A 72,089-nucleotide genomic window follows, 5' to 3' on the forward strand; every position below is an offset into this window, starting at 1 on the left:
AGAGAAGTTTACGTAAATAGTTTTGAACTGTCAAAATGAGATAAATTTTGTTTTTGTCGTCATGGACTAAGTATGCGTCACCTTTTTATTTTATTGAGACAGGGTATGCCAGAATGTAATGCTGGATGTAAGTGGCTCTGAACTTTAGTGTACAGGCACTGAGTGTTCTTTGTGTTCAAATGAAAGTGTCCTTTCAGACACCCGGGATGGAGGCAGCAGCCCTGGCATGCAGCTGGAGCTGATCTTTGGTAGCCAAGCTGAAACAGCGTTGGATCAAGGCATCCCTGCCTCCCTGGATGTTACCAAGGCCTGCTTCAATGCCCTCAGCGTTCTCCTCACCATGCTCCTCTTCTGACTCACCCTGTGCAGCTGTGTTACCATCCTCTTCCACCAATGAGTCCCCCCTTTCCAGTGCCGGATTGTGGAGGGTGCAGCATGCAACCATGATCAGTGACACCCACTCTGGGGGTATTGTAGGGCTCACCCTGAATGGTCCAGGCATCGGATGTGCATCTTGAGAAGACCTATGGCCTTTTCTATCACCACCCTTGTGGAGGCATGACTCATATTGTAACGCTTCTCTGCCGCTGTTCATGGGTGGAGGAGAGTCGTCATTAGTCACCTTTTCAATGGATAACCCTTGTCACCCAACAGCCATCCATCCAGTCAGGCTGGAGCACTGTTGAGCCTCGGCATCTGGGCGTGCCTCAGGATGTATGCATCATGGGAGCAGCCAGGATACCTTGCACAGACTTGCAGAATCTGCATCCTGTAGTCATACTGTACCTGGACGTTCATGGAGTGGAATCCCTTCCTGTTGATGAAGGCACCCAGCTGACCTGCTGGCACCTTGATGGCCACATGTGTGCAGTCGATTGCACCCTGGACACGGGGAACTCAGCAATCGCTGCAAAACCTCTGGCTCGCTCAGCCTAGCTGGTCTCATCCATACGGTAAAGAATAAAGGTCAGTACCCACCTGAACAGAGCTTCTGTCACCAGCTTGACACAACTGTGGACAGCTGATTGAGAGATTCTACACAGATCCCCCACTAAGCCCTGGAAAGAGCCGGAGGCATAGAAGTTGAGGACCACTGTGACCTTCGGAAGCACTGCCATGGGATGTCCGCCCACACAGTCGGAGTTGATCTCGGGGCCAACCATCTGACAAATGGAGGTCACTGTTTCCCTTGAGAGGCGGAGCCTCCTTTGGCATTGCAGCTCGGACATGTTGAGGTAGCTGCATCGCTGCCTGTAAACCCTGGCAGCAGGATAGTGACTCCTTCTATGGCCCCTTCTGCCTTGGGTTTCCTGCTGGGCCTGCACCCCTTGTGCCTGCGCCTCTCCTCCCACAGGTCACTCCCCTGGAAGCTGCATAGGGACATCTGGCTTCCTCTTCCTTCTGCCCCTCGCTTCCTCCTCCTCAGAGGAAGTGCCTCCATTTGAGACCACAATCCCCATTCCCAGGGTGACGGAAAGCTGTCTGATACCTGAAAGGGTCCACATGGTCTGAATCCTCTGGGGTCCTTGAAGGCACCAAGGAGACCTGAAATAAGACTGGAAATGTTAAGAATGAAGCCCCGCACGGAGATGAAGCTGCCACGTACCAATAAGTCACCAGCAACTAACTATGTACCAAACTCCTCACACTGGTAATACTGCTCACCATTTTATCCCGCCTATGAATGAGGTTATTGAAAATGTCGGCTGCCCTTTATGCCCATGCGACAAGCGCGAAATTGCACGGGCAACGAAAAATCGCCATCAATTAGACTGTTAATGGCCTTAAGTGGCCTCTTAATTATTGGTGGGTGTGGCTCCGGCACCTGCGCACGCCCACCAACTGAAATATCACTCAAGTGCGTGATGACGTCGAGAAGCTCACCAGATGTCATCATGCGCTATTTTACGCCCGATTGGGTCAGGTGCATGCCCGCCCTCGGGATGTAAAATTCTGCCCCATGTGTACCTGTACACAAACACTACTTTGTATCTGCAGATAAGGAAGGGAGAAAATTGGCTGGAAATTGGTAGTTTTGACATCAGTTTCCTTTTTACATGGATTTACACCTGTTATTATCTGTTTATTTTAAATACAATAATGACTCCATTAAATTAACAGAGTTTGGAAGTTAGCACAGCTATCTTAATCAGCTCATTAAAAAGAACAGAAGTAATTTGCCTTAGCATGTCCATTATGTCCCTTTGGTAAGGTGTGGAAAGATATATGCAAAAGATGCCTGTCTTTTTAAATCATGCACCTGCGGTCCCGATTTCATTAGGTTCCACTGGTGGTCCAGAGCATTGCTGGGAGCAGGCTTAGAACATGAAACTAAATATTAAATAGCCAGTTGATACTTCAGTAGGAGGAAAGGTTATTTGTCTCCAGCAAGGAGGGAAAAGAGGTGTTCAAATTAAACTGATGCAGTGAGAGACCGCATTAAAGTGGTGGGGGAGTGCAGTAAAGTGGGGGTGGCTGTGTCCAAGCCCAAGCAGAAATTCATAGTGGGTCACAATTTGCAGAGTAAAAAATGCAGGGGAGGTAGGAAGGAGTGTCTTAAAGGTCAATATCTCTCTTTAATTTAGTTCACAAGTTTTTTTTTGCTTATTCTATTGTTCTAGCTGCATTTGATCAATATATTCAATTTGTTGCTGTTTATGTCTGTTTTTTTCAGTGCAAGACTTATTTCCAACTCTATTTATTTGGCTGCTATTTTGTTTGCAGAAATTAAAAATGTTCCAATGGCCTCCTCGATTGGAACAACTGGGAAGGACAAGAAAAGCAAGTGCTACTAGGAACATGGGTTTCGTAACCATCTCCATCTCAGTTACTGGTCTAGAAAATTCTTCCTGAGTGTGCCAGAGGAGATCTATATTTGTTACCTCTGTTTTACCAAGCAGGCATTTATATAACTACTGCATCTCCTGCAGCTAGACTGCAGACAACAAGGATGGTTCTACGAGGGTCACTACACTGCTGAACACGCACAACTGGATCTTTCCAAGGCACCACGAAACACATGCTAAATCAGTCAGATCAGACAAAGATGAATCACCAAGGGCTGAAGCCCCTGTTTGCGAGGGATAACATGTTCATCACACTTCCTTTGGAAAAAAGTTATCAGATTGATAGAGTATTTTGCTGATGTCAATGTTCCCAGGAGTATAGAGCTTGACAGATGACACTGAGGTACTTGCAAACCATCGAGCCTGGCTCAAACTTCTTGACAGGCTAGATACACTCCTGTTCTCTGGGGCGAATGCCCTGAAGTGTCACGGAAGACAACTCTGCTGACACTCACCTCATGTAGCAGAACATTTGACATGTCAACTCTCAAACAGAGGCACTCGGCCACTTGTCCACAAACTCTGTTTTATATTTTCAGATTAGGATTTCTGTCTATTTTTGTCTAGCATTTCTCTTCCCCTTTCAGGTTGCTTTAGCAAATGCTAACAATTATTGAATGTTCAGATCCCTGTTTAAAAAGGGGGGAGGGATAAACCCGGCAATTAGAGGCCTATCAACTGAACTTCAGTGCCGTGGTAACTTTGAGAGACAATAATCAGGGACAAAATTTGTTGTTATTTGGAAAATTATGGGCTAATAAATGAAAGTCAGCATGGGTTGTTAAAGGCAAATTACGCTTGACGAATTTGATTGGGCTCTTTGATGAAGAACATTGAAGAGGGTAATGTGGTTGATGCGTACATGAGTTTCAAAAAGCATTTTGACCAAAGGGGCAGACACATGGTTCAAAATTTTGCCCTTGTCGGGTGGGCTTGATGGGGGCAGACAGGGGTGTTCAGGAAACCAACCGCCGCCCGCGATTAAGGCCATAAGGCGATTTCATTCTGGCGGGCCAATTAAGGTCTGCCCAGCGTGAAATGCGAGCAGAAGGATTACTGCTGCCTATGCGGCCGATGGGGGGGTGGGGTGTTGGGGGGAAAGTGTGAGTGGGGTGAGCGTAAACTTTGTGCATGCGCACGAGTACGTGCATGTCATGAAGCTATATAATATTTTAGGAAATATTTTTCTTTTAAAATAGAGGTTTTGTCTGCGGGTATGTCTTAATTGGATTAAAGTCAGCTAGTCTGGGTGCTTTGATATGTATTAGTTTGAGGTGCAAACAGAGAGGTAAAGTGTATTTTACAGCCTTCCGGACTGAATATTGAGTTCAACAATTTTAGATCATGAACTCTCTCCTCCATCCCCACCCCCTTTCCGTTTTTTCCCCCTCCTTTTTGTTTTGTCCAATAATTTATATAGATTTTTCTTTTCCCACCTATTTCCATTATTTTTAAATGTATTTCCATCCATTGTTCTATCTCTACCTTTTAGATTCCTTCATCCCACCCCCACTAGGGCTATCTGTACCGTGTTTGTCCAGCTTTCTACCCTTAATTAGCACATTCCTTTAGATAATATCACCACCTTCAACACCTCTTTGTCCTTTTGTCTGTGACATCTTTTGGTTATCTCCACCTATCATTGGCCTTTTACCTAGCTCTTCTTGTCCCAACACCCCCCCCCACCCCCTTAAACCAGCTTATATTTCACCCCTTTCCTATTTTTACTTAGTTCTGTTGAAGGGTCATGAGGACTCGAAACGTCAACTGTGCTCTTCTCCACCGATGCTGCCAGACCTGCTGAGTTTTTCCAGGTATTTTTGTTTTTTGTTTTTGTTTTAGAGTGTATTTGCAATTTTTGAATAGAGCATTCAAGAAGTGGGGTGAAAACTTGACGCCTTTCTAACAGATACCCAGCAATATGTTTATATTGCTAATAAAATTGGTACAATGAATGGGATTTCATTGTTAAAAGGTAAAGTTCAAAGAGATAATGAGAATTTGAATTCAATTAGTGGTGGTAGGTATAACTTCAGTAGTTTTCGGGCTTGCAGAGCAGAAGCAATGTAAGATCAAAAGGCAGCTGCAAGCCTCCAACTGGCTCCACAGTGAAAAGAATCTCATTTTGAATTCGTAAGGTGAAAATGCTTTGCCTGGTGTTTGGTTATGGTCACTGTTGCCTTAGTGGAGATTAGTTTGGGAAATTGTTAAAAATTATGATAGCAGTAATTTGTAGCCATTGGAATATTTATTTTTAACCTGTGTAAATTAATAAAATGTTTCAATTAGTTTAATATAAAACCTCAAGAACTGGTGGTCTGATTCCTGAATTTAGAGCCGCATCTCAAACATAACACTTAATATTATAGGTTATGACAGCTGTTTAAAGTTTCCCTCTGAGATTTTTAAATAACTCCGCTTTACCAACTGCATTGCTCATAACAGTGCTTGATAATCTCCCTGAGGCATAGAGCTACCTAAGGGGGATGAAGAGTTTAAAAAAAAGTAATAATGTCACAAGAGCAGGGCCATGTTATTAATTAAATTTTAAATTTTAAATTTCATTTTTATTTGCTTTAGGAAACCTCATCCCACCCATGGATGAGGTTTCCTGCCAACATAAGGTTGGATGGTCAGCGAAAAATTTTGTTCAATTATCTTTTTAATAGCCTTAACAGGCCTTTTAATTGTTGGTGGGTGTGTTGCTGACTCCAATGTGCACCCGCTGACTGAAATATCACACATCTGCATATTGACGTCAGAACGCTCACCCATTTTACGCTCGAAGAGCTAAAAATTTTGCCAATGATGGATGAAATGTATCATAGAGAAGCGTGAAGTGATACATTTTAATAGGAAGAATGAGGAGAGCCAATGTGCACTAAATGTTGCAATATTAAAGGGACAGCAGGAACAGAGAGACTAGGGTGTATGTGTATGAGTCTTTGAAGGTTGAGAAGTTGAGAAGGCTATTAAAAAAGCAGAAGGTATCCTTGGCTTTATTAATAGATGCTTAAGAGTATAAAAACAAGGAAGCTATGCTAAACCTTTACAAAGCATTGGTTAGGCCTCAACTTTAGTATTGCGTTTAACTTTGGGCACCATACGTTCAGAAAGATGCCATCCCCTTAGAGAGAGTTCAAAAGTGATTTAGTAGAGTGGTACTAGGTATGAGGGACTTCAGTTATACGGAGAGATAAAGAAGCTGGGCTTGTTCTTAGAACAGAGAATGTGAAGGAGATTTGATTGATGTGTTCACTCATGAATGGTTTTGATAGAGTAAATAAGGAGTTTCCTGTGACAGAATGACTGATAACCAGAGGATTTAAAGTGATTGTCAAACGAACTGAAGATGATATAAGAATAATTTTTTTTTACATGGTGAATTTTTGTGACCTGGAATGCACTGCCAGAAAGGATGTTAGAAGCAGATCCAGTTGCAACTTTCAAAAGAGAACTGGATAAATATTTGAAGACAAATCATTTACAAAGCTATGGGGAAAGAGCAAGGGGACAGAATAAATTGTATTGCTCTACCAAAGAGCCAGCACAGGCCCAATAGGCCCAATTACTTCCTATACTTTAAGATCCTATGGTGCAATTTTACAGTCCCCAGCAAGTGGGTTTGAAGGTAAGGGGGCTCATAAAATGCAATGCGTGGCCTGCCCACCGCTTACCCACCCACCCCTGATCTGTCTGATGGAGGCATTAGGCAGCCCGTCCACCCTTGGGCCTACTGAGACCCTTAAGTGACCTATTAATGATCAGTTAAGTGTCTCATCTTACCCCTGCTGCTATTTCACCCATTATAGGGGGAGGCACACTCCAAGCGGGTAGCACGGCTTCTTTTACTTGGCGAGCTGGGATTTGGCAAGGTTGGGGGGACCGCCTTTGGGGGTCCCTGTGGCCACCAGAGGCATCCCCTTCTCAAAGTCATATCGCCCCTTCAGCCCTTCTTCCTTGGCCTCTCAAACCCCACTCCCTCCATCACCCCCACTGGCTCCTGCCAGCCAATCTTCGCTGATACCCCAAACTTACCTTCAGTTCAGCTGGATTGGCTGGCAGCTTTCTAAGGCAGGACTTCCTCCCCAGATGGGGGCAGAAGTCTCACCCTGAGCCAATTAATGCCTTACTGAACATTATTTGGCTGCAGGGCAGCTGGTATCTCCCCACCGACTCTTTAGGTGGTGGAGCGGGAACTCTTGCTCTCCAAAAGGCCCTGTGATTCTATTCATTTGGAAGTTTTATACAGACTGAATCAATTAGCTGAATTTTACGCCAGGGTTGGGAATCTGATGTTGGGACTATTCCTGGGTTCTGATATCATTTGTGTTAACAGTGTGCCCCCCAGCGCGATTTTACAAGAGGCGGCCAATTAACAGGCCACCTCTGCATTTGCTGGGGATTTAGGGACAGCGCATGGCCACCAGAGTGGAAGGGCTAAACAGAGTGGGTGAAGCAAATGGCGCCTGGCAATCCCACTGAAAATAGTGTGTGCAGGTCAGGTATACGGAGGAGGAAAGGGCAGCGCAAAATGAAGGATCAATACTCTTGTAGGGTGTTGAATACTGTTCGTAGGTCTTAATTCAGTCTTTGTAGTCTTAAGTAGATTAATTATATGTATTTGTTCACTACAAGAACTATGTACATTTATACAAAAAAGGGATTAAGCTAGGAGCTGTCTTGATATTCACTTGTGCACACGGCTCATTTCCAACACTAGACTGACCGGAGGTGCACGGACCTTGCATTTGCAAGGCTGAGAGCTACATGGATAGCATGTGCAGAGGTGGTTACACCACAGGCTAGGAGCATGGAGGCAGAAAGGGAATGGGTGATTGCCAGGCAGTCCTGGAGAACCAACTAGGTAGTGCAGGAATCCCCCGAGGTCCCACTAATCGGTTTTCTGTTCTGAATGTTGGTGAGGATGTTGGTTCCTTGGAGGAGTACAGGCAGAACCAAGATCATGGCACTATGGGTGGCTCAGCTGTATAGGAGGGGAGGAAGAAGAGAGAAAGAGCAGTGGTGATCAGGAATTCGTTAGTTAGAGGAACAGGCAGGCATTTCTGTGCCCATTGACATGACTCTAGGATGGTATGTTGCCTCCTTGGTGTCAGGGTCAAGGATGTCACGGAGCAGCTGCAGGTCATTCTTCTGGGGGATGGTGAACAGCCAGAAGTCGTGGTCCACATTGGTACCAATGACTTAGGTAGGAAGGGGGATGAGATCCTGAAAGCAGATTTCAGGGAACTAGGAAGGAGATTGAAAAGCAGGACCTCTAAAGCAGTAATCTCAGGATTACTTCCAGTACTACGTGCTAGTGAGTATAAGAGTAGGAGAATTTAGCAATTGAACATGTGGCTGGAGAACTGGTTTAGGAGGGAGGGCATCAGATTTCTGAGGCATTGGAACCAGTCCTGGAGCAGATGGGACCTGTACAAGATGGACAAGCTGCACCTTAGCGGCACCAGAGCTAACATCCTCGCAGGAAGATTCGCTAGTGCAGGTTGGGAGGGTTTAAACTAGATTGGCAGGGGTATAGGAACCTGAGGGGGAGCTCAGATTCGAGGGAAGCAAAACTGGTAAAAGTAAGTAGAAAAATAGAAAGCAAAAGTAGAATACAGACAAAGCATAGGCAAGTATCAAATAGGATCAGAATAGAAAATAAAGTTAAAAGCAGATTGAAAGGTATTCTATCTGAATGCACATAGCATTTGTAAAAATGTTGATAATTTGAATGCACAAACTGAGGTAAATGGGTATGATGTAATTGCCATTGCAGAGATGTGGCTACAGGGTGACCAAGGTTGAGAACTAAATATCCAAGATATTCGTTGACGTTTCGAGTCCTCATGACCCTTCAACAGAACTGATTGAATGTTAGAAGAGGGATGAAATATAACCAGCTTATATTTCACATCTCTTCTAACATTCAATCAGTTCTGTTGAAGGGTCATGAGGACTCAAAACGTCAACTCTTTTCTTCTCCGCCGATGCTGCCAGACCTGCTGAGTTTTTCCAGGTAATTCGATTTTTGTTTTGGATTTCCAGCATCCGCAGTTTTTTGTTTTTATCCAAGATGTTCGTCATTTAGGAGGGATCGGCGAAGAAAAAGGAAGTTGGGGTAGCACTCTTAATAAGGGATGAGATCAGTACATTGGTAAGAGTGGATCTTAGATTGAAGGATCAAGGTGTAGAATCAGTTTGGGTGGATCTAAAAAACAGCAAGGGGCAGAAAACATTGGTGGGAGTTGGTAGGCCACCAAACTGTAGTGATGATGTTGGGCATGGTATAAATCAGGAAATTAGAGATGCATGTAAAATGGGTAATACAGTAATAATGGGCAACTACAAATTACACATAGACTGCGTTAACCAAATCAGCACTAATGCTCTGGAGGAAGAATTCCTGGAGTGTGTATGAGATGGGTTAAGGTGCCAACCAGGGATAAGGCTATTTTGGGTTTAGTGTTCTGTAATGAGAAAGGGCTAATTAATAACCTTGCTGTAAAGGAGCCTTTGGGAAATAGTAACGATGGGGCAGGATTTTTCAGTCAGCGTTTGGGGGTGGGCCTGACAAGCTGACATATATAATGATGTGTGATGACGTTGGGCGTGCGTCCTGACATCATCGTGCTGTCTCGCGATGTTTCGTTCAGCGGGCGCATGCAGGAGTCAGCTGCGTACTCGCCGATATGTAAACAGCCTAATAAGGCCATCAAGGAACGAATTAATGTAATTGTGAACGCTGCCCATTCAGTTGGCAGGCAGGTGAGAAGGCCAAGCAGCCTTTACGTTTTTTAGGAAACCGTAATTGGCCCACCCACGTAAAATGGCAGCGTGGAGCCGATCATGGGCGGCGATCAGCTCTGCGACCACCCCCACCCATTCCCGCCGAGCCTGCCCACAGCCTGAAAAATTCAAGTCCATAATATGATAGAATTTTGCCTTAAGTTTGAATGTAATATAGTTCATTCTGAAACCAAGGTCTTAAAAATCTGGAGAAAGGAAATTATGAAGGTGCAAAGGGCAAGTTGGCTATGGGGGATTGGGAAAATACACAAAAATATTTGACAATAGACAGGCAATGAGTAGTATTTGAAGAAATACTGCACAGTCTACAACAGATATACATCCCTCTAAGGCACGAACACCCAAAGGGAAAGGTAAATCAACTGTGGTTAATGAAAGAAGTTAAAGATTGCATTACATTAAAGGAAATGGCTTATAAGGATGCAAAAAAAGCGGTAAGTCTAAGGATTGGGAGCAATTTAGAATCCAGCAAAGGAGGGCCAAGAAACTGATTAAGAAAGGGAAAATAGAATATGAATGCAAACTAGCAAGGAACATAAAGACGGACTAAAAGCTTCTTTAGGCAGGTTAAAAGGAAAAGATTAGCTAGGACAAAAGTGGGCCCATTACAGGTGGGCACAGGAGAATTTATAATGAAGAACAGGGAAATGGTGGAGAAATTAAACAGTTACTTTGCATCTGTCTTCATGGAGGAAGATACAGAAAATCTCCCAGAAATGCTAAGCAACCAAGGGACTTGTGAAGCTGAGGAATTAAAAGTATTAGTAAAGAGACACGGCAGGATTTTTCAGTTGGCGTGCAGGGGCGGGCCTGACACACCGCGCTTAAAATGACACGCATCCCGACGTCATTGCGCTGTCCTGTGATATTTCATTCAGCCGGTGTGTGCCAGAGTTGGCTGCGCGCCCGCTGATATGTAACCGGCCTATTAAGGCCATTAAGAAAGTAATTGATCTAATTGTTAATGCTGCCCTTCTGACCTTAAGGTTGGCGGGCAGGTGAAAAGGCCAAGCAGCCTTCGTGGTTTTTAGGAAACCTCATCCACGAGTAGGGTGAGGTTTTCTAAAGCTTTTATTAAATAAATAAACATTTTTACCCAAGTATAAAAACATGGCCCATCTCATGTGACACAGTCACATGAAGGGACATGTTTAAATAGATTTTTAAACCATTTATTTCATTATTTCAACACTGATTCAATCTCCCTGAGGCAGATCCATGCCTCAGGGAGATTGAAGCTCTCTTCCACGCGCAGGCACGAAAGAGCGCTGGCCTCGGCTTTCCCTCCTCCCACTGCCCGCACTTGTAACGCTGAGCGCTAAGGCTCACGTATTACACTGTGTGGGCCTTAATTGGCCCACCCACATAAAATGGAGTTGTGGAGCTGATCGGAGACGGCAATTGACTCTGCGAGCACCTCCGCTCTCTCCCACCGAGCCTACCCACTGCCTGAAAAATTCAGGCTATAGTACTTGAAAGGTTAACTGGATTTAAGGTTGATAAATCCCTTGGGCGAGATGAGCTTTATCTCTAAGTGTTGAAGGAGGTGGCTAAAGAGGTAATGGATGCATTTTTGGTTATCTTTTAAAATTCTTTAGATTCTGGAAAGATACCTACAGGCTGGAAAGTAGAAAATGTAATTGCACTATTTAAGAAGGGAGGATGAGAGAGAAGGGAAAACTTCAGACCTGTTAGTTTGACATCAGTAGTAAGGAAAATGATAGAATCTATTATTAAGGATGTAATAACTTGACATTTAGAAAGGAATGGTACCGCTGGATAGAGTTAACATGGATTTATGAAAGGGACATTATGTTTGACAAACATGGAGATTTTTGAGGATGTTACTTGTAGCACAGATAAAGGAGAGCCTGTGGATGTCGTGTACTTGAATTTTCAGAAAATTTTTGATAATGACCCACGCAGAAGGTTAGTAAATAAAATTGGAATGCATGGGATTGGGGGAAACATACTAGTACAGATTGAGAATTGGTTATCAGACAGAAAGCAAAGAGTAGGAATAAACGGATCATTCTCAGGCTGTTACTAGTGGAGTACCGCAAGAATCCGTAATAGTTCCACAGCTCTTCACAATCTATACAAATGATTGAGATGTGGAAACCAATTTTAATATTTCCTAATTTGCTGATGACACCAAACGGGATGGGAATATAAATTGTGAGGAGGATGCAAGGAGGCTTCAAGAGGACTTGGAAGGCTAAGTGAATGGGCTAGAACATGGCAAATGGAATATAATGTGAATAAGTGTGAAGTTATTCACTTTGGTAGAAAAAACAAGAAAGCAGAGTATTTCTTAAATGGTGAGAGGTTGGGAAGTGTTGATGCCCAAAGGGACCTGGATGTCCTGGTTCATGAGTCACTAAAGGCTAGCATGCAGGTGCAACAAGCAATTAGGAAGGCAAATGGTATGTTGGCCTTCATTGCGAGGGGATTTGAGTACAGGAGTAGGGACGTCTTGCTGCAGTTGTATAGAGCCTTAGTGAGACCTCACATAGAGTATTGTGCACAATTTTGGTCCCCTTATCTAAGGAAGGACATAAATGCCATTGGAGGAGTGCAATGGAGAGGCACCAAATTAATCCCTGGGATGGCGGAATTGTCTTATGAGGAGAGATTGAGGAGACTGGGTCTGTATTCCCTACAGTTTCAAAGAATCAGTGTTGATCCCAATGAAACTTACAGGGCGTGACAGGATGGATGTAGATAAGATGTTTTCCCTGGTTGGTGAGGCTCAAACCAGGGGACATAATATCAGGATAAAGAGTAGGACATTTAAGACTGAAATGAGGAGGAATTTCTTCTCTCAGAGGGCGGTGAATCTTTGGAATTCCCTGTCTCAGAGGGCTGTGGAAGCTCAATTATTGAGTATGTTCAAGGCAAAAATCAATAGATTTCTGGAGACCTAATGACATCAAGGGATGTTGAGATAGTGCGGGAAAGTGGCATTGAGGTAGATGATCAGCCATGATCAAATTGAATGATGGAACAGGCTCGACGGGACGAATGGTCTACTCCTGCTCCTATGTTCCTACATCACTGTGTGAGCGGTACTGTCCTCAGTCCCACATTAACCCTATATGTGCCAGAACCTTATACTACAAATACCAAAGCTAGAGCTGGCAGCCACAACCTGACGCCCAGCACAGACTGCTTGATCCATCTGCAAGGAAATTGTTTCCAAATGCAAACATCTCTTAGTGGATGTCCTGCAAAGGACAACGTCTCTGCAGCATGTGCCTGCCATGTCGCTCCATCCTCCTGAGAGAAGATGAGCTGCAGACACATCGGGTGCCTGTGTGACAACTGGAAAAAAGCAACAAAGTTCCAAAGTAGGAGATAATTAAACTGCCTCATTTAGTTACCTGCCTCTGCGGGGCAAGTAAACTTTGCTGATGGGAGAGTGTCTCCGGGAAAAGCTATTAGCTAGATTTTGCATCACTGGGCTGTGAGCGTGTGGTAATTATTCATATGACCTTACAAAGTCCCTTGAGTATATGTTGATTACGCTGGTCCAGGCAGACATGCAATCACAACGAAGATTTTGCTGGAATTTCTTTCATCATAATCAGCCTAATCACTTCTCTTTTCTTCTGATAGTTTCATTATCATTCTTCCTGTTCCAACTAATATATCATCTATGACTGTAACACCAAGTCAAACACTTTACCTCAGCAATGAAGGTTAAGCATATATAATATTCAGGCAACCTATATCTAATCGCCAACTGGACTTATGTCTACAAAGAAACTATTTCATGTAAGGAAATTCCTTACATTCCCTCTGTCTCTCCACCTCCTTACCCTTCTTTTGCACCATTCTTAAAATTGACTTCAAGCTTTATTTCATCCCTCTTACTGCCCCCTTCAATGGCTCAGTGTCTGTTTCTTTCCATCTGTTTCTTTGAATTACCATAGGTTATTTTTCAATCTGAGGGCCATTACATAAATGCAAGTATTGTGAGTATACCTATTGTAATTGTTATCCCCCAGTTAATATTGTTATATTATTATTTTGCTTATCAGGGCTAAGAAATACAAGGATGTATCTACATGGGGGCACCTGAGGACCATCACTCCCAAGGGCAGGCAACATCTTCCCAGGAGGCTCCAGGAAGTGGTTATAATATAAGTGAACAGAAGCAAGTACTTCAGATTCCTGGTCCCTGCAATAGCTCAATTCCATTTACATGTAGCAGATGTGGAAGGAAATGTTAGCTATGAACGAGGTGGGACCAAGGGAGGGAAATGGAGATTGGGCAGTGTGGTGGCAGTAGGTCTCACCATCTAAATTTTCCCCAAATTTCCTTTCCTCTAATCTAAATTAAAGTTAGCAACACCCGTGCCCCACCCTGGAACGAAATTCCCACCTTTGCAAGCACTTGCTCCCGAGGTGAGTGTGCCAAGCCAGGAAATCTTCCAACTCCTACTACCTGCCTCTATGTTGAAAATCTAGCTCACTGTCTCCAGTTCTCCAGCTAAACAAGTTCACCTGCCATTTTATAGCTCTCACCCTTTTAACTCTGACCTTATTAAATAAGCACAGGTTACTTTTTGAACTGCAATTACCTTAGACCTAGTTACTGGTTTCTCAACCCAGTGTTTCCATTTATCCACATTTAAAAATTCAACTTCTAAACTAAAAATTATTTTCTAAAACATATGAATTATATTTGCAACAACTACAATTCACTATGGAGTGTGGCAATGGTAGGAATATCAGCAGTGTTGGCTGTCTTGTCAGAGGTTCTAAAGTAAGTTGGTGATTATCCCATGAGTACATAGCATTGTAGTAACCTGAGATGTATTATACCTTTAAGACATTATTGTAATGTAAGGCCACATGATTTTATTGTCCAATAGCAGAGTAGCACTGGCTCCCTCTATGCGGGAGAGTCACTGATGAGTAAAGACAGAGTTTTTATGGTGTGAACACACAAGTATAGCTGTAGAGTTAGTTTGTAATAAACAGCATGTGTTTATTCTAACAACGATCTCCGGGTGTCCTCTGTCTCTGTACCAACTCGGTCACTCTGAACAAAGCGTGTAACCCGGATCCTTTAGCCCCAACAAACCAAGGGCACTGGATCCAACAAACTGGTGACGAGAGTAAAAGGATGAAAAATCATGGAAAAGGAAAAAGGTAAAAAGTGGGAGAGGAAAAATGAAGGAAACCCAGAAGAACTGAAATCAGGCCATACCTTGCATGATAGTTGTAAGTTAAAGAAAATTTCCTTCTGAGCATCAAATTAATTCCGTAAGAGATGCTACAATTTGGAAGATCTAACCTCGGACGACAGGTCTTACTATGCTGAACGCTTTGCGTTCTTCTTCCAGGTGAATGACATTGCAGGGGAGGAGAAGAGGAACGTGATCCTTCTGTTCACGTGTGTGAGTAAGACATATGGATTAATTTGAAATCTGTTGGTGCCCAGTGCCCCAGACTTTGATGATTTAGTGAACCTCATAGGAAATCATTATCAGCCCAAGCCATCAGTGACTATACAAAGATTTAAATTCAACTCAAACAATCAGAGCTGTGGGGGAGATAGTTGCTTCTTATGTAGCAACTCTGAAGCAATTAACTGAGTATTGCGAGTTCGGTACTTCAATCAATGCTATGTTTAGAGGTCGGTTGATGTGCGGTATAAATGAAAAAGCAACCCAGAAGAGATTGCTGGCTGAAGCAAACCTCAATTTTCTGAAGGGGTTGGAAATCGCTTTTGCAGTGGAAGGTGCAGTACAAGACTCAGAAGCCATTCGGGGAGCGCAAAATGGCGCTGTCCTCCATGTTGGCTGGGGAGCTTCAACCAAAAAGACTGTAAAACTTTGTTCCAAAGCGGGAAGCAGCCACTGCTAGCGGACATATTAAGAAGAAGATCTCAGTAGCAAAAGCTTGGCATCATACTAACAGAGATGGAAACAGGCAGCCCTGTAATGAAACACAATTTAAAAAGATTGAATTTTTCTTCTGCCATGGATATAGATACCGCAAGAGAAATTGTAATGATAGAACCAGGCACACTGTCAGACAAAGGCAAAAGCCCAATGAGATAAACGTGTTGAAAAGCCTGAAGTAATAGATTCTGATATCTATTTACGTTATAGTTTAAAGGTAGGAAGAACGGAGCCAATCTATGTAATCATGAGAGTGAATGAGAAGCCTATCAGATGGGAGGTGGATATAGGTGCAGCTACTACGATGATCGGAGAGCACAGTTTTCAACACTTGAATCATGGAGAACATAAGCTGAATTTAGAAGAAACTATTGAAAAATTAAAAACATACACAGGAGAAAGTATACAAGTCAAGGCCGTATATAAAGTCTCGGTACACTAGTGAGATTACCCTTGATTGCCTACTCTCCTCGGACAAAACTGGCTGAAAGAAATTAAATTGGAATGGAATGAAATCTTCCAACTAAGAACTAATGGACTTTCACAATTACTACAGAAATATGCTTCAGTTTTCAAGGAAGAACTTGGAAAAATTGAAGGGCTACAAGCAAAAATTCATGTAGATCCTGAGGCAACGCCAAGATTTATGAAGGCAAGACCTGTACCTTATGCAATGTGGGATAATGGCGAATTGGACAGATTAGAAAAACTGGGAGTGATACAAGCAGTACAATTTTCAGAGTGAGCAGTTCCAATTGTGCCTGTTCTCAAACCTGACCAACATATTAGAATATGTGGGGACTATAAATTAACAGTCAATCAAGTTGCAAAATTGGATAGACACCCCATACCTTAAATTGAAGATTTATATAGTAAGTTGGCAAGTGGAAAGGTCTATGTGAAGTTAGATTTGAGTCATGCCTACCAGCAATTGGAATTAGAGAAGGCATCCCGAAAGTTCATCACCATAAATACATATAAGGGATTGTACCAATACACCCGTTTACCATTTGGTGTCTTTCTGCTTGCACCATATTCCAAAGAACCATGGAAAGTTTGTTACAGGGATTGCCCCATGTTGTAGTTTACCTTGATAATGTTCTCGTGACTGGACTCACAGAAAAAGAACATTTGAACCTGGAGGAAGTTCTGAAATGTTTTTTGTCGGTTGGACTGATGGCCACCTTTGTGTGCGGCTGCATCAAGCTGTGCGTAGACCCTTGGTACGCAAACACCAAGTCACTACGTGCTGAGTTCTACCTGTCCCTGGTGTTGCTAGGGATGGGTCTGGCCACGCTGCCGCGGAACGCTCCAAGTAGTTGGACCACCTGTACCTGTCCCTCATGGAAAAATTTATGCAGAGAAACACTTTTGACTACAAGTCCATCAGGCAGTGGTCAGCACATAATGTCTTAGCGGCCCTGCGGGATGGTTCCCAGAGCAGACTGTCAAAGTCATTTGGCAGAATGCCTCATCGTCAGAACTTTCCAACAAGCACAAAGACATAGCTTGGCTGGTGGTGAGAAAGGCCCTCCCCATCAGATCCTTCCAACATGCCAGGAGTACCACCCCCTCTGCTCGTTGCCCTCGAGGTGGCTGTGGTAGGGACGAGACCGTTGTTCACCTCCTTGTGGATTGTGCCTTTGCAAAGAAGGTCTGGAGAGAGATGCAGTGGTTTCTGTCGAGGTTCATCCCGAGCAGTTCTGTTACACAGGACTCTGTGCTCTACGGGCTGTTCCCAGGGACACACACCAAGACAAACATCAATTGCAGCGGGAGGATCATCAACTTGGTGAAAGAAGCTCTTTGGTCTGCCCGAAACTTGTTGGTCTTCCAGTGCAAAGAGTTGTCCCCGACCGAGTGTTGCAGACTGTCACATTCCAAAGTCCAGGATTATGTGCTGAGGGACGCACTAAAGCTTGGGGCAGCTGCCACAAAGGCGCAATGGGGAAAGGTCGCTGTCTAAGACCTTTCTGCCACAGTGCACTGAGGGGCTGGGAGCTGTTGAGAGCCCCTCGGGCTGCACAGATCAAAATGAATGTCTGCAGTGAATACTAATTGTATTATAATTGCACTGAAGCATCTCAAGAGTGCAACATGATGTATGTTGATAACTCCAATACCATTGTCTGATTGTCTGCATTGACCATATTGAAATGATTGTAATATTCATTGATTGTATTGATGCACCTTGTGATCCATGTGTAAAAGTTGAATCTGATTGTACTTTTGTGATTGTGATTTTGAAATGTTTTGGAATGTTTTTCCAGATATTTTATGAATAACGTATATTTTTCAAAAAAAAGGAAATAGGCTAGCTTTTTCAAATTTAGTATGTTTAGGGAACACCTGAAGAGAAACATGAAGCAAAGCTTCACTGCTTTCCTTGTGCATTAGGTCTGCTTTCAGTGGCCATGGCAATACAATGTCTAGCAGCAGGAACACAGTTGTGATGTGACAATAAAAAAAGGAAAGACTGACATTTATTTAGCACCTTTTATGACCACAAGACATCCTAAAGCACTTTACAATTAAGAAAGTACTTTTGGAAATGTAGTCACTGTTGTAATGTAGGAAATCTGTGCACAAGTTTCCGCAAACAGCAAGTTGATAATGACCAGATAATTGGTTTTCGTGATGTTGATTAAGGGATAAAATATTTGCGAGGTCACTGGGGTTAACTCCCTTGGCTTTCTTTGAAATAGTGTCATGGGATTGTTTATGTCCACCTGAGAGGACAGACAGGGACTCAGTTTAAAATCTTCAAAAGACAGCATCTCCAACAATGGAGATGGAGTGTCAGTTTTGAGTTTTCCTGCTCAAGTCATGGAGCGGGACCTGGACCCATAACCTTCTGACTCAGGCAAGAGTACTACCAGATGAACCATAGTTGACACAGTGACACTGGCAAGACATTTTTTAAGGACAACATAACTTAAGGCTTCCATCAGTCCCCTCCAATAGGTTTACATGGCCAGAAAACATGGAGGGCAAGGCCCAAGCATTTATAAACTCAACAATCATGATGCATGAGCTATCTCAGCTTCAAATTTGTTCTAATACACACAAAGCAGCCAGCCACCTCACACACTCCTGCCACTCAGAGGGCACCTAGATTGTGCAAAACTAGATTTAATAGCACACATATACTACGGTGTCATCAAAGGGAAGTATTGGAAGCAAACACAAGGTATTCATGCCTGTGAAATAGTTTGCGATTAAGATGCAGGGCAGGAGTTTTGGTTTTGGGTTGGGACCCTGACATTGGGGTCAAATGGAGGCCACAACCCTGCTGTGTGGCAAACAGCCATCCAGCAGTGCTTTTCCACAAATTGGGCCAATTGGCCAGAGAGTGGGCTTGCCATCCAATTAAGAATGGCTGGCGGGTTCTCAAGGCTGGAGGGCGAATAGGAAGCCCTCCAGCACAGAAGAAGCTGCAGCTTGCAGTTTAGGTAGAAGGGAAAGGGGGCACCTTCGTTTTCGGACACCCTCTCTCCAACTTGTTAAATGTTTAAATTTTAAAAATCTTCAGGAGCTGGGACACCTTTGTGGGAGGGGGTACCTTGGTTTGGGAGACCTGGAGGAGGCTAATTTTTGTGCCCATTTGCCTCCACACTTGCCCCCATCTGAGCCTAAACATCCTGCCTGTAGTTGGACTGAAGCTGTGTGCAGAGGGCATTCTTGTAATGGTCTCCAAATTGATTAGCAATGGTAGGGATGTGATATTCATGAATTTCTTGGCAGAATTAAAGCACTGTAAGTGTAGGTACTTTTGTGGAAAGTGTAGGGAAGATAGAGAGAGTATTGTTAATACAGTGGGCATGTTATAATGTTCAGTTAAGTTCTACTGTATGAAACCTTGCTGAATAGTTCACACAATTGACTCTGTCCTGTAGTCTCTTTCTGCCTCATGTGGTTTAATGCTGTGATGACTATGAATACATAATCGTCTGTTGGGGCTTTAAACTAACAGAGGTTGGGGGAAGATTTTGGTGAGGAAGATTTAGAAATCCAAAGAGAAAAGCCAAGGCAATGGAACAGTGTGGGCAATGTGACTAAAGACATGCAGAGTGGGACAGGAAGGGCCTGAGAGTTTAACATTAACTGTGCATCAACGAATAAGGTCAATTCAGCGCATAGTAGTAAAAAAAATGAAATTATCTGAATTGATGAAGCATGAATCATCTATAAGATAGATGAACTAATGGCACAAATAGAGGTAAATTGTTTATATTTAATTGTGCGATGGACTAAGACCTCACATTACATTTTTCATATTTATATAATACAAATACTCATTGTTATTTCTAAATTTTAGAACTGGACCTTGGCTGAACAATATCTTTAAAATGGCTGAATCTATGTCAGTATGTTACCCAAGAACAAAAGAAGCCACTTTGCAGTTTCAGGAAAACTCAGACCCCGTTATCTCTGAGAAGCCACTAATGATCACTCGAGGACTGCACAGCTCAACTTTAAAGAGAGCTATACAAAGATCATTTGCATTTGATAACACAGGCTTGCTAATAGGAGACAGAGGGTCTGCTAAGAAAAAAGGCCCCACAATCATTTCTTTCAACTCATAATGGCTGGAATGTTTAGCAAACTTTGAAACCCAGCTGAATTCCAGTCGGTGGATACACACCCTTTGTTGGAGAACTGGTGGAGAGGTGCGGGTCAAAAGACCTAGGCCTCTGGCTTGTGGAGCAAGTAATATTTCCTTGCTGAAATGCATAGCTTAGTCTGCTCTTTAACATCTGACTAGCAGCCACATAGAAAGGAGCTCTGCCCTGGTTGAACACTAGGCACCATCTACACTGCTTCTGTTGGAAGTTCTGTACCATTGCCTACAAGACTGGTTAATCTTTTGTGAAATCAACACTACCGGGAAAGTGAAATAATACATCGACTTTCAGCCCACCAACCTCCATGAAGAAACACCTCTTGGACTTTGATTTTGGAATCTGGAACTCACGTGAACATGAACCAATATTTATTTTCTCTGTGGTCTCTGCAGTGTAAAAGCTTCTTTTCTCAATTCCTCTCTTTACTATCTGTGTGTGGAGGTGACGTTGAAAACCCGCTTTTCATGTTTTGAATGTGTGCAATAAACTAACCCTTTTGAGTTCATCCTATGTTGAGTTTGCTATGGGTTATTAATGGAAAATTGGATCACACAAAACCGAGGAGTCAGGAAATGTGCCACCGCTTATAAAAAAGGAAATAGATCAAAAACACTTTTCTGTTCATAGACGGGTGGTGAGAGGAGAAATTAGTATTGTTTAAATTAATCAGCCCCCCACACTCCTGTCCATAACATTTGCCATCACAGAGACATGGGGCAGAATTTTCTGCCTGTCGGGTGGGAGGGCCCAACCCAATCTCTGGCGGATGGGGAGCCAATCCCCGCTGGAGAAGCGGGCCCCGCCGCCAATTTATGTGGGCGGGCCAATTAAGGCCCGCCCAGCGTGATGTCCGACAGGAAGCGCTATGCGCTCCGTGTGTGGGCGGGGGAGATCCCCCAAAAGCACGAGTGCGCTCTTTTGCACATGCACACGAAAGAGCACACATCTCCCTGAGGCTAAGTGCTGCCTCAGGGAGATCGCTTCCACGTTGAAAAATATTAACAATAGAAAAAAAATTCCCTAACATGTCCTCCTCATTGACAATGTCACATGAGATGGGACATGTTCATAATTTACATAATAACTTTATTAAAATTTTTGAAACCCTGCATGAAACCTTATCTCGCCGTTGGATGAGATTTCATGTTTTATCTATTTGCTGCTGGGGCTCCTGGTCTGCCCGCCAACCTTAAGGTTGGACGGGCTGGTCCTTTAATTGTTTAAATGACCCTGTCAATGGCCTCAATTGGCCATTGACAGGTTGGCGGGCCCGCAGCTGATTTTGCTTTGGGACCGCCTTCCTGAAAATTGAAATGGGGCGGGATGACATTGGGGGTTCTGCCCGACTTCATCCTAAGTCATTTTACATGTCGGTGAGTGGGCTCTGCCCCCTGCTCACTGACGGCAAAATCCTGCCCATGGTTGCAAGGTGTTCAAAGTTGGGAAATAAATATTCCAGGGTACACAATATTTCAGAAAGATGGTCAAAATGACAAAGAGGAGTGGTGGCACTGATTGTAACTTAAGAGCATTAGTGAGAAAGGATCTGACCCAAAAGTTCATGAAGTAGAATCAGTATGTGGGAAAATGGAGTTGAAGTCCAAAATCAGCCATGATCATATTGAATGGCGGAGCAGGCTTAATGGACCGCACGTAGGGTCTATTGTTGCTCATATTTCTTGTATTCTTACGTTTTTGTGTCATGGTAACTTTGAACCACAGGGCAGACTTGCAAATTTATTGTTCAATAAGAAAAGTCTCCTTACTGCTTTCAACTTCAAACTAGTTTTAGGGAAAATTGATTGATGTCGTGGTTTGGTATGTTTTGCTCTCCCATGGTTCAGATAACGGGACCAATAATCTCCCTTCCCTGAATTAATTAAACACAATGGACAGTAGTTTCCAGCTACAGAAAGGTGCTTGCAAAAGATGAGGCTAGCATTGGTTCACTAGAGTTACCTGCCTTGTGTGTGCTTTCTTCATACTTCATCCACTTAAATGGTGACATTCACCCAAGAGAACAATTATAAATGTATTCCTTCCAAATATATTGGGCAGGATTGTCCCAGATTTGCACTAAGTGCGGTAGTGGGCGCGTAAATGATGAATTACCTGATGGCTGCAATGGCGGGTTTTCCTGCCATATCATCCCAAACCTGCGTTGTTATTTATGCATTCCTGGGAAACACCCCATTTCCATGGCAGGCAGGCTCCGATTCACCTGTCAAGCCATCACCTTGCCGCTTCATCACGCCAGCCATCACATTTAAAGTACAGCCGCCCTCAGTGCTTCCAGCCCAGGACATAGAAAACAGGAGCATGAGTAGGCCATTCGGCCCTTCGAGCCTGCTCTGCCATTCATCATGATCCATCTCAATAGCCTGCTCCCACTTTCTCCCCATATCCTTTGATCCCTTTCGCCCCAAGAGCTACATCTAACTCCTCCTTGAAAACATATAATATTTTGGCCTCAACAACTTTCTGTTGTAACGAATTCCACAGGCTCACCACTCTTTGGGTGAAGAAATTTCTCCTCATCTCAGTCCTAAATGGTCTACCCCATATTCTCAGACTGTGACCCCTGGTTCTGGACTCTCCCACCATCAGGAACATCCTTCCTGCATCTACCCTGTTCTAGTCCTGTTAGAATTTTATAGGTTCCTATGTGAACCCACCCCCATTCTTCTGAACTCCAGCAAATATAATCCTAACCGATTCAATCTCTCCTCATATTTCAGTCCCGCCATCCCAAGAATCGTCTGGTAAACCTTCGCTGCACTCCCTCTATAGCAAGAACATCCTTCCTCAGATAGGGAGACCAAAACTGCACACAATATTCCAGGTGCGGTCTCATCAAGGCCCTGCATAATTGCAGCAAGACATCCCTGCTCCTGTACTCGAATCCTCTCACTATGAAGGCCAACATACCATTTGCCTTCTTTACCGCCTGCTGCACCTGCATGCTTACCTTCAGCAATTGGTGTATGAGGACACCCAGGTCTCGCTGCACATTCTCCTCTCTTAATTTATAGTTATTCAGATAATAATCTGCCTTCCTGTTTTTGCTACCAAAGTGGATAATCTCACATTTATTCACATTATACCGCATCTGCCATGCATTTGCCCACTCACTCAGCTTGTCCAAATCACACTGAAGCACCTCTGCATCCTCCTCACAGCCCACCCTCCCACCCAGCTTTGTCATCTGCAAATTTGGAGATATTACATTTAGTTCCTTCATCTAAATCTTTAATATATATTGTGAATAGCTGAGGTCCCAGCACCGATCCCTGCGATACCGCTAGTTACTGCCTGCCATTTGGAAAAAGACCCGTTTATTCCGACACTTTGTTTCCTGTCTGCCAACCAGTTTTCTAACCATCTCAATACACTACCCCCAATCCCATGCACTTTAATTTTACACGCTAATCTCTTATGTGGGACTTTGTCGAAAGCCTTCTAAAAATCCACTATCGGCGGGCTGAGCAGACGATCATGTTATCATGAAAACGATTGAGCCATATTGTCCACTCACACTACCGAACATGCCCGACGCTGGCCGGCACAGAAAATCCCGGCCATTGTTTCTGAAAATAATATTTTGAATTGTATGATAATAAAGTGAAATATTAGTGATTACGGGTTTGTCTCTGGTGTTGATAATGGTCAGAGCAATTGAAGTTTGATGCCTTACCCTTATCAAAAACATGACAGATCCTAAGGCGGCATAGGCTAATTCTAGGAGCTAAAATAATTAATCTAATTGTTGGTCAATTCATTATTTTTAGCTTCTTACCAAAAGTTACATTACATATCAAAGCTAGCAAAGTCACTCTCAAAGGTACCAAGTCTTGGGACTTAAAAGAGTGATCAAAGGTATGGGGGTCAAAAAATCCAATGTCAGAAAGTTAAAAGGACCTAAAATGTAGCACATTTCAAAAGTACAGCACTTCCTCAGTACTGCTACTAAAATCTAGAATATATACTGAAACCCTCTAGGCTCAAATGCAGAATCATCTGACTCTGATAAGATTGCTACCAACTGAGCCAAATTGAAGTGATGAATTAGGGATATCATACACTAATATAAATTGACTTAAGCCTTATATTTTTCCATAATGCAACAGGACAATTATGCTGAATAAATCTAACATAACAGTGACTGGGGTTGAGGTATACTGTCAGAATAATGAAGAAAAATATCTGAATTGCCTCTTATCTCCACAGTATATCTATTTAATATAATCACTGTTGAAATTTGCTAGAGGCTGTATTTTCCATGACCACTGAGTTTCGGGAAAAGTCAAATAAAAAAAACCATAAAGGGATATCCTTGGGCGCAAACAGACATCTCTGTATGTGATGTCACTCTTAAAATTAAAACCTGCAGCAGAATGGGAAAACTCAATATGATATTTCAGGACTTTGTTAGCTACAAATTACAAATCAGGAAAAAGAAAAGAAGACTAAGGGCAGAATCTCCTGTTGGCCGATTGGGGGCCGACGCATAAAATGATGCGGGGTGACATCAGGTGTGCGTCCCGACGTCACCCCGTGTCATTTAGATTTTCAGATAGGCGGACCTGCAGCCGACTTGGCAGCACAGCCACGGACCTGTCAATGGCCTATTAAGGCCATTAAAAAACTAATTGAAATCATTAATGGACCTGCTTGCCCAACCTTAAGGTTGGTGGGCAGGCCAGGAGCTCTGGCAGGCTCCTGAAAAAGCATGAAACCTCATCCCTGGGCGGGATGAGGTTTCATGAGTGATTTAAAAATCTCGGAATATTTCAAAATAAAAGTTATGGACATGTCCCAACTCATGTGACACTATCACATGAGGGTGCATGGCAATGGAATTTTTTTCTCATGTTATTTTGAAGGTTTGAAGGTAACACTTTGCCTCAGGGAGAACTGTGCGCTCTTTCATGCGCTTGTGCGAAAGAGTGCACTCCCAGCTCAAGCAAAAGCCCCCTGCCTGCACAGGGAGTACATAGCACTTCCTGGCAGATGTCACGCTGGGTGGACCTTAATTGGCCCGCCTATGTAAAATGGTGGCGTGCAAAAAACCCACCCGCTCCCGCGCATCCCCCCCTAAGAAAGTTTTGGATGCAAATCAAAAAGCTTTGCAAAAATGACAAAGGGTAAAAGCTAACGCTAAATACTAAGTGCGAAATGCACCAGTACTAAACTGCAAAGCTATTTAAAAAATCCTCTCAAGTTCAGTTATGCAAATAATAACTATTTTGTTAAGCTGAGACTAATGCTGGGGCACAGCTCAGGTGAACTTTGAATAATTTATCTACAGAATTGAGGCTTGGCTGTAGCATAGCCTCTTATCACTCACTAAAAATGCTAAATTTGCCTGTGTGTGACCTGGGAAAGCATCTATATTATTCTTGATTTGATGAGCTTCACAAATTCATAGTGAGATTCTTCATTATGACAATATCTCATGAAAATTATAGCTCAAGGTTCTAAGTTGTATTGCCTTTCTCTCTGACTGCACATGTAAGAAAGCAGTTTAGGCAAATGGTTAGAGATGCGTTTATGTACAATAAAATTCCAACATGACTGCAGAAAATGTTGCTATGTGGGATACCTATTTGCCTAAATAACCTTGGTACGTTCGATATAACCCTTGCTCGTTGATTTCCTGATTTTCTAATCAGTTTTTGTATCTTACTGAATTGCTTCTTACATTAGAAGCAAGATGATGCTAATGGCATCAACAATGTCCCCTACTCCATCTGAACATGGCATTGAGAAAGAAATCAGAATGCGCCCTGAAAAAATCAGCTGGTCAAATTAGTTCCAATAATCAGTACCTTCAAAACAAATTGACTGGTTGTTCACCTTATTACATGTTTGCAGGATCTTGCTGTGCACGAAATGGCTGCCACATTTCTTTATACAACAAGTCATTGCATTCATTTGTTCATTTTCACCATAGCCTTAGTGGGACCATTGGCATTGCTTCTTTTCTGGTTTTCTTCAAGCCTCCCTCAGTCCACATCTCAATATTACTCGCCCGATTTTTCTTCTTCATTTTCTGTATTTACCCTCAATTTCTTCTTCAGTATTTGGCAGAATAAGGCTGTTGGCCTTCATTTCCAATGTCTGTACTTGGCTACCTTCCTCTCTCTAACTGTACTCAGCAGCCTTTTTGATTCTTGCACTTCTATTCTTCATCTAACCCACTTATTTGTCTTTGCTTATAAGTCTAATTCATTGACTATGAGGTGCCTCTGAGGGATGTGATGAAGTGCATATAAATGCAAGTTTTTCAAGTATTTCAGTTGCTAAGACCATTTCCAAGAATGGATGTCCCTCATTGAGTGAGCACCAGTGTGTAACAATATACTGGGAAAGTACAATAGATGAAGGCCTTGCTCTTTCAATCCATTTACTCTCAGGACAGTGAGATTCTTGAAATGTTAGTTCAACAGAGATCTGTGAACAAAACAAGATCATACATCATACAACTAGGTTTATACTTTATGCTCCACAAAGGTTTACTGGTTATTTTATTTACTTATTTGCTAGTTGGCCTCTCTGAATCTCTTAAGCTGGTCTAAAGAATATTGTGCTGGTTAAACAACTCAACTATGACTTGCATTCTAACAATTTGGTGATTCTCTATTCCATCATAAAGAATGGCAGAAGTTTCATATAGCAAAAATAAGGGAATGCAATTTAAAGCATCTGTGGGGGGAAAAAACCTTTTCTTGTTTGTAAACACACAACACAGTGATGTGAAAGTGTGTCAAATACATGACTTCATTGCTTGCACATGACATCATTGCAGCTGAAGTGATGTATATCCCTTCTTACTCTTGAATACAATCGACAGGAGCTTAATCATCTGATTCTGTAGAGAGATCCCATTCTCCAACAAATTAACAGCCTTTCTTAAAGCAGCCAATTACTCTTAGAGAAGCTTTCATTCTCAGTTCCTAACACTGACAGGTTATTTTCCCAGCTACTGATTATGTTGAAAAATAATATCAATTACTTGTCACATCATTAACTCTTTGACTGCTGAACATTCCATAGCCCTTTGTTTCATTAAATGAAAACATACAATCTTGCACAATACTTTTTACTGGCTTTTACAAAGTAGATGTGCACAAATGTATATTTAAAAAATTAAAAATTCAAATCACCAATATCTCAGTGTGAAGATTTTCATACTGTTAAAAATCAAGTTCCTTTAATAATTAAGTTGGAAAATGCACTAACTCGTGTGGAACTGGCCCTTTTGTTCCAGTGCTGCACTGTTGATCTCAGCTGAGGATACAATCAACCCAAGTGCCCCTGGACCAGACAAAGGAAAATAGAAATAAATAATGGTTTCACTCCTGATTGTTAGCTAGTGGCTCCTGTTGGAAAGTACTCATGTGTGAATGAAGAGTGAGAACAGTATTGAGCTTGGCTGTGATGTCTCACATGATAAAGCAGTTGCTGACAGCTATTAGCATGGCTCATGCATTTAACAATGATCATTTATGTGAGGCCCTAGTGTCCGCGTATCCTTCTCCAGCAAGCGTCAATACCCTCAAGACAGGTGGAAAAAAGATTGATAGGAAGAAAAATAAAGGTTATTGTTGCTGTCAGTGGGATTAAAAAATAAAATTCTTTATGAGTGATAACTTGAGTAACAAATTAATGGTTCCCTTCAAGTCTGGACAGATGCACCACACTACACTTGAAGGCATTATTTATCTTTTAAACTTGTGCAGAAAAAAGTGGCTTTTTTAACGATTTATTTTCAAAAACAATTCAATAACCTGCATCCTCAAAGCAATTGCCGCTGAAAAATAGTTGGTTTACCAACAAATTTACTAGCTTTTTATACTGCAATTGTTTTCTGGACAGCACTCACAAGTCCACAGTGACACAACTTATCAACAATGCTGAGTAGGAAATATGACATTGTCACAGAAATTCAAATCCTTTGAAAGGATATTTTACAATTTAGCGCTCCCATTGCCCAAAACACTGCACACAAAGTACTACCATAACATTTACCTCATAGGAGAACATGGTGTTGGTAGTTTTAGAATCAATAATTTTAGTGTGAATTGATCATTTTATAATCTGATTCAATATGTTATTTAGTATAGAAAATTATGGTCAAGTAGCTGACACAGGTGAAGAATAAGTAATTAATAAATAGATGTATTGGTAAGGCTGGTAATATAATGGGCTGGATGTTCCAACCCTGTCATGGCAGGACCTGCTGCAAGAGATTCAGTGGCCCAGCCAAAAGTCCATTAACATTCAGCAGGACCAGACGATCCTGGTGGTGGATGGGGCTGGAAAGTTCTGGTGAACCCTTCTGTAATGTTTTATGTTTTATAATTACACACAATTAATACTTGATTTTAAAAATGCTAATTGTACATGAGAAGAAGTCTGTAAATTGTAAGATGTGTCTCTCAAATCAGACTGGAAAGATAAGGACCTGAATTTTACCCTCGATGGGCGTGCACGATTGGGGGCCTGGGACCTGGGTTGGGAATCGGGCCCATGACCGCAATTTCACATTGGATGGCCAATTAAGGCCCGCCCAGTGTGAACCACATCACCCCAATGGTCGGGAAGGGCCAGGCGAGGGCAGGGACCTGTCGGGCGCCGGGTCAGTGGTGACCCAGCAGGCAGTTTGAAAACGGCAGAGTCAGCTCCTTGAAGGCTGCCAGGGAAGAACATATCTTCTGCATGCTGAAGACTGAAGCTATGGCCTCAACTGCGGCTGGAGAAGCCAGGTGGGAGGGCAGGTCGGGCAGGCACTCGGTACCGCCCCCAGTTTTCGGATGATTACCTCGTGGTCCTCCTGTATGAGGTGGCGGCCAGGACGGGCACCTTTGTCCCCAGAGATGTCCCCACCTAACAAAAAAATGAGCTCTGGCCAGCAGCATGACATTGTGCAGCGCATGTGGGGGCAGTGCCACAGAAGGTTCAATGACCTGATGTGTTTGGGAAGGGTGAGTACCATGTTGGCATGGATCAGTGTGGTGAAGTGTTATGGTCTGGCTGTCCCCCCCAGGGAGCTCAGGGGTGCTAGAGTCTGAGTGCCAACTGTCAATGACACTGGAGCTAGCCAAGAGGGTGAGCCCTGGCTGCTTGGACTGAGTGCCTTGTGGCTCGAAAGCCACGACTCGGATGTGCCCTGCAAGGTGTTCCTGCAGGTGGACATCAATGTTTCTTTATCCTTTGAGGAGAAGACGAGCCCATAACAACATTGAGAGATCATGGACAGGTGGAGGCCCCCAAAACCTCCTAATCCTGACCAGATTTGAGCAGGACTCCTTGAAGCTGGAGAATTACCACGTACCTCGGTCAGTTGGTCGCGGAGAGGCTGGGGTGTCAAACGAAGGTAAGAGTGCAGTGCACAGAGGTGAGAGTTTCAGATGGTGCAACCATTCTTGTGTAGCCTCATCATTGATGGGAGCCTCAAAACTGGATTCCCCATTGATCAATGAAAGATGATGGCACCATGATGCAGATCTCCATTGTCTCACCAGATGCCTGGCATGCACAGTGACAGTGTGATGACTTGAGCTAATGGCAAGTCATGGTTCTCCCTTAGAATTGCTAGCACACACTCAATTGCAGGACCCCGAAGGGCCACCACTAACTCCAGAGGACCGCCAGGCTTCAGATGCACCTGCGTCATGCCCGCTCTCTGAACCAGGCACCAGTGCAGATACCAGCACTTCGGTGGGCATTAGATGTTTGGCTAGAATGTTGGGCCACAGCAATGAGGGCACTTCACACTTGCTTGAGGTGCAGGCGGAGGCAGATAGTGCCCAGGGTGCCGGCAGTCGGAATGCTGCTGGAGACCAGGATGATGCTGATTCGAAGGCTGATGATGAACCTCTGGAGTCATGCATTAGGCGGCAGATGCTGGAAGTCCAGCACGATGTGCGGGAGTGTCTGGTGGAGATCCATGAGGGTATGCATGCCACAGTCTCTCTTGTGGAGGAGTCCATGTGGAGCATAAGTACTGTGTTGACCCTCATGGTCGAACACACTGCCTCCTCCATAGAGAAAATGACAACTCTCATGGAGAGGCAGCTCCAGGGACAGAATCAGGGGTTCCCAGTGTTGCGCTTGGACTTGCAAGCCCTCACACAGGCACTGACCTCAGGTGGTCAGTGCCAGTATTGGTAGGAGGATGAGGCACCCAGTATCCCAGCTAGATGCCCACCCATCAATGGTGAGCAGGGAGGTCCAGAGCAACCTCACGTTGGCGCATGAGCTGCTTGTTGTTGCTGCGGGCTCCTCTCAGGGTGCTCTGGATGATGGCAGCAGCTCCTCTGCCCTCTGCCAGTGACCACAGCATCTGACGAGGCTGCGACAGCTGCTGAGTTGCCAGGCAGGGCCAGCGTAGGCTCCACTGATCAGAGGATGACTGCCAAGTTCATCAAGTTCAACAAGACACCAGAGTCACCCAATGCCGCTGCCAGTGAGGGGGATGGAGGTATCAAGACATAGCGCTCGTAAACATAACTTTAAGGCACCTGGAGCACAAGAGGGATTGGTCACAGGTGATCTTCTGTTCTGTAATGTCTTGTTTATGTTTACTGGTGTGGAATTGAATGAACACCAGAGAAGGCTATGTTAATTTGTTTGGGTTGTGAAAATGACATAAATTTTGTTTTTGTTGTAATGGCCTGAGTATGCTTCACCTTCTTATTTTTTTGGTGCAGGGTATGCCAGTATGTAATGCTGGATGTGAGTGGCTCTAAACTTTACTGCACAGGCACTGAGTGAATTTTGGGTTCAAATGAAAGGGTCATTTCAGACATCCTGAATGGAGGCAGCAGCCCTGGCATGAGGTGGTAGCGCTTATTTGGCAGTCTAGCTGAAGAAGCATTGGATCAAGGCATCCCTGGTATCCCTGCCTCCCTGAAGGATACAGAAGTTTGCCTCCATGCCCTTAGTGTTCTCCTCACTGTGCTCCTCTTTTGACTCACTACTGGGTTCATCCTCTGTGGTCTGTGGAGTTGCATCAAGATCCTCTTCCTCCAGTGGGTCTCCGCCTTGCCAGTGCCAGATTGTGGAGAGTGCAGCATGCAACCACTATCAGTGACACCTACTCTGCGGGGTATTGTAGTGCTCCCCTTGAATGGTCCAGGCAATGGAAGCACATCTTCAGAAGACCTATGGTCCACTCTATCACGAACCTTGTGGAGGCATGACTCCTATTATAGTACTGCTCTGCCTCTTCTCTTGGATGGCGGAGAGGCATCATAAGCCACCTTTTCAAAGGAAAGCCCTTGTCACCCATCCAGCCGGCTGGAGCACTGAATAGCCTCAGCACCTGGGAGTGTCTCAGGATGTAAAAGTCATGGGAGCTGCCAGGTCACCTTGCACAGACTTGCAGAATCTGCGTCCGGTGGTCACACACTATCTGGATGTTCATGGAGTGGAATCCCTTCCTGTTAACGAAGGCTCCTGGCTGACCTTCTGGTGCCTTGATGTGTGCAATCGATTGCACCCTGGATACGGGGGAACCCAGTAATCGCTGCAAAGCCCCTGGCTCACTCAGCCTGGCTGGCCTCGCCCATACGGAAATGAATAAATGCCATTACCCGCCTGAACAGAGCCTCTGTCACCTGCTTGAAGTAACTGTGGACAGCTGATTGGGGCACTCCACATAGATGTCTCACTGACCCCTGGAAAGAGCTGGAGGTATAGAAGTTGAGGGCCACTGTGACCTTCAGAGCCACTGGCATGGGGTGTCCACCCACACAGTTGGAGCTGATCTCAGGCCCAATCATCTGACAAATGGAGGTCACGCTCTCCCTGGAGAGACGGAGCATCCTTTGGCATTACACCTTGGGCATACTGAGGTAGCTGCTTCGCTGCCTGTAAACCCTGGCAGCAGGATAGTGGTGTCTTCTGCGGCCCCTTCAGCCTTGGACTTTCTGCTGGCCCTGTGCCCACTGTGCCTGTGCCTCTCCTCCTACAGGTCCCTCCCCTGGAGGCTGCATTGGGACACTTGGCCTCCTCTCCCTTCTGCCCCTCTCTTCCTCCTCAAAGGAGGTGCTACGAGCGGAGACCATAATGCCCATTATCAGGGTCACAGAAAGCTGTCTGATGCCAAGAAGGGTCCACATGATCAAAATCCTCCAGGGTCCTTGGAGATACCAATGAGTCCTGAAATGAAGCCTGGAAATGCTAAGAATGAAGCTCAGAACAGAGATGAAGCTGTCAAGTTCAAATAAGCAACCAACAGCAAACTATTTCATAAACTCCTCACTACTCACAATGGTAATGCTGCTGACCCTTTTAATCCTGCCCATGGATGAGGTTTTGCAAAATGGGGGCTGTCCGCCTGCCCATTTTGCCTGTGTGACAAACGCGAAATCGCACAGGCAACGTAAAATCTGGATCAACTAGGGTTTTAATGGACTTAAGTGGCCCTTTAGTTGATGGTGGGCGCAGCTCTGACCTGAATTTTGCGCACATACAGGATGACATCAGAACGCTCGCCCGACATCTTCCCATGCTATTTTATGCCCGATCCCGCTGGGCATGTGCCTGCCTGCAATGCATAAATTTCTGTTCGAGGTGTGCTGAAACAGAAGCCTTCATAACCTTGGCAAGTTGCATTGAGATGGTAATGAATGGGGCATTATTCAAGTATGAAACATTTTGAGTAGTCCATTGTATTACTGCATTAGGTAATGCCCACTGGTGTAAGGAGATAATTATAGATTGGCAGATGGTTAAGAATCAATTATTGTTCAATTCGAGATAAGATAGTGTGAGCTGAGGGAATAAAAATGAAAGTTTTGGGAAGCCATTTTAGTTTGCATGTTATCCGAGCATTGAGTGACCAGAGGTTATCATCACTTTGCACCGTTGGTTTGATCACCCAAGGAAGCTGTGAGAAGTCTGTTTGGTTGTTAAGCTTTCTCCTTTTACAGTTAATTGAAACTTTGTCTTCTATCTTTTTAACTTGTTACTTTTCTACCTTTTTAATTGACAATACTTTGAATTTACTAGTTGAAGTGTCCAGTTTTGCCTGATGGTTGACTCTAGTATGAACCCAATGACTTAGTAGATAATTCACAATTGGACATTTATTGCAAACAACATGTACCCCGTAAATTAGCAGCGGCATTAATGCCGACAACACTGGTATACAAATTTAATAGTGCTGAAGGATCTAATATGGCGTCGACATAATCAGTCCATGCCAGATCGATGCCGTGCATCATATTGTTTAGGATGCTCTGTAATAAACCAAAGCATCTGCCTTATATATACTTTAGGCACACTGCATATACAAATTGGTGGCTTAACGCTTGTTTGCAGCCCCTTTGCCAAATTAGGTCATGACTGACCACAGTGTGAGTCAGTTTTCTCAGAAGTACAGCAGTCAAACAAGCAGTCCTTAAGATGATGCTGGAGGCTGTCAACAAAAAAAGATAGAGAAAAATTGTTATGCTTACCGGAATGTAGAACCAGAAGGATCTAGTGTGCTACTTCCGTTTCCACATTCAAGTTGCAAGCCTATGCCAATCCACATATCCTTCCTCTCTCCAGATTGCCTCCACTTCCTCTGGACATGCCTCCTGCCTTAGGCTGCTGCTGATCTCACTTCTCCTGTGACTGTTGAGTTGCCTGTGGGGCTGTGACAGGCTGGCTGGTAATAATATCATAAAAAATAGGAGCAGGGTTAGGCTATTCTGCCCATCAAGCCTGCTACATCATTCAATAAGTTCATGGCTGATATTCAATGATCCAGCTTTCACTGACCTCTGCTGAAGGGAATTCCAAAGACTAAGGACCCTCTGAGAGGAGAAATTTCTCCTCAGTTGCCTCTTAAATCCCCTTATCTATAAATTGTGGCTCCGAGTTCTATATTACCCCAAGAAAGGAAACATCCTCTCAGCATCTATCCTGTCAAGCTCCGTCAGAATTTTATGCTTCAATAAGGTTGCTTCTCATTCTTCTAAACTCCAATAAGTATAGGTCAAACCTGCTCAATCTTTCCCCATAAGACAACTCCTTCATCCCAGGATTCAGCCTGATGAACATTCTCTGAACTGCTTTTTTTTTGCAAAAATATACTTTATTCATAAAACATCTTCAAAAACATTCCAAACCATTTCAAAATCACCTTTACAAAAGTACAATGAGGTTCAACTTTTAGAACATGTATCACAAGGTGCATCAGTACAGTGAATATTACAATCATTTTCAGACATTCATTTTGAGCTGTACATCCCGAGGGGCTCTTTACAGTTCCCAGCCCCTCGGTGCACTGTGGCAGAAAGGTCTTAGGCAGTGACCCTTCCCCATTGCGCCTTTGCGGTGGCTGCCCCAAGCTTTAGTGCGTCCCTCAGCACATAGTCCTGGACTTTGGAATGTGTCAGTCTGCAACACTCGGTCGGGGACAACTCTTTGCGCTGGAAGACCAACAAGTTTCGGGCAGATCAAAGATCGTCTTTCACTGAGTTGATGATCCTCCAGCTGCAGTTGATGTTTGTCTCGGTGTGTGTCTCTGGGAACAGCACGTAGAGCACAGAGTCCTGTGTCACAGAAATGCTCGGGATGAACCTCGACAGAAACCACTGCATCTCTATCCAGACTTTCTTTGCAAAGGCACAATCTACAAGGAGGTGAACAACAGTCTCTTCCACACCACAGCCACCTCGAGGGCAACATGCGAGGGGGTGAGACTCCTGGTGTGTAGGAAGGATCTGATGGGGAGGGCCTTTCTCACCACCAGCCAAGCTACGTCTTGGTGCTTGTTGGAAAGTTCTGGCGATGAGGCTGCTCAGGGAACCATCCCACAGGATCCACCCTCTCCTTTTCCCTCAGGGCCTCTACGACGTTACGTGCCGACCACTGCCTGATGGACTTGTGGTCAAAGGTGTTTCTCTGCATAAATTTTTCCATGAGGGACAGGTGGTACGGCACAGTCCAACTACTTGGAGCATTTCATGGCAGGGTGGCCAGAACCATCCTTCACAACACTGGGGACGGGTAGAACCTCAGCATGTTGTGACACTTGGTGTTTGTGTACTGAGGGTCTACGCACCGCTTGATGCAGCCACACACAAAGGTGGCCATCGTTTGAGGGCGATGTTGGGCACGCTTTTCCCCCTTTATCTAGAGGCTTGTACATCGCGTCCCTGCGGACATGATCCATTTTCGACATTCTCTGAACTGCTGCCAATGCAAGCATATCCTTCCTTAAGTAAGGAGACCAAAGCTGCACCCAGTACTCCAGGTGCAGTCTCACCAATGCCCCTTACAGTTGTAGTAAGACTTCCCTATTTTTAAACACCATCCCTCGGCAGATTACTGTTGTGTGGTTCTTCCATTAGCCTCTTTAGGCACGTACAGCATTATGACTTTAAATGGGAGTTGATTGCATTGAGATGTGCAATTACAATCTTAGGGGCAATTGTTAAAGGATTCGCTAATTTGTTTTGTAGTAGCTAGCTTTTTTCCTTTGGCTGTTTAGGATGACGTGTGCAATGAAATGACACTGTGGTCTTATAGCGAACAGAAAATAGTTGTTATAATGTGGTAATGGATGACTGCTAAAGGCCAAGCAATGCCTAGCAAGCATGCATAAAAAGCAATTTAAATTGTAGTTCACCTCAAGGGCAGAAATACATTGATCTGCTACACAGCAACTCGCAAAAGAGATTCAATCTCAGTACAGATTAAACAAGAAATGCCTGGCTTCAGGTGGCCTTTCAACAATCGTTTTCCTTTGCCCTCATTCTTTCACCATCTTCATTCTGAAACGTCTCACTGAAAGATTTAGAATAAAGATTTAAGAATCTCTCAGCAATTGAAGGAGTGTTTTAGGATTTGCTTCATTTTACTAATGTGTGACATGACATATTCTAGTATTACCACTGCTGAAGCAGCCCCAGGAGGCATAGAAGAGCAGGTGACTAGACTCCTGATGTGCCTTTTTCGTGTGCAGAGGTAAGTCACTCATTGCTTGATGCTTCTTGTTCAAGACATCACTATTATGGAGGGTGAAATGTGGCTTCCAAACATATAGCACTCTATTCTCATCATCATTTTCTGATTCTGCAAAAGGTCATTCCATTAAGTCTGTGCTCACTATGGTTAAAATAGATAAGGTTTTAAAAAAAATGAACTAATTTAATTCCCAACTTTAAGAAATGTGTATACTTATTAATGTTTTCATAGCAAACTTTGAAGCTGATAGGACAATTCATATTCACATGATCACATTGATGGTTTGTTTTTTGTCTCTCCCTTTAAATAGTGGTGAGCACAGAAGGGGATGGTGATTTTATGGAGCCTGTAATAGTGGGAAACGTGGCGTGCGGGTGACTTAATTAGGCAGGATGCAAAATCTCACTTTCCCGATGGTGGGCTCAGATGCAAAAATAATGTCAGTGGGGTGTTTGTGGCATGTCAAGCCTCAAGCTGGCCTGTGGCATACTTGTAATACATTTGCATGCCATTAATACTCATTCGTGTAAAAACTGTCAAGCAAACTATAAAGACAGAGCCTCCTGCTGAGATAGCTGTAGCTTCTGAAACACAGCCAAGCATTCATAATGACAAAATAGCCTGGATTTTGGCAAAGACGGAAGGGCTCTGTGCCTTAGCCAAAATGGCACCAGTGCTCTGATTCTGGAAGTTCCGGCCCAGAACCCAGCACCCACTGCTTTCACTGGGTGTGGGGAAATGGGGACATATTTTACACATGCGCAGTTCACAGAGGTAGCTGTGCATTTCAAAGTGTAGCTGCCTTCGGTTAGAAGCAATATTCGTCACCCAGTTTTCTGAAACATGATACATTTGAAGAAAAGGTATAAACCAACTACAGTTCTTTGGAGAGGTCAGGTACCCTCTTGGAGAGGTCAGGTACCTTTTTAGAAAGGCCATGTATCCTTTTGGAGAGGTCAGGTACCTTTTTGGATTGCTTCAAAAAATTTAAACAAGTGCCACAGAATTTCCACGAATTATATCACAGGTGTGTGGCTGACATCCAAGGGAGTTGGAAAGTCAGCCTTTGGTGTTGGAAGGGCAGATATTTTTGCACCTTCTGACTCAGAACCCAGGTGGGAGGAAGCAGAGTGTGCCAGAGAAGGTATGAATGCACATTGTGGCAAAGAAGCTGTAAAATGGGGTTGACACCTTCACACCATAAAGGCAGGTGTGCATGGCCAATGTGAGGCTAGAGGGAGAGGAGAAAGTCAGGAGTTGCAGGCAGTGCAGCATGCACAGGGCAACAGGAGGAAGAGGACAATCAAGTTTACTTTGAGGAACTATCAGCTGCAGAAGTCCTATCTCGACATGACTGAGAACGTCTGCAGAAAAAAGCTCAAATTAACCCAGAATTGTTCACCGACATATGTGCCATGGTTCAGATTGCACCACAGTCTGCCAATCCACTTGCCCTGCCAGAGGCTCTCAAGGTCCCACCAGGAGACCTCTGCGGCATCTCCCAGTCAGCCGCACACAGCTGCAACAAGGCACAGACACCCTTTTTGCTCGGGTAGGGGAGCATGTAAACTTTCCAATGGATATGGCATCGCAAACGCAGAGGGGTAGGGAGACTGCAGAATTATTGACTGCACCCAAGTTGCCATAACCGTACTGACTCATCAACCTGGCTCCTTCATAAACAGGAATGCTTCCACTCACTGAATGTGCAGGTGATGTATGATGACACAAAGGTTTTCTTGTGTGTCTGTGCATGCCACAAATCATTTATCTTGAGGAATTTGCAACACTCAGCTTTTTCAAGCACTAAAACAAGTCAGTGGCTGTCTCCTGGGGAATAAAGAGGTGACCCTTTAGGCGGCTGCAAATGAAGTCTGAAAGTCACTATGACAACAGCCACAATACAATAGAGCAGCCTTTGGTACCTGAAAATGTGCTTCAGGCGTGTTGACCATTCTGGAAGAGCTCTACAACACTTTCCTACAAGAATATCCAGAAGTAGTAGTGTGCAGCATGCTGCACATTATGGCACAGCTTACAGGGGCCTACAACCAGAGGGGGCAAAGGCTGGGCCTATTAGCTACAGCATCTGAGGAGGATGATGATGATGAAGATGAGGAGCAGGATGAATAGGCTCCTAGCCAGAGTTAGGGATCTGACACAGAGGAGGAAGAGAGCAGCAATGGCAGGCTAGCTGAGGGGCAGGCCCATATAGCCATGGCTGAATCTTTACAGGAGCAGGGTCATCTCCAGAAGCCTGCTAATCCAGAGTAGATTCACCTAGACTCTTGAAAGGTCACAATTTTCTGCAGCCAGTCCCCATTGAATAGCCTTCACATAATAAACCTTTAACATGGAAGTCAAACTTCCTCAGGAAAATGCCCATTCTCAACAGGAGAGAAAACCAACAGTACATACTGAAACAAAAACAAAAAGTGCTGGAAAAACTCAGCAGGTCTGACAGCATCTGTGGAGAGAAAGCCAGAATTAATGTTCCGAGTCCCTACTCTTCTTCAGAATTAATAAGAAATAAAATTGTGGTGAAATATATACTGTTTAAGGGGGGGTGGGACAGGTAAAGTTGGATAGAAGGCCAGTGATAGGTGGAGGCAAAGAAGAGATTACAAAAGATGTCATAAACAAAAGGTTGAAGGGGTGTTGATGGTGGTGATACTGGCTAAAGGATGTGCTATTGGTGACATTAAGAGTAGAAAGCAGAATGAGCAAGTGATGGACAGCCCTAGTGGGGGGTGGGGTGGGGGGAGGGGACGGTGGTGGGAAAAAAGATCGAAATAGGCTAAAAGGTGTGGATTAAACAATGAATAAAAATGGAAATAAATTAAAAATAATAATAAAAATAGGTGGTAAAATATATATATATATATAAATTAAAAAATAACTATTTGAGAAAAGCTGATCAAAAAGGGGGTGAAGATAGAGGAGAGAGTTCATGGCCTGAATTTGTTGAACTCAATGTTCAGTCCGGACGGCTGTAAAGTGCCTAGTCGGAGGATGATGTGCTGTTCCTCCAGTTTGCGTTGAGCTTCACTAGAACATTGTAGCAGGCCAAGGACAGACATGTGGGCATGAGAGCAGGATGGTGTGTTGAAATGGCAAGCGACAGGAAGGTCTGGGTCATGGTTGCGGACAGACCGAAGGTGTTCCACAAGCGGTCACCCAGTCTGCGTTTGGTCTCTCCAAAGCAGAGGAAACCTCATTGGGAGCAGCGCATGCAGTAGACTAAATTGAGATAAATGCAAGTGAAGTGCTGCTTCGCTTCACTTGAAAGGAGTATTTGGGCCCTTGGACGGTGAGGAGGGGAGAAGTAAAGGGGCAGGTTTTGCACCTTCTGCGATTGCATGGGAAGGTGCTGTTGAGATGTTGGGGGTGATGGAGGAGTGGACTAAGGTGTTCCGGAGGGAACGGTCCCTACGGAATGCTGACAGGGGAGGGTGAACGGAAGATATGTTTAGTGGTGGCATCATGCTGGATTTGGCGGAAATGGCGAAGGATGATCCTTTGAATGTGGAAGCTGGAGGGGTGAAAACAACAAAGAGGACAAAGCGGACCCTATCATGGTTCTGGGTGGGAGAGAAAGGTGTGAGGGCAGAGGTGCAGGAGATGGGCCGGACATGGTTGAGGGCCCTGTCAACAACTGTGGGTGGGAAACCTTGGTTAAGGAAGAAGGAAGACATGTCAGAAGCACTGTTTTAGAAAGTGGCATCATCGGAACAAATGCAACAGAGGCGAAGGAACTGAGAGAATGGGCTGGAGTCCTTACAGGAAGTAGGGTGTGAGGAGTTGTAGTTGAGGTAGCTGTGGGAGTCGGTGGGCTTGTGATGAATATTGGTGAACAGCCTATCACCAGAAATTGAGATAGAGAGGTCAAGGAAGGGAGGGGAAGTGTTAGAGATGGGCCATGTGGAAGTGATGGAGGGATGGAAATTGGAAGCAAAATTAATACATTTTTGAGAGCATGAAGCGGCACTGAAACAGTCATCGATGTACTGGAGAAAGAGTTGTGGGAGGGGATCTGAATAGGACTGGAACAAAGAATGTGCCACATACCCCAAAAAGAGACAGGCATAACTGGGGCCCATGTGGGTGTCCATAGCCACACCTTTTATTTGGAGGAAGTGAGCCAAGTTTAAGGAGAAATTGTTTAGTGAGAGAACAAGTTCAGCCAGACGGAGGAGAGTGGTGGTGGATGGGGATTGTTCGGGCCTCTGTTAAAGGAAGAAGCAGAGAACCATCAGACCATCCCGGTGGGGGATGGAGGTGTAGAGGAATTGACATTCATGGTGAAAAGGAGGCGGTTGGAGCCAGGGAACGGGAAATCATTGATATGATGTAGGGCATCAGAGGAATCACAGGGGTAGGTGGGAAGAGACTGGACAAGGGGAGAAAGAACGGAGTCAAGATGAAAAGAACTGAGTTCTACGGGGCAAGAACAGGCTGACATGATCGGCCTATTGGGACAGTCCTGTTTGTGGATTTTGAGGAGGAGGTAGAAATGGGCTGTCTGAGGCTGAGAGACTATGAGGTTGGAAGCTGTGGAGGGAAGATCTCCAGAGGAGATGGGGTCCTGGAAACAATGGCTTGATGTTCAGTGGTGGGGTCATGGTCCCGGGGGATGTTGAAGGAAGTGTCTGTGAGTTGGTGCTCAGCCTGCAAGGTAGAGGTCAGTACGCCAGACAACAACAGCTCTACCCTTGTCAGCAGACTTGACAACAAAGTCAGGGTTAGATCTAAGGGAATGGAGTGCAGAAAGTTCAGAAGGGGACAGGTTAGAATGGGTGAGAGGACCAGAGAAATTGAGACAGCCGATGTCACGCCCACAGTCCTCAATGAAAAGATCAAGAGCAGGTAAGGGGCCAGAGGGAGGGGTCCAGGTGGAGGGAAAATATTGGAGGCGGGTGAAAGGATCCATGGAATGAGGGGAGGACTCCTGCCCAAAGAAGTGAGCACAGAGACAAAGGCAGCGGAAGAAGAGTTCAGCATCATGCCGAGCCAGGAATTCATTGTGATGATGGCGTAAGGGTCCTTTGCTGAGTACAGAACGTTCAGCATCAGAGAGGGGATGGTCAGAGGGTATGATGAATATGCGGCAGGGGCTGGGAGTCAGTGACATACTGAAAGTCAGTGCCATCAAATGGCTGATACCATGACCATCATAACTCTTGGCCTCAACATCGTGCACAGGCAGACCTTGAGAAGTCCTTCACAACCTGGAACCTGAACATAATAGTTAATGGCTGTCAATGAGCTGGTCAAAATGCCACCCTGTGTCTACTCGAACCATGCCCACTGTGCTGAGAGTGCCAGGAAGAAGCAGAACTTCACACCTTTGACCTTACGATATGGTTGTAAGTGCCAACAGTACTGCAGCTACTGCACATTGTGCATGGTGAGGCCCTACATGTGTTAGAACAAGTCTTCAACCCACCTTCCACATTATCCATCTAACACTGGCATCCAGTTTGAGGAATGTGCAACATCTGGAACTTGCAATGCTGCCGGGCACCTCGGCTCCCTGTGAACCCACCCCCTCTACCACCTAGAAGAAAAACACTTCCAATGTAGTGGAGAGACCACACAAGCAGGATTCCCTAAAGCATACATGGCAGCTTGAGTGATGGAAGATCTACTCAAGTGATTGTGTAACACTCACATGTGGATGACTGCCTTCAGCACAGCACTCATGCTTCAAGTGCACCTGATAAACTGGATTTGATCTTTGAGTCTGATCATCGATCCTCCCTTAAAGACAATCATTGATGGACAATAAATATTGCAAGGAACATCTCAACCGCAATGTTTCTTGTACTACTATCTTATATCTGAAGATCTGGTGAAGAAAGGAGCCTTCCATTGCCAGATGCATGGGATATCCTTGTTCCTGATGGTTTCAGTATGCAGTGTTGAGTGTCACTTGTAAGAACTGCCTTAATTCTGTAAACATTCTCATCGAGGGTATTAGTGTGCAAAATCTGACCAAAATGTTTATGGATGTAGCGATGTGTATATACAAGGTGCTTAATTGCGATATTTATAAAGTAAACCCATTAGTGATTGAGGTGATACAGTCCCCTCTGCTCGTGAATGTTCCTACGAAGTGATCCCATGTTGCCTCAGAGGTGGTGGAGGCAGGTTGCTCAACTCTCTGCTATATGGTATTGAGGAGCAGGGTGGCTGACCTCAAAATGCAGGTACCAGTTCGGGACCTACTTCAGACTCCGGCCTCTGCAATTCTGCAAGGCAGCCTTTGTCACTAGCGCAAGCGAACAGACGAAGGGCAGAATCGTCCCAGATTTGCACTAAGTGCGGTAGCCGGTAGGTAAAATGGTGTTTTTCCCGCTAGCCGCAATGGCGGCTTTTCGCGCCGTATTGTCCCAAACCTGCCATATTAATTATGTTTCCATGGTGGGCAGACTCTCATTCGTCCACCACGCCATCACCTCACCGCTTCATCACGCTGGGTACCATCCTCAGTGCTTCCAGCCCATGACTGCTGCAAAAAAGACAGGATGGCCCCTGAAAGGCAAAAGACTGGAGCCCCCAGGTTCAATGATGTGTCCATCCAGCACCTTTTGGACGCAGTGGAGGCTTGTCCTCTGACCCTGCTCTGGCTGCAGGATGGGCAGCAACCTCACCAATCCGGCTTGGGAGGCAGTGGCAGTGGTGGTCAGTGCCAATGCCCTGCAAAAGATGTCAGCAACCCACTGCCAAAAAGGATGAATGGTCTCATCCATACCGCCAAGTAATTCACTCTTCTCACCAGCCTCAACTCACACACACAAACCCATCACATATCTACAGGAATCTCACACCTCAAGGGACAACAACACTAACTCTCACACACACCCTCACATCTCCATCAGGTACCCTCAGGAGCTTGCATCCTCATCCTGTCCATGGCTCCGTTCACCACACAAACTTTCCACACAGTGCCTTGCGTCCTGCTCACACTCCCTCCATCTGTTATCATGCAGGACAAGCCTGTTCACATCAGTAGGGAGAGGCCCCAGACAAGGGGTGGAGTGGCCCACATTAAGCCCTTCACTCACTTTGAGGAATGTGCCATCGCACTGACCGATGAGGGTGTGGACCATGCCTGTGGTGACAGTGAGGTCGGTGGTGAACACCTTTGTAAGGATCCTAAACCACATCGTCTATCTCTCAACACAAATGTGAGAAATCGCTCTCCTGCTTTTGACTCTGCTGCCACTCACCAATTATTCCTACTTTGATTCACAGGGAGCTCAGCCAAGCAACCAACACCCTCAGCTAGCCAGTCCCTCATCCCCATCTACATCCTCACCTCCAGCCAAGAGGTCACCTCCTCGATTGAAGAGCTGGAAATAAGCAGCCTGGAAGACCCATCACAGCGCTTATCCACACACTGTGCCAGCGCAGAGACACACACTCAGTAGAACCTAGATCTAGTGCAGACTCGGGTTCATATTCTGGTGGTCACCGCATAGGCACATGTCTGTGGCAGCAGGAGGCAGATTCGGCTGAGCTTTCCGGCATTTGAAGGACTGCTGGGGAAGAGGCAGCTGTGAGGTCTGAGTCAGATGATGAGCCATTAGATTTGGCCTTCCAACTCATTGTGGGGAGTCAGCAGAAGGTGTAGGAACATTACTCAAAGCTATTGGAACCCATCAGCAGAGTGGCACATGAGTCAAGGTGCTCTCTGATGAGGTGGTGCCTACATGTGCATATACACAGGTCTCCATGGGGAGGATGGCGGATACCATGGAGACCCTTGTCCAGCAGAATGCGGAGATGTATGCAGACCTACAATCCATTGCAGGAGCTACGGGAGAGTTCCTGCAGTGGCAGCGCAAGAGGGAAATGGGGCACCTCGACGTCCCTCCAGGTGCTCCTTCTCCTCAAGGAGTCACACCTGGGTTCCTGGGTATCTGAAGAGATGAGGAACTGCAGCTGGACACCCCTGGGTCATCCACTCAGGCATCTCAGAGTCTGTCCTCTCCCTCTAAGTTCCCATAGCCTGGGAGCCCCTCAACCTCATCCTCTGTCACCACAGAGGGAGCAGCTGGCCCACGGATGATTCTGGAGGGAGAGGTGTGTATGTGGTAGAGCCTTTCGGAACCTCATGCATGCACTCTCTCATGTGTCTAAATCCTTCCCATATCACATTCACCTCATTGTCCCGAGTATTTTCAATGCTGCCTGCTGGGTTTCTCTTTCAGCTGTCTATCTGAGCCGACCTATATCTCTGCCCACCGACTGATCACACTCCCATGCAGCACCTGGTCTCGCCCACCATGACACTCCTTTCACTTTCGATTTGGACAGCATGGTCTGGATTCGCTTTCTCGTGTGCTCCCCCATATTTTCCCTTCCTCCAATCACCCATTTTCTTTCCAACATCACAGTTCACCCCCCCGGCATTACATTCCACCACCCTCCTGTGACCTACCAGCCGCAAGCCTTTTCTTTTGTGGATGTCCAGGTGAACAAGCACTTTCCCTTCCTTCCTGAAAATCCCCAGCCCCATCCACGTACACATCCCTGACTTTCTCCTTCCCACCCCCAGGGTCCGTGTCTGCCTCCTAGTCCCCACCAACCATCCTCACCGTCTCTTCTACTGATACCGTTGAGCCTTCACATTTCCACATTACCACCTCACTCTGCCCTTCTCACCATTCCCTCATACCACGCCCACCCTCAGTTTGCTCCCCAGGAGGCACTCATGGACCCATCAGACCCTTCCCTCACACGTTCATCTGAACATCCTCCCCTCTGGACCCCTTCCCCCCAGAATTCCTTCCCCCCTCGGGACCCCTTCCCACCTCGAACTCTTTCCCCTCTCCAGTCCTGTTTCCCCCGGAACCCCTTCTCCCCTGAAGCCCCGCTGCCTTAGTTCTCCCACCACCCCAGACTCCCTCCACCGCTTAGTCTTTCCCCCTTCCTGACTCAGACACCCTCACTTCTTCCTCCAGCCTTACTTCTTCCACCTTACCAACTCCTTCTCCTATCCTAACTCTTTCACCCACCCTTACTCCCTCCCCTCTCCACAGTCCTTCCTCCCCCTGGACTCCTTCTCCTCTCCGCATTCCTTCCCCCCCTCCAAACTCGTTCCATTACACCTTCTACCTTCCACCCCTCTTATACCTACCTTCCCAGTTGCCATCTTCTCCCTTGTTACTCCTCATCCCCATACTCCTTAAGCCCCCAACCTCACCCCCAACACCTTCTTACCCCGCCTTCCAACTTCACCCCCCAACACCTTCATTCCCCCCTCCCAACCTCATCCGCCGACATCTTCATTCCCCCCTCCCAACCCCACCCGTCCAATGCCTTCATTACTCCCCTCCCAAGCTCACCTCCCTAACACCTTCATTCCCCACCTCCCAGCCTCACCCCTGACACCTCTTCCTCTCCCTATCAATCTCAGACCTTCCTCTCCCATCCCCTTGACCATCAAGCGTTGTGAGCATCAACGGTGACTTTCCAACTTCTGTGAGCTGCTTTACAGTGGAGCCATGTCCACGAGAATCTACCCAGAATGCCATGGATGTTCCTCCTAAATGTGAGCAAGGCCCTGACACTAAGTCCTGACTTTTGCACGTCACAGTTGTCAAGACGTGTTCTGCATCAGCGTGTTTTCTCGCCAATGTGGATGGATGATCCAGCAGCGGGGGGATGAGTCTGGCAGGCTGGCCTAATGATGGTATGCTGATGTATTACAATGAGGTTCTCGACGTTGATGATGGGGAATGGGGGCCTGCCATTGGTGGGCGGAGCAGATGATCGCAAACTGGTTTCACAACGTTGAGAAATCGATCTTTGGCCTTCTTGCCATATTGTCCGCTCACAACACATAACACACCCGATGCCAGCAGCATGGAAAATTCCGGCCCTGGGCTCTGGTGGAGGTGCTGGGGAGCTAGCAGAAGATGAGGGGGATGCTGAGTTTTTTTCAGTACCTTCGCTCTCCTCACTAATCTCCACAGGCATTGCTTGGCCTTCAGGTGGGTTGGCTGGGGTTGGCTGCTAGGGTGCAGCAGTCATCCATTCTAGCAACCTTTGTGCTATCGTTGCGAACATCCTCTTAAGGGAATGCAGCTCCTCTTGTATTTCATGGATGTCAGCATTCACACTCTGAGCAGATTACTCCAGGCTACTGAGTGAGCCTTTACCCTTTGCAGGGAGTTACGTTGCTCTTGCAACCACTCCAAGCAATGCTTCATGTGTATCTCCATGGGATTGGCCATTCTCTCATGGTTGGAGCTCATGCGGCCGAGACAAGATGGAGTCATCGCTGCCATGGCCTCTTCCACTTGCAGTGCATGAACTTCCATTGCCTCAGGGCACTCTACCAGATGTGCACACATCTGCTGCTGATGCTCCAAATACTATGTCCCATAAGGTGACTTCTGAGGCCCTACCCCCTTGACCACTGGAGGGAACATCATTGTGACTTTCCTCCCTCCCCCAAGGCATCTCTGACTCGGACATCTCCTCCTGCATTCTGGTGTGGGGCCCTTCACCACAGGCCACTGACTATACATTCGCTACATCCCTCTGATGTGCTAGTACCTGTGTGGGCGAAGTGTGGGTTGACAGATATGGCATTAAATCCTCGCACATCTCTTCCTCATCCTGATGAGGAATGAGGTGGCCTGGGAGGGCATGCTGCGCTGGGCTCTGTGTTAGACACAAAAGTGCATAATGAGATGTAGGTCTTCATACTATGAGAGCACACTGTGATACATGCTATTGCTTTAGTAAGCCTTAATTGTGGTGCCCTTACCATGCAACCCAACATTCATACTCCCTCTCATGCCAACTTCCCTTTCTGTTCAGTTAGCTAACAGGATCACCTCCACCATTACTACAATGTTCCAAAGTGCCTCCTCCACACCTTTAGCACCTGTTACAGTCAATTCCTCATTCCCAATGACCAGCCAGGGCTACCTCCAAGGCTGTGTCCTCCACATTTCTCATCGTCCGTAGCCTCACAGATCCAAACCATGTCCGACCCATCTCCTTGGTAATATGGGCCCTCTTGGCCCACAGATACAACATTAAGAGTAATGTTAGTCTCAAATATAGTGCCACCAGGGAAAAATCTCTTGAATGTGGCAATGCATCACATTGGACATTCACACCTCTACTGTGTGCACCTACAGGTGTGACATTGACATACAAGGCTCCATGCTATTGGAGAGGTGTGTGCCAGGTCTTCCACCATAGGTGCGACATTCAGTGGTGAGCTATCACTTGCACCACTGTGTGGTTGTACCAAACAATTCACCTTGCCGGAGCACGGCAGGTTGTGGAACCTCCTCCTATATTGCACCCACAATCTTCCATGGTCCCCTGCTGCACTCCTGGTGGAGGCTATCTCCTGCCATGCCCCATTGGTTGTTTTAGATGGGTTTTGGCAGCCACTAGGATATAAAATGGAGTGCCATCTCTGGACCTCCTGTACCAGGATCCGTAGGTCCTGGTCACTGAAGTGGGACGGAGTCCCTCGCACTCCTTCCCCATTTTCCCTGCTGTGAGACATTCTGACATGAGAAATGGGAAAAGGAAAGGCACATAAAGACTTGCAGCTTCGAATGCTTTCGCACCAATATGTCCTCTTATATACATGAACCATGTTCTCCATCTCATCACTGTCTTATGTTGGGGAAATGCCTCTGGATGAATGCAGGATAGCCTGGCTTTTGTTCTTATCCCAGATAGCATGCTGTGCTTCTGACTACTAACTACTCTGCTGGTCTGCTCCCACTGAGTCATACTGCTGTGCCATGACAGTGTGCAGCTGTGAGGGCTCTGGCCAAGGCACAATTGCATGAGAGATGGGTGGAAATGGGTAGGTGGAAGGGCAAAGGATCGTGGCTAATGTGATGTGTATTAGTCACCTCTTGAGCATTATGATCATCTGAGTCAATACAGAAAATCACGAACAGCTGATGGTACCAAGATGCTGCCATTTGAGTTAGCAGCAATGAATATTTTTTCCCCTGGAAAGCCCATGTTGGGCCATCTGTTCCAGTGTCGGCAATCAGTTGGACAACTATAACAGTTAGTGCTCACCTGACCTAACTGTTATAGTTGTCCAACTGATGGCTGACACTGAAACAGATGGCCCAACATGGGCTTTCCAGGGGAAAAAATATTCATTGCTGCTAACTCAGATGGCAGCATCTTAGCAGTCTCCTCCAAGTGACAGCAGCACCTCCATCCATTTCTGCCTCAAAGTAGGAGCCCTTTATTGGCCTGCCATTTAAATCCTGACCAGGATGCATAACGCATGCTCAGCCCACCTCTGGGTTTCCACTACTTCCGGGGTTGGCAGGCCTGACTCCAGATAGCCACCCCAGGATGAAAATCTGAACATTCTGGGAAATTTCTCCTGAGTCAGGTTTGGAGATTCATGGATTTTCCTGGCTCTGTGTATCCAACTTGGGAGTGAAAATTCAGCCTAGTAATAGCCCCTGGGGAAATATTAACAAAGAGCACTATTGAAACTACATGAACAGATGCTAATGTCTTTTTCCAACTGGCAGAAGATGGCCTGTCAATCAAAGCACTCCAGCAGAGGGCTTTATTTAATGTTTAAATTTTAAAGAGCGGGTCATTTAAAAAACTTCAGATCATGACTCTTAATCAGACCTAATCCACCCTTCAAGAATTTTAATGCCTACTCCATCAATTGATGTCTCCCACATTGCAGATTAATGCCATTGCAGCAGCCAAAATGGGGTTTGTTTGAACTCAGCGCCGAGTGTGTTCCCATTTCCCACATGTGAGAATCATGCCCAGCTCTCTTCCCGCTGCTGGCAAAAGTTAGGTTTGTCAGAAATCGAGACGGGACTTCCACATCTGGATCCCCTTGCCATTTTTAAAGGTCCGTGGAGTCTTCCTGACTCCATGACAATTGGACCCTTAGTCTTGCAACTACATTCTTGGCACCGCTAACAACTGATTAACGTTGGGTGTCCTTTGTAGCTAACCACTGAACTCTTGAATGAATTAAAAAGTACAATCTTTGAAATTAAAGCTGGGTATAATTTAGTTCTAAACTTGTCCTATTATTTTAACCTTGGGCTTGCTAATTTTGTTCCCACAAGGAATTCTCCCAGTTTACACCCCAATAATGCAATACACATCTCATGAAAAATACATGAATCATTTTTACGCTGGGTCATAGTTCCAATGGCTATTTGAAGAGTGGCCACTGAATTGCAAAATAAGGCACATGTAGTAGAATCCCCAACTTCGGTTGTGGGAAGATAATACCTGAAGTTTCAGTCAGGGCAATTTAACAATAGCAGCTCCAAGAAATTCATAAGCTCCATTGCTGCAGTGGCAGTTCTGTTGATTTTGATAGAATTAAACCTTTGCAGCTGATGAAAAGATTGCTCAATCTCTAAAAAGGGATGCCTAGAGATTTTTTTCTGCACATGAAAACTCTCATTTTAACACAATCTTAAAGAATTTCCTCCATTAAAATTATACCATGAGGGTCCCTCAGGTAACCTACATTAGCATTGTATTGTAGGAACAATAATCTATTTCAAAGGTCATTTACTTATTAAGAGCATTTGGCATCTGGGTGACAAATTAATGGAGTTTTTCCATTTTGTGAAGGTGATATGATCTGACATCCTGCTTGATGAGGTCAGGAACCAGTGAGATGTTCTTCATCATTTCTTTCACTGTCACTGGTATTAAACATGGCACATGATACCCTGCATGTCTGCACTGGTCTACCTGAACATAAGCTATTTCTTTTCAATTACTTTTGGAATGAAACTGGTTCAGGACATATTTGGCTATAAGACATCGCAAATCAAACCAACTCAATGCGGATTAGTGATTGAATATGAGTCTAGAAATGTGATTACCCTGTGCCCGTTTTTCGTCCAAAATCCAAAAACAGGAGCTGCAGAACCCGAAATGGTGTGTGGCACATGTACGCTCAGGCCACATCGGAAACATGGCACATATTATCCAGGGAACTTGCCTGAAGCTGTCATTAGGCCAAATGCTTATGCATATTGGGTGCTTTGTAAAATATATTTGCGATTGGGTGAGTACAACATGTCAGTATTATGAACATGTGAAATGAAGTAGTTTTTATTTAAATTTTTGTTATAACCTCGGAAATGCAGAAGCCAATTTGGAAACAGCGAACCCCCACAAACACTGAAATAATGACCAGATAATCTATTTTTGTGATGTTGTTTGAGGGACAATTATTGGCCATGACACCAGGAATAATTCCCCTAGTCTCCTTCAAATTAGCACCATGGGATCTTTACATCCTTTTGAGGCCTCAGATTAGCATCTCATCCAAAAGGCAGCACCTTTAACAGCGCAGCATGAGCTTGTCAGCCTAGATTGTTGTACTCAACTTCTGGAATGAGACTTGAACGTACAACCTTCTGATTCAGAAGTGAGAGTGCTAGCAACTAAGCCAGGGCTACTAACTCTGCTTTGACACATTCCTGGAAATTTGATTATGTGACATTTGATCACGTGACATTCAACACTGTAATACTGCTCAGGCGATGCTTAATCACATAACATTTGATCACCACTGTTTGTAAATGTTGATTACATTAGTTGAGTACCTTGGTGTCACCAAGCCTCCAATGCAATTTTGACTTTTTGTTTTACAGTGAGCTGAATAACATAATTAATAAATCAAAGAAAGAACACAAAAGACAGTTAGGGATATGTAATGTCTAGCCAAACTTGCTTCCGTGGTGTTTCTACAGTATTGATCTCAGTGAGAAACACCAAGTAAATACCATTGGTTCAACAGAAACTTTGTGTATCTTCCAACTGAAATTTCCATCCCATCTTATTAAAATACACAAGTTATAAAAATAGCCCGAATCTTCCAAGGAGTGACAAGCACTGTCAGATTGCCAGTCCACTCCTACTTTACTCCACCATGCTGGATCTCTGCATTTCTGGCTAGCAATTCCCATCCTGGCATCTCCAGAAATGCAGAGGATACAGTCCCTCAAAGAGCTTCATCGCAGCACTGGAGCATAGGAGGAAGACAAGCCCTTTTTACAGAACTAGTTGCCTTATATGTGGTAAGTAAAGAGTTTAAATGTCCCAAAGCTTCTTTGAAAAACTATGGAGAGAAGGTATGTGTGTAAGAGAGTAGGGTGGGTAAGGGGGCATTACGGGTAATGTAAATGGGTACGGGTTAGGGTGGGTAAAGGGTGTAACACTTAAGGTCAACCCATTTTTTAAAAAGTTTTTGCTAATCCCATTTTTTAACCCATGCTTTCTTTTAATCTAATTTTTACAAATGCTTGCAGATGAAGTTGCTTTAGATACAATTCTCATGCTTTTAAAGGGCTCTTGGCAGTCTTGCATATAGAGGCAGACAATGGGTGGTGGAACAGAAGAAGACGATGTGGCTGAAGAAATGTAAAATGGATAGCCTTGTGACTATTGCTTATTTGGACAAGGGTTAAAAATATGTTTTTCTGCTTAAAGGACAAAATTGCCCATCTGCAAACCGCTTAACAGTTGTGTAATTTGTTTATTCTCAATGGAGGAATGATAAGAACTGAAACTATTTACCTTTAAGAAGGTCCTGTAGACAAGGGAGTATAAGGCCTGAAGTTGTTTTTCTGGCCCAGTTTGTGTTTCACACTCCCTCCCTCTCACAGTTAGTGTTTCACATTCCCTCCCTCTCCCAGTTTGTGTTTTACACTCCCTCACTCTCACAGTTTGTGCTTCACTCCCCCTTTCTCTCCCACTTTGTGTTTCACTCTCCCTCCCTCTCCCAGTTTGTGTTTAACTCTCCCTTCCTCTCCCAGTTTCTGTTTCACTCTCCATCCATCTTCAAGCTTGTGTTGCTCCCTCAGAATTCAGTTTCCAGGCAAAGAACAGTTTCTTCAAAGTCACCAACACTCAGAAGAGCAATTGCCCATTCCAGTAAACTTCATCCATACCAGGAGGATTGGCAATTCTAGCCACAACTGGCATCCGTAGCTCATCAGTCGGAGCAGTGGGATAACAGATGATGCAGCATCTGCCTTTACCTCTTCCCTTCCCACCATCTAGGGCAGCAAACACTCCTTGCAGGTAAAACAGAAATTTACTTGTACCTAGCTTCTTTCAGTTTAGAATTTGCTACTCACAATGCAGTTTTACAAAGGGGAGACACAACACTGATTGGATGAGCACTTTGGGGAACACCTCCTTTCAGCCTGTAAGCATGTCACTGAATTTCCAGTTGCCTGTCATTTTAGTTCTCTGCACTAATCCCACTCTGACCTCTCTGTCCCCAGCTTTCTACACTGGTCCAATAAAACTCAGTGGAGTTCAAGAAATAGCATTTCATCTTTTCATTATCATCAGTCTTCTTAACTCAATATTGAGTTCAATAATTTTAGGTTGTAACCTCTGCTCCCATTGTTTCAGGCAGCAAATGATGATAATTATTCTATTCCCATTTACATTTCCTCTAGACATATCTTTTGTTCCTTCACTTGTCCTGTTACCATCTACTTTTCCTTTTTTAGTCATTCTTTTATTTCATATTTGTTCATGGGATGTGAGCATCGCTGGCAAGGCCAGTACTTGTGGCCCATCCCTAATTGCCCTCGAGAAGGTAGTGGTGAGTCACCTTCTTGAACCATTGCAGTTCACTCCCTGTGGTGTAGGTACAGGCAGAGTGCTATTATGAAGGGATTTTAGGGTTTTGACCCTCTCTCCTGTCTTCTACCCTGTCTTCTCTTTTGTTCTTTCCTACCCTCATCCTTTCCATGCCCCTGTACTTGCTTGAAACCAGTTTACATCTCTTAACATTTTTCTAGTTCTGATGAAAGGCCGTCAAGCTGAAATGTTGCATTGGATTTTTGCAGTCAAGCCGACTCCAGAGGCCTTTAAAAGTATGGGCCAGACACTATTCTGGGATTCCCTCCCCCATTTCCAGCACTGGCAATTTTTGCCAATGTAGGAAAAAAGTGTTGGTAGCAAGCCCACACTTCGTACCCCTGGCCTGGCCATTTCCATTGCGCAGGTAGGCATTACATACTGTCCTGTAATTTTAATTGAGTCAGGTCAGCTTCTCAAGGACTCATTGTTCACAAACCCTCAGAGGAGTCATGAACTATAGTCTGATTTGGGAATCTTTTGAAAGGCATGTTTAAAAGGCAAAGAGCCGTTTTTCTTGAACCAGCAACTGAAACACTCAGGAGAGCAATTGTCCATTCCAGTAAACTCTCACCCAAAGCAGAAGGGTTGGGAAGTTCTTATCCACATTCCTTCCATGCCCCCATATCCCTTCCATTCCCCCATACACCTTCCATTCGCCCATACTCTTTCCATTCCCCCCATATCCCTTCCATTCCTCCATACCCCTTTCATTCCCCCATATTGCTTACATTCCCCCATAACCCTTCTATTCCCCCATACCCCTTCCATTCCCCCATGTACCTTCCATTCCTCCATGCACCTTTCATTCCCTCACACCCCTTCCATTCAGCATGCCCCTTCTATACCCCCATGTACCTTCCATTCCCCCACACACCTTCCATTCCCCCATGTGCATTCCAATCCCCCCAAGCATCTTCCATTCCTGCCATGCCCTTTCCATTCCCCTCATGCCACCTCCATGCTCCCTCCCCTTTTCATGCCTTCCATACTCCCTCCCCATGCCCTCGATACACCATCTATGCCCACTCACCCAGTATACATTATGTACAGAACCAATGAGCCACACGGTAATAGTGGCAATTCTTGAAATGGTCATGAAGAAAACATTCAATCAGAAATCTGCGTTGAAAAGAATTGCTGCTCTAGCAATCTTATAAAAGTGTCAGTCAGATGCTGGCATTCGTAGTCTCAATAATAGAAGCCTTACCCCACTTGATGTTGTAATATGCCTTCAAGGGATATCAGCACGGCATCACTAAAAGGGAAATGTGTCATGTAATCCAGTCTTAATTTCGCTTTTGTTTTGAGCAGAACAGACAGCTCTGATGCCTTCAACCTTTATACCTATGTATAACTGTTCTCATGTGCTGAGCCTTAAGAAATGAGCCCACAATGTGTTTGCTAAATCCCTTATGAATGACTTGTGTTGTACACTAAATAAGCCCAAGGTATTATATCATTATAATAACATGACATGACAATCAGCAATGGTAAGACAGGTGGCAGCAAGATTAAGTACAGGTATGATATGGTGAACAGCCTTAGATCGTGCTACATGGCATGAGAAAACACTTGAAGTTTTGGTCAGACTGCAATGAAGTTGTAGCATTGAAGAGTGTTGAAAATGCAGTGTGGTGACTGTGAAGAAGAGCTTTGGAGACATAGTGCCAAACTAATACTCAAATAAAGAGCTGGTGAGCAGATGGATTTCTCGTGGTGAAATTGCAGTGCATAGATTGTCAGTTCAGTGAGAGGGGCATTGTGTCAAGAGGCTCAGCACTGGGTTAGCTCAGTCAGGAAAGGCGAGTGACCAGGGTGTGGACTGGATCCATAGCGAGCAAGGGAGAGTCAAATAAGAAAAAAATCATAAAAATCGGGGCAGAGAATGTTGCAATTATAACAGGCGGCTTTGGGAGTCACTGAACAATAAATTGAATAAAAAGCAAAGACTCTATTACTTCATGCTGTGTTCCCACCACAACTTGTCTTTGTGGGCAGAGTTTTGGAAAAGTTTGTGAATATAGCTACTGCAACACTCATCTCAGGTACTACAGAAGAAGGAAGGATATAGTCAGAATGTCCACAAAATAACCCAGTTTGAATTGGGATGCAGCTGACCTATTATCCAAATTCAAAATGTTTAAACAACATACAGAGCGATGGTTTCTTGATTCAGGGGTGTCTGAACCAGACAAGTAAGCCATAAAAACTTGCCTAGCAATCAGGAATAAAGGTTGACAAAGGCTGAACATATCAAGATTAACAAGAGTTAAAGGATCCCCAAAAGATATGGACTACATTGGAAGACTGCTTCAGAATCAGGTTAATTTTCTATATTCATTGTCTAGAGTTCATGTCAATTTGACAACAGTCTACAGAATCCATAGACCACTTTGCCAGCAGATGCAGAGAAAAGGTAAGTATGGTGCTCTTTCAATTACAGAGCTAACAGACAGAATTTTTGAGTTGGTGATCACATCCATTCTTATGGAAGCATTCCAGAATGATCTGCTAGACAATCACAAAATGTTAAGCATCGGAGAGCTACCTAAGGGTGAAGCAATCCTTACAGGTTGACAAAGCTTACAGGTTCTAAGTACAACCCCAAATGTTGACACACTCACTAGAACACCCAAACCTAGCATGACATATGGAAGGTGTGGACTTCTGCATGCACCAAGGAAATGCCCAGCTTTTCATCAATTCCTCAAGATATGTGGCAGGAAGGACCATTGGCAATGGCAGTGCATTAGACCAAAGGCTGATGCAGTTACACAGAGCCATACACTGATCCAAACAGACTGTGTATAACAGGTACCTTCAAGCAATAAGAATGACCATCTGGTGTCCTGTTAGAAACAAATACATGAGGTGACTGACAAACAAGAAAATGATGATGATGTGCACAACAAGAAGAAGAGTGGTGAGCATATGTTTTACACTGTCAATCTTGTGGAAAATATAGGTGGCATCTAACTGCCCAAAGTTTTTGCCAAGATTCAAATTATCTACTCTAAGAAAGTTGGTAACTATTCATTATTGACCAAGATTGACATAGGCGCAGGTGCCAACATACTACCTCAGCGAATTCTCAAAGACGTATTCACAGACATGGAAGGCCATGGTGAAACCCACCACTGTGAAACTGGCAGCATATGACAGTTCACTAATTCCATGTGCAGCATTTATTGTCCTGGAATGCAAGTACGATCAACCCTCCTGGATGTCACAAATGTTCTACATCGTGGAAACAACCCAGCAATTGCAGGTCAACTGGCAAGTTGTGACCTCACACTAGTAAATATCCATGGAATCAGTTGGATATCACAAGGCAGGTCAATCCCAGAAACTACTCCTATTACCTCAGAATGTTTTGACAAAATTGGCAGCTTCAAGGAAGCTGCAACACTACAATTGCAAGAGAATGCAAGTCCATCAATTGGTCCACCACATAAGTGTAGCATCCACATACAAGACAAATGTATGGTTGAACGAGACAAAATGGAGAGAGGCGGAATTATTAGAAGAGTACAAGAGCACAAAGCTCAATCACATATGTCATAAAGAAGGCTGATCATTGAGAGTATGCCTCGATCCATGCCATTTAAATGCAGCTTTGGACACTGTCCTTACAAATACCCACATTACAGGAGTTAAATCCAAGATTAGCAGGTATAAAATTCTTCTTGAAGCTTGATGCCAAGCATTGCTACTGGTCAGTACATCACGCAGATGAGTCCCAAGAGCTTATTATATTTCGTAACCCATACAAATGCAACTGTTTTCAATGACTTCCTTTCGGGCTCTCTGTTAGCCAGGATCTCTTTCAAGGTCACATACACAACATTACATACACTGTTCCAGGTTGCATCTAGGTGACAAAGCTGTTGTGAGAAGAACAAAGCAAGAATATGACCATAATCGGCACTTATTGGAGCACAATAATGGAGCACAACGGCAGCACATAATGGAGGATTGGTGACCTCAATGTGCAGCAGATCAATTTCTTTGTTCTATTTATTCCAGTGCTGGCATATGTCCTGATCCAAGTAAAATAGAGGATGTTGAAGACATGCCAACTCCTCAAGATAAGGATGGACTTCGAAGATGTATAGGTCTCTTAATTTCTTGTCCCCTTACATTCTCAATTTCGGTCAGAAATCATTATCACTAAGGGAATTGTTGAGAAAGGATATGCCTTTCCTGTGGCACAAAGATCACCAATACCTCTGTGAAGCACTGAAACAATCATATCACAAACATTGACATTGCAATTTTACAATCCTAGGTAGGCAACTACCCTGGAGATAGATACCTCACTGAAAGGCCTAGGAGCATGCATACTACAAAAATGCAAACCAATTGCCTTTGCTTCAAATGTAACACAATCCAACTACTCCAACATAGAGCAGGAAACATTAGCTTTAGCGTTTGGAATCATTCCTTTTCATACCTATCTCTTTGCCAAAAGATTTGTGGTAGAGAATGACCACAAGCTACTGGAAATGATTTGGCAAAAATCATTGACCACTGCCATGATTGCAATGTCTTTTGATAAAGATTCAAGGTTACAACTGTGAGATTAGGTACAAGCCAGGTAACTTGATGGTCACATTGGATACACTTAGCCGATTGCCTAAGCCAGTGAAAAAAGAAGATTTTTCCTTAGATCTACAAACTGATTTCATTAACATTGAACTTGAAGATGTTCTCCAAATTGATCTGGTACAATTTGAATGCTAGCAGCTGCAAAAAGAAATGGCAAAAGATTCTACACTACAGAAACTGTGGAAAACCATCATTGAAGGATGGCCTGATTCAATTCAGCATGTCCACACACATGTGAGACCATTTTAGCCTTATGGGGACTGGCTAGGCATCTCCCCAAGGAGTCATTTTTAAAGGCAGGGAGGTCATCATACTGGAATCTTTGCGATCTGATATTGTTCAACAACTTCATCACTCACACATGGGCATAGATTGGATGGGAAGACTTGCAAAAGAGACAGTCCATTGGCCAGGTATGAACAATAACATCGAAGCTGTCATCAAGAGGCATGTCAAGAGCATATATCAAGAAAGCACAACGCACCATTGATTCCATATGAAGTTTCCTACCTATCCTTGGTCCAAATTTGCATCTGACCTCTTTCATGTCCAAGTCACTGACTTCATTATCAATGACTACTTTACCAAGTACCCCCTATTCAACAATATATCGAGCACAACTGTTGTGCACACCCTTGGCGCTATTTTCAGTTTACTTGGTGTGCCAAGAAAGATCATTATAGATAACCTTCCACAATTTATTGGTAAGCCATTTCAGGATATGTGTGAGAAATGGAATCTCGATCATACCATTTCTTCCCCTCATTATCCTAGATCTAATGGCCTAGCTGAACAAATGATGTGCAAGGTGACATTCTATTTTTCAAATGTAGACACTCCAAGCAAGATCTATACATTGCAACGTTACATCTCAAAGTGGCATCTCTAAGTGCAACTATTCCATCATCAACTGAGTTAATGTTTGGCAGACCAGTGTGTACCAATTTGCCTACTTTTCCCTATTCTACGCCCTCAGAAACTAGACAGTAACTTATAAAACTGCAAGAGAAGATGACCAACGTGCATGATAAAAATGCAGATACAGGATTGACAAGATTACAGGTGGGACAACATATTTACATTCAAGGTCCCGCAGAAGATAAGTGGCAACCAGCCGAGATGACAAGGATTTGTTCAGAACCAAGGTCTTATGCAGTCATTACACACAAAGGTAAAGCATAACTAAGGACAAATCAGATCCATTCCAGCTCCTCAAACACAGTGCAGTCCTATTGCACTGAGGACAAGTTCCCAAATGCAACCAGCAACAACATTCAAGAATGACAATCTCACAGATCACTGTGAGCAATTAAAGAAACCCCCAGACAAGGTTACCATTACAAGATCTGGGCTTACTAGCAGATTACCTTTATGCTTTAGAAACTCATAGATTCATTCGTTCTATGCATTTATGTAATGGTACTAAACATGAACATGTACTGTAAGTAGTAGCACTTCTTTGAGAGGGGGGTCAAGTATCTTTAAAAAGAAAGGGGAATGTTGTAATATATCTTTAAGGGATATAGCATGACATCACTAGAAGGAAAATGTATCATGTGATTCAGTCTTAGTCTCGCTTTTGCTTTGAGCAGAGCGCACACAGACAGCTCTGATGCCTAAAAGCTATATATAACTGTTCTCATGTGCTGAGTCTTAATAAATGAACCCACAACGCATTTACCCAATCCCTTCTGAATGATTGGTGCCTTGTGTCTTATACAGTAAATAAATCCAAGGTATTATATCATTACAATAACACAACACTTTTAATCTTGTCCAAATAAATACACAGGCATTAAAAAAAAAATCAAAGAAAGAATAACTTATTATCTCATAAAGATGTCAATGGGCAGAATCTTCTGCTCTCGCTGGTGGCAAACTTGGAGACAGGAAGGGCATTTCCTTAGGCAGGTTGCTGGCATACCTGAACCCCTCCACCCCCACCAGAACTACATTCTGGATGGGGAGGCCCATGGTCAACTTTCCCAGCCCACCACCAAATGAGGCCCTTAAATGGCCAATTCAGGTCCAGGATGCACTAGTGGTGCAAGAAGGGGCCAGAGCTGTGCCAGACCCTGAGGGTCATGAGTGTGTCAGGCATCCTCAGCAGAGGTGCAGAGGATCTTATGCAGTCCCTCGAGTCTACAGGCAGAGACTGAGCTATTTGCACACGTCAGACTCAATGCAAGAGAAGGCTCAGGCTATCAAGAGCCACAGTCATATCACTCTGTGACATGCTCACTGGAGAGACCTCCTCCAACTGTGTTGGGGAGCACCCAATGCCTGTAGCTCTCAAAGTTCCTGTTATGCTCAACTTCTTCATGGCAGGCTTCTTTCAGGCAGCCTATGGAGATCTCTGTGGCATTGCACAACATTCTGCACACCACCGCATCAAGACATTCACTGATATAATGTTCTGTAGAGAAGGGAATTACATCTCCTTCATACTGGGCATCCAGGGTCAACTGGATAGAGCCCAAGTTTTGTGGTGATTGCAGGATTCCCCAGGATTGTTCTCATGATTGTTCTCAAGTTACCATAAAGGTTCCTGCTGGACAAACCAACACCGTAATCAACAGGGAGGGCTTCCACTCATTGAACGTCCAGCTGGCTAGTGATCATCATCAATGAATCATGTAGATGTGGGCCAGTTACCCAGGGCAGCAGCCACGACTCCTTCATCCTTTGCAACTTGCAGATGCCAGACTTATTCAGCGGCCCTGATTCCTTGGATGGATGGTTCATAGGTGAGAAGGGGCATCTGTTGAAGAGATGGCTACTGACATTTGTGAGGGTGCCCAGAACTAAGGCAGATAGGAGGTACAATGAGAGCCATGGAAGCACCAGGGCCATTGTCGAGCAGACCATTGATCTCTTAAAGATGAGATTCAAATACCAGGACAGATCGAGAGGCGCATTGCAATATGTCCCCCTCACGTGTGTCTTTGATGGCTGTGGTGTGCTACACCCTCCAAACCTCACTATCCAAGGGGATGCTCTGGAGGATGAGAGGCCAATCCCTCGAGGATGAGGGCAAAGATGAGGGTGGATGAGAGCATGGCGCGTTTCAGTCGAAGGCTGTGGCCATGAGCACATGGATGGCTGTGGCACCAAGGATGCTTTAATATGGCAGATGTTTCAATAGTCTCAAATGTCCCTCCATCAGAGATGCGTGGTCACCATCTGTACAATACATTGCCCAAGTGCATTGAGCAAGTCCTGTCACTGTCATGTCAACACATTATCACTTTTCCAATATACACACACGAATCCTCCTGCTCTGTATCAATATTATCAAGCTTCCTTCTACCTTCAGATACAAGTATCACAGCCACAGCATTGTATTAAAACATCAGCCTGAGGGACTGTGAGACATGGGTTGATTTACAAACAGGAAAGGAATACTAACAAACAACAATAAGTAACTCACCCATGTGTGCCTCCTGGTGACTACTGTGTAGTTTTCAATGTCTTAATGGGTGCTCTGTCGCAGTGCTCCCCCCTCGCTTGCTGCTGTATTGGAGAGAGGCGGCTGGTCTGGCCCTTCCTTGTCCTGGATGATTTTGGCAGTGTCCTCTGTGCGGTTGTGGCTTTGAGCAGACCCCCACATTAGAAGACTCCTGTGGAGAGGCAGGAGAATCTTCAGTCGCTGTGGGTTTGGATGGGGACTGTGTCAACGGTGGATGGATAGAGGAGATTCTGCCCCCATGTGAAGTTAAGGGCTCTTTTTCGACTGCTAAATGCTCTGTCTGGTGCTTCCAGGTGGCAGCAGCTACTGCTCATCCTCCACTACAAGGAATGTCTGGTCCTCCCTGCCAACCAGTGAGGCTCCAGGAGTTGGGTCTGTGCCCAAGCTCACAATTCCCCTGTCACCCAAGGTCTGAGCCCCGGAGCTCACAGCCAGGGCAATGGTGTGCAGATCAGAGCGCCTCCCAATGATTTCATCTGCAATGTGCTCAGTTTGCCCCTCAGGACAACTGCCAGCCTGTCCATGGAGGAAACTGGTTGCTCCAAAGAGTAGGTGGTCACAGAGCACATGGTCTGAATGGCTACCTCCACGGTCTGGGCCAGAGCATGCGACCCCTCTGGTATACCTGCCAAATCTCCACACACCTCACACTGTACACCCAGCATTTGCCGCCTTACGGATGACTCCAAAGGCTCATCTCTGACTTGGAATCAGTCTCTGGATCACTCTGGACACTCCTCTGACTGCCTCAGGCCTGCTCCACTACACTCTCTGGTAGCTACACAGGTGAATGTGAAGTGCCCTCACCAATATGTGCATGACCCCTGTCCAACGTGTTATTCCCTGCTGAGGTGTCAGTAGCTGTGATGGTGCTTGGTGCAGAGAGAGGATGTGAAGCTGCATCCTCCGAGGGTTCTTCTTCCTCCTCAGAGTGGAGTTGCGGCATGATTTCTGGAGGAGAGTGATTGAAAGAGGCTTCTCCTGTGACAAAGAGACATATGTAAGGGGCATCACAGACCCTGCCACATCAGTGCTATGACAATTTGCTCAGCAACCTTACTCATGCCCAACATGAGAGATGAGACTCTGCAGACACAATGCACACTTGAATGATAATCTGAAGTTTCAGATGATGAAGTTTGTCAGGATTTCAATGTCTGAAATATAATAATGAGCTTCATTAAATCATGCCGAACCTCAATTAACCTTCCATTTGCCCTATCCTCTTTTCTATCTGATTGAATCTTTTGCCACCTCACCAGACCCAGGCCTTCCTCCAATCTCACCTCTGCCTATAGTTCTGGAGAACTCTCCTCTTTGAAAGGACACAGGATGACCAGATTTGGAACTCTACCACCTGTACAGGCTCACTCATGGGATTGTGCGCTCGCTTCTCCTGAGAAGATGTGTAAGAGTGCACTCATTAACAATTTCAGATTATTTGATGGCATGCCACCTACCCTTTATTAGCAAAGTGCATGCCATCCTGGAGAACGTGCTTACCCGTCAAATGCATATTCTGCCAACCAACCACCCTAAAACTGCATCAAAGCTTTAAAAGCACAATGACATCATCGATGACAGCTGTGTCCTTGTTGTATCATGCTGCCTTAGAGGTCCAGCCAAGCTCACTTTCCTCCTGCCTTTGCGAGCGTGCCCTGTAGTACACTGGCACAAGATTAAACATACTGAGGCTTCACTCACCCTGGCCGCCCTGTGGAGGTCATTGAGCCCTTTCTGGTATTGCGACCATGTCGTCCTGATGAGCCCAACACTGCTGACTTCCTTGGCCACTTCCTCCAAGGCTGCACATGTCTGTCTTGACTTCCGCCTCTTCCCAGGGATAGGCATCAGCTGCTCATGTCAATTGGAGACTGAGGGAGTCCTTGTTGAACCTAGGGGCTGGTTTGGCCCTTCTCCTCTGCCTCTCCCCTTGCTCCCATGTTGCAGGCATCTCTGGAGGGAAGCATGAAAGAACTGGACAACCCCCTCATGCAAATAAGTGGTGAACTTGTTCAGGTTAAAAAATAATGCCACCTCTGATCAGTGCCAAGGTTTGGAGACAGCAGAACTCAAAATAAAATGCACTCACCTTAGAAGCCTTCAAACAGTTCAATTACAAATTATCCTGTGAACTTTGAAGCAACCCTGCATTTCTAGGGCCCCTGACCCATGTCAGGGGTGCCTTTAAAATATTTGCCGTGGCCTTGTTCTGGGTCATGGCCAACAACATTGGAAGCCGGACATCCTGCTCTCCAACTCTGATTGGTGAATTAACAATCCCCCAGCTGATGTGTTCCCGGGTGCATTTCTAAGGTGGGCCCAGAAGTTGAAAGGTGGCCGACTTCCAGGTATGGAACCCATCCTTGGCGCCCCAGCTTATTATTCAGCTCCAGGTTTCTGATAATGACATTTAATAAGGCACATTGTTGAGCAATAGAGAGAGAAATATCCAGACCAGCAAAGGAACAATACCCTATCTAAGAACCATCAAAAACATAGAATTTGGCATGGCCTCAACCATTTGAAGAACCAAACCAGGTATATGTTACAGGGAGTCAACTGCACTCCGACTGGAGTGAAGCAAGAGAAACCTGCTACTGCAAGCAGTAAACTAACTCCCAGACTCTAATTCTTCAGTGAATCATCAGGAAATCACAGGCCTGCAATGTTTTAAGACTTCAAGTCATTCCATCTCTTTCTGTAATGACAATCTTTTCTTGTGTGTACGTCCTTCTGTAGGAGTGAGTGACTGGGTGTGGTTGGTTCAAATACAGCCTTGGTTCAAAGTTGGACAGAAGAGCTGAACTCCCGAGGTGAGGTGAGAGTGTCTCCCTTGACATCAAGGCAGCATTTGACCAAGTGTGACATCAAGGAGCCCTAGCAAAAGTGGAGTCAATGCGAATCGGGGGAAAACTGTCCGTTGGTGGAGTTATACCCTAGCACAAAGGAAGACAGTTCTGATTGTTGGAGCCAATCAACTCAGTTCCAGGACATCACTGCAGGAGTTCCTCAGGGTAGTGTCCTCGGCCCAACCATCTTCAGCTGCTTCATCAATGACCTTCCTTTCATCATAAGGTGAGAAGTGGGGATGTTCGCTGATAATTGTGCAATGTTTAGCACCATTCACGACTCATCAGATATTGAAGCATTCCATGTTCGAATGCGGCAAGACCCGGACAATAGCCAGGCTTGGGCTGATAAGTGGCAAGTAACATTCGTGCCACACAAGCATTGACCATCTCCAACAAGAAAGAAGCCAACCCTTGCCCTTTGATATTTAGTGGCATTGCCATTGCTGAATCTCCTACTATCAAGTTCTGCGGGTTACCATTGAACAGAAACTGAACTGGACTAGCCACATAAATACTGTGGCTACAAGAGCAGGTCAGGGGCTAGAAATCTTGTGGCAAGTAACTCACCTCCTGACTCCTCAAAGCATGTCCACCATCTACAAGGCACAAGTTAGGAGTTTGATGGAATACTCTCCACTGGTCTGGATGAGTGCAGCTCCCACAGTACTAAAGAAGCTCAGCACCATCCAGACAAAGCAGCTCGCTTTATTGGCACCACATCCACAAACATTCACTCCCTTCACCACAGACGAACAGTGGCAGCAGTATGTACCATCTAGAAAATACACTGCAGAAACTCACCAAGGCTTCTTAGGAGCATCTTCTAAAACCAAGACTGCTACCATCTAGAAGGACAAGGGTAGCAGATAGATGGGAACACCACCACCTTGAAGTTCCCCTCCAAGCCACTCAACATCCTGACTTGGAGCTATATTGCCCTTCCCTCACTGCCGCTAGGTCAAAATCCTGGAACTCCCTCCCTAATAGCATTGTGGGTGTACCTACACCTCAGGGACTGCAGCGGTTCAAGAAGGCAACTGACCACCACCTTCTCAAGGGCAATTAGGGATGGGCAATAAATGTTAGCGATGCCCACATCCCGTAAATGAATTTTTTTAAATGTTGAGTAATAAACCTTTAACCTTTGTTTTAAAAACCTGTCATTTATCTGTCTTAATGGTTACAGCACTAAAGGGGGATAAAACACTTGTTCTTTCAAAGCACATCCGTCTTTGGTCAGTTGAGGGTGGAAAAAGGGGGAACCATCCTATCTGTAAGGAGTCTTGGAGTTCAGCAACACCTTCATAATGTGGCCATCTGGATAAACAGACGTTTGGCCCTTTGTTTCTGTTGACATAGTTCTCAGATTTCGCTCTTACATATTATCCAGTGTTTTGCACTGCATCATAATTGACTGCTCAGCAGCACCAAAAATGTATATTTTTCATCATGTGTAACTTAATTATTTGCTCTACCTCCCAGGTGGTGATCTGATTTATGAATTGGACAGCCAGCTAACGCGATAAAATCTTGCATACTCTATAATTAAATTAAATATTCTGGGGGTTGGGGTGTGGGGGATTATTTTGACAAAAGGATGAAGACAACCACTAAAACGGTGAAGTGCCCATAAGATATGCTTGTTTGAAAGACTGAATTTAGCACACAGTTTTGGTCCCTAATTGCTGGTTAGTATAATTTAAACTTAGTTGCAGGTACTAAATCAGACACCAAGAGGTTTAAGACTCAAGTGTTGGTTAGACAAAATTTTTGTGGAGCAGTGTATATGGGCTCTTTAGACCCCCTTCACTGAAGTAAAAAGTGGTCTGGGTTGACACACAGCGACACATTGTAGGATGGTGCAGGGACCGAGGGAATGGGCGCACAGATTCTCAGATGCGGCACTAGAGGTCCTGGTGAAGGAGACCCTGAGGCGGAGGGGTGTCCTAAACAGCAGCTGGTACTGCAATGCGTGGTCCTATGACCTCCTCCACTTTCTCCTGCAGACTAAGCAAGATGGCCATGATCAAGCACTTCCTTTTCTCCTGGTGACTCCTATGAAGTGTTCTTAGATTAGCATAGTACCTACAATTTTTCAGTCAAATCCTTAGAGAATTTCCAGAATAAAAGAAGTTTTGAAGGAGTGTCGGTGAAGGCTTGACAAATTGTCCCAGAAAGTCCTTGGGCCAGCTTTTCATCTTCTAGTTAGGAATCGCAAGTCGGCCCATTTCTTGATTCTGCAATTCTGCCTCCTGCCTGCAGTGCCTGCCCACACTATTTTCATCATGGGGTGATGGGTGGGGCTGGAAGTGAGTCCACTGGTTCCCAAGCAGGGCGAGTGGATGCCAGGACAAGCAGGTTAGAAGGACTGCATCGGTTCCTTGAGACATTGGCACAATTCCATACTGGAGCATTAGGCATCCTACTCCTCAACCCTCATCCCCCCTTACTCTCCATGCAACCCCCCATGCCCCCTCCATACCCCCATTCATTGCCCCAATGCTCCTCATAATCTCTGCTCCCACATTCAGTGGCTAATGTATGTTGGTGCATCTGAAGACTTTTCCGCTTTCACAATGCTGGTCAATTTTATGGTCATTTACCTTTTGTAAACAAAACCCTATCAAAAATCACCGTTATTAAGAACATACTTAATTCACCATTACATTATGACATGCAAAGTTGGCAACACCTTTTGAGGTTATCCATCAAAAGGGTCCCGACTCCAGACCAGGGCCATGATTTGTGACTCTTTTGAGATGCTGTGGCCCAAGCCGCCCACCAAAATGGGCCCAAATCCATGAAATTAGCTGGGGTCTAAAATGCCAACACCTACAAGGTTGGGAGTGCTGTGCCTTATCCTGCGCTTCTAAAAATAGCTGGTGACAGGAATGGGGCTGGGAAACCTGGAAATGGGTCCTGTCTGCCGTTTTTAAAGCCTGCCCTGCCTCCATTCAGACAGGGACAGAGATATGAAAGTCCTTTGCATTGAAGTGTTTCATTGTCCTCTTCACAGCTCCTCTAGCAAGTGAACATAAAAGGTGAGTAACAAAATCAAAAATAGTTGGAAAAACTCAGCAGGTCTGACAGCATAGGTGAGTATACCTTTAAGTAGCATTTGAGATTGACATCAACACTGTGGTTACTCCCAAACAGCTGGTCACTGTTAGGAGAGGGGGTTAGTTGAAGTGCAAGCCACCAAAATGCTGGTCAGCCTCTTTAAGGAGCACCAAGTGGTAATCAGCTGTTTAACGATCCTCTGGGTGGTCGTTTCTACTGCAAGCTTCAACTCCTTTACTAAGATATGTCTTGCATGAAACATAGGTTAAACCACCATTTCTGCTCAAGATCCTATCTTGGCCATCTTGAAGGATCATAAGCAATTGAATGCATCGCTGAAAATTGTCCCCTCGATACTTAAAACTAGTTACAGTAAAATATCAGATGACTCTGAAGTATAAAGGGAGTTGGGGAACCATTGTTGGGCAATTCCCTTCTACTTCTGGTATTAAATTTATCTTTCACAGAATTACCCAGGAACATGACCCATTCTCATTTGATTGCCACCCCATAAAATGTAGCAAAAAGTAGTATGAGTTCCTAACAAGTTTCAGTTTTCAAGTTAGTGGTACATCCATTCGAGTTACATTAAGCTCACCAGCAATACATACAGGCAACCCCGTTGGCAAATTATAAACTTAATATAATCACTAAATATGATTTACAGCATTTCTAAAATAATTAACAGGTGTGCTGCAGTGATTTTGAGATTGCAATTGAGTCTTAGAGTTTAGATGATGGTTAAACCATTCATCCTTCATTCTTGCCTTATATAATGTCACCAAGCACTTCAATTAGATTCCTACTTGTAACTCACTTCAAGTATTCACTATATTTTTATTTATAAGCCATCCAAACCTTTTGGTTCTATTCCAGTCTAATAAATCATTGTAACTTAATTAAATAAAAAAGGCAGTAGTAAACCAAAAGTGTGCTTTATGGATTGGACATTATGGTAGGCTTCAATGTTCATTTCACAGACCAAGTCCTTTTCAATCCATAAAGTAGGGTTTGTGTACAGGCTGCCTCTAGATAATAGAATGAATGCATAGACAGAGATGTAAAACTAGCCAAAACTATATTGGAACTACAAACTCCTGTATCATTTTTTATATAACTGAATACATAGAGTTCCTGAATAAAGTCTCCATAGTTCCCTAAAAAGCTCAATTATCATTTCCTACTCAGACAATGTTATTAGTTCTGGCATTTTCTGTGACTGTAGGTGGCACTTTGAAGTATGAGCTAAGATAAGCATCCAATCTGTCTCTCATTTCACTTTAACCTCCTTCAGGCCGTATAGCAGCTGTGAAATGTCTCAGCTGGATTCATAGGCTAGATAATGCATTGGGGTTATAACCAGGATTGCAGCAGCAGTGAGGCATTTAACATTACTATTTATAGTAAATTCTTCACTGGCTGACAATGGAAGAATCAGGGACAATAATGCTTGCTAGAAACATGTCCTCACTTACACCAATTAACAAGCTACCTAGGTCTACATCTTTACAACTGCCTATTTATCCTAGATACTCATGTTTACAGCGTCATTGAAACATTCCATGACATCGATCCATGTCATTATTTGACAGAATGTTTCAAGCATTCCACTATGACTAAAGTTCTTTACTACCCCATTCTAGATATTACCACCCTTTTTATAACAGATGAATAGAGAGATTCAGGGATGCAATAGATTTCTTCATTAAAAGTTAACTGCAAAAAGCAATAAAGAAGACTAATGAAATGCTGGACTTCACATGTGATATAAAATCCTGTGCTGTGCGGGGGACGCATCCAGGACAACCATAGGTGCAGGAATTGTCCTCAGTTGGAGGAGCTTGAGCTCTGGGTTCTGGAGCTGAGCAACAGCTGACATCAATATAGTCCATCTGTGAAGCTGAATATTTCATGGTAGCACATTTCAGGAGGTGGTTACTCGCAGCTTAAGAGACTGCAAACCAAAAGGAACTGAGTGACTGTCAGAGAGACATAAAAGAGCAGGCAAGTAGTTCAGGACACACCTGAGAGCATTTTACTCTCTAACCAGTATTTGATTTTGAATACTGATAAGGCTCTCCTCTCGGTTCCTTTGGGGAGTGCAGTCAGAGCCAAGAACAAAGCACTATGGGTGGGTCAGATGTACAGGGAGGGAGGAGAAAAGCCAAAATAACACTAGATATAGAGGAGTAATCAGGTGTTTCTGTGGCAACAGGCATCATTCCAGGATGGCATGTTGCCTCCCTGGCGTCAGGGTCAAGGATATCACTGAGTGGCTTTCCAGAATATTCTGGGAAAGAAGGGTGGAAAACCAGAGGTCATTCTGCACATTGATATCAGTGTCATATGAAGGAAAATGGCAGAGGTCTTGCAGGCAGATTTTAAGGAGTTGGGGGAGAGATTAAGAAGTAGGACCAGGATCTCAGGATTGCTACTGATGCCACATGCTAGTGCCCGTAGAAATAGGAGAATAGAGCAGATGAATGTGTGGCTGGAGAAATGATGCAGGAGGAAGGGCTTTAGACTCTTGGAGCTTGGAACCGGTTTTGGGGAAGTTGGGATCTGTACAGGCCGGGCAACTTTCACCTCCACTGGGCCAGGACTAATGAATGTCTTCATGGGCAGGTTTGCTAATGTCGTTGGGGAGGGTTTAGACTAGTTAGGCAGGGAGTGGGAGGATAAGCATAGATTAGAAGGGAAAAAAAGCAGAGCTGGAAATGGATTAAGAAAATTAGCACAAGAGTTTGGAAGGCAAAGCAAAGGTTGTAAAATAGTCAAAAAGGAGTCTCTTTGCACTTAATGGCATATACCCATGTTAAGGATTTAACACATTTGACTCATACGAACACACGATTTAGGAGCAGGAGTAGACCACTCAGCCCCTCACGCCTGCTTCACCATTCAATAAGATCATGACTGATCTGATTTTTAACCTTATATTGCCTAACCCCAATAACCTTTCACCCTTTTGCCTATCAAGAATCTATCTACCTCTGCCTTAAAGATATTCAAAGGCTCTGCCTCAACCACCTTTTGAGGAAGAGAATTCCAATGTCTCATAACCCTCTGAGAGAATTTTTTTTTCCTCATCTCTGTCCTAAATGGGCAACCTCTTATTTTGAAAGTGACCCTGAGTTCTAGATTCCCTCACACGAGGAAACACCCTTTCCATGTTCAACCTGTCAAGTTCCCTCAGGATCTTATATGTTTCAATAAAGTTGCCTCTTACTCTTCTAATCTCCAGCTGATACGAGCCCAGCCTGTCCAGCTTTTCCTCAAAAGGTAACCCTCCCATTCCAGGTAATAATCTAGTAAACTTTCTCTGAATTGCTTCTAATGCTTTTAGATATTTCCCTTAGTAAGGAGACCAATACTGTACACAGTACTCCAGATGTGGTCTCACCAATGCCCTGTATAACTGAAGCATAACCTCCCTACTCTTGTATTCAATTCCTCTCACAAATTAGCAATAACATTCTATTAGGTTTGCTAATTACTTGCTATACCTGCATACTAGCCTTTTGCGATTCATGCACGAGGATACCCAGATCCCTCTGCATCTCAGAGCTCTGTGGTCCATCATCATTTAGATATTATGCCTTTTTTATTTGACCTGCCAAATTGGACAACCTCACATTTTCCTACATTACACTCCAGTTGCCAGGTCTTTGCTTGCTCACCTAACCTAATTATATACTTTTGTAGCCTCCTTATGTCCACTTTGCAACTTACTTTCCTACCTACCTTTGTGTTATCAGCAAATTTAGCGACCGTACTATCGGCCCCTTCATCCAAATCACTAATATCAATTGTAAAGAGCTGAGGCCCTGCACTGATCCCTGTCAACCAGAAAATGAGCCATTTACGCCTACTCTCTGGCCAGAATTTTTCACACGCCGGTTGGGCACACACCTGACCTGAACGAGCGTAAAATGATGCGCAATGACATCAGGCGAGCATCCAATGTCATCATGCAATCGGGTAATATTTCCGTCAGCGGGCATGCGCAGCAGTCAGCAGCATGCCCGCCAACAATTAGCAGGCCTATTAAGGCCATTAAAGATCTAACTGAATTAAAATTTTCACTGCCTTTACGGTTAGCGGGCAGGCGAAGAGGCCAAGTGACCTTTGGATTTTTTAGGAAACCTCATCCATGAGTAGGATAAGGTTTCCAACAGCAACTAAAAATTAATTACAAATTTTAACATTTCATTCATAATAAGCTGCTGCTTGTGTGACAGTCACATGAGGGGACTTGTTTTTTAACACTTTAAAATTCTTTATTTTTAATTTTCAAAAATCTTCATCTCCCTGAGGCAGCTCTGTGCCTCAGGGAGCTTTTTTTTGCACACATAAGCGAAGTTCTCCATGCCCCCCCCCCCCACCTCCCCCACCAACACTGGTCTTAGTTGGCCTGCCAGCGTGAAATCGTGGTCGCAGCCCAATCATGGGCAGTGGTTGGCTTCCCAACTGCTCCTGCTCGCCCCCCACCGGGCCTGCCCAATGAGGACAAAATCCTGGCCTCTGTTTCCTGTTAGCTAGCCAATCTTCTATCCATGCCAATATGTTACCCCCACATCATCAGCTTTTATTTTCCATAATAACCTTTGATGAGGCACCTTATCAAATGCCTTCTGAAAATCTAAGTATAGCACATTTACCAATTCCCCTTTATCCACCGCACCAGTTATTTCTTCAAAGAACTCCAATAAATTGGTTAAACATGTTTTCCCTTTCACAAAGCCACATTGGCTCTGCCTGATTACAAGTGCCCTGTTATAACATCTTTAACGATAGCTTCTAACATCATCCCCATGACAGACGTTAAGCTAACTGGCCTATAGTTTCCTGCTTTCTTTCTCCCTCCATTTTTGAATAAAGGAGCTACATGAGCTATTTTCCAATCTAATGGAGCCTTCACCAAATCTGGTGGAGTTTAGAAAATTAAAACCAACGCATCAATTGTCTCACTAGCCACTTCTCTTAAGACCCTAGGATGAAATCCATCAGGATCCAGGGATTTATTCACCCACAGCTCCAACAATTTGTTAATTACTACCTCCCCCAGGTGATTGCAATTTTCTTGAGTTCCTCCCTCCCTTCTAATTCCAGATTTACAGCTACATCTGGGACGTTACTTGTAGCCTTCATAGTGAAGATCAACACAAAATACCTACAATTCATCTGTCATCTCCTTACTTTCCATTATTAATTCCCCAGACTCACTTTCTATAGGACCAATGCTCCCCTTGTTA

The sequence above is a fragment of the Carcharodon carcharias genome, chromosome 9 (assembly GCF_017639515.1).
Source record: "Carcharodon carcharias isolate sCarCar2 chromosome 9, sCarCar2.pri, whole genome shotgun sequence".
NCBI lineage: Eukaryota > Metazoa > Chordata > Chondrichthyes > Lamniformes > Lamnidae > Carcharodon > Carcharodon carcharias.